Source organism: Lygodium microphyllum, chromosome 17, assembly GCF_053477565.2.
Source record: "Lygodium microphyllum isolate KBCC chromosome 17, Lygodium_microphyllum_v1.1.10, whole genome shotgun sequence".
In the NCBI taxonomy this organism is placed as follows: Eukaryota; Viridiplantae; Streptophyta; class Polypodiopsida; order Schizaeales; family Lygodiaceae; genus Lygodium; species Lygodium microphyllum.
This window is the reverse complement of record NC_141151.1, coordinates 110,515,303-110,587,391: the sequence shown is the minus strand read 5'-3', so window position 1 is coordinate 110,587,391 and position 72,089 is coordinate 110,515,303.

The window sequence follows — 72,089 nt, the reverse complement described above, 5'->3', positions numbered from 1 at the left end:
TTTCATAAACAGGGTGGACAGGTAATTGGCCTCTAAATGGTCTCAATAAACTAATGTGAAATGTATTGTGAATTTTCCAATGAGATGGTAATTCTAACTTGAATGCATTATCATTAATCTTATGAATGATTCTAAATGGTCCATAGAATCTAGGAGCTAATTTGACAACTGGATGTCTATCTACACTTTGCAGTCTACGTTTTTCTATTCTCAGCCAAACATAATCATCAATTTTGAAATTCATGGCTTGTCTTTTCTTGTTAGCTTGTTTGGTATATGATTGTTGGGCTTTAGCAATCATATCCTTAACCTCATAAAAAATACTATTATGCATAGTAGCAATATCATTAAGCACTCTGAATTCTATTAGACAAAGATGCAACAGGTGTAGATAATCTATATCCATAAATGACTTCAAAAGGTGCTTTCTTTGTAGATGTGTGCGGTGTATTGTTATATGCAAACTCTAATAAACGCAAATGAGTATCCCATGTCTGAGGTTTAGAGATAGTATATGCACGTAAAAGATCTAGAATGGTGCTGTTTGTGGCTTTTGTTTATCCATTTGTTTCTGGATGAAATGCAAATGAGAAATCAATCTTTGTGCCTGCATTTACAAACAGTGTTATCCAAAAATTGTTACAAAATCTAGAATCATGATCTGAAATAATCACTTTTGGCAATCCATGGTTAGTAAAAACAGTTTTCAAGAATAACTGTGTTGCTTGTGATGTTGTTAAAGTTTTCTTATATGGAATGAAATATGCTTGCTTACTAAATCTATCTACAATTGTCCAAATCATGTCATGGTTAGATTTAGTATTTGGTAAACCAGTAATGAAATCCATAGAAATATGTTCCCAAGGTTTAGATGGAATAAACAAAGGCATTAATAATCCATACTGTTTACCATGATGTCTTTTTATTCTTTGACAAATCAGACATTCAGAAATGAAATTAGATACATCTGCATCCATATGCGGCCAATAAAAATCTTCAGTTAACATGCGTAATGTAGATATGATATCTCTATGACCTTGATATGGGGGACAATGAACTTCATTCAAAACAAAAGATCGGAATGGAATAGTAACACACAGTCTCTTTTCATAAAACATAAATCCATCATTATATGACAATGAATCAACAGGAATGAAATTATTTTGAACTAATTTTTGCCAATCAGAATGAAAAGTAATATCCTGGTGATATGTATCTTTCATAGCAATCAAAGAATTAAAAGATATGACAGAAATATTATGAATTGCAGGTCTTCTACTCAATGCATCAGCAACTACATTTTCTTTTCCAGGTTGGTAATGAATGATAGGATGAAAACTTTGAATGAAGGAAGCCCATTTGATATGACGGTCAGAAATTTGGGGTTGGCTAAGTAAATGTGTAATGCTTTGCTGGTCGGTCTTTATCATGAATTCTGAACCCATTAAGTAGTGTTTCCACTATTTTAATGCTTGTACAACTGCTAATAGTTCTTTGTCATATGAAAAATATTTCAGCTCAGAGGGTTTCAGCTTAGAACTAGAATATGCTATTGGATGATTGTCTTGCATTAGTACGGCTCGTATTCCTCATCCGTTAGCATCAGTCACAACTAGAAAGAATGGTCTATTAAAGTCACGCAACTGTAGAACAGGGGCATTGGTTAATGCACGTTTCAGTAAGTCAAAAGATTTCTGCTGATTTTCAGTCCATTGATAAACAATCCCTTTCTTGAGAAGTTTGGTTAATGGTAAAGCAAGTAATGAAAAATTACGTACAAACTTCCTATAGAAACTAGCAAGACCAAGGAATGAGCGTAACTCATGCACGTTTTTAGGAACAGGCCAATGCAATATTGCATCAATTTTCTTAGGATCAACTTTAATTCCTTCTTTTGATACAATATGACCTAAATACTTAATTTCTTTCTTAATGAATTCACTCTTTTCAGGATTTGCAAACAATTGATTTTCTTTCAGTAATTGAAAAACTAATGATAAATGCTCATAATGCGCTTTTTCACTTTGACTAAACACCAAAATATCATCAAAGAAAACAATCACACAATACTGATATTCCAGAAAGATACGGTTCATCATTCTACTGAAAGTGGCAGGTGCATTAGTTAATCTGAATGGCATGACTAAGAATTCGTAATGGCCAAATTGTGTTCTGAATGCAGTCTTAAATATGTCAGATTTATCTAGCCTCACCTGATGATATCCAGACTTAAGGTCAATTTTACTAAATATAGAAGATCCTTGCAGTTTGTCCATAAGGTCATCAACTCTAGGTATAGGATACCTATTCTTTACAGTGATCTTATTTAAAGCTCGGTAGTCAATACACATACGATAAGTATTATTCTTTTTCTTAACTAAGAGTACAGGTGCACCGAATGGAGAACTACTAGGTCGAATTAATCCTCTATTTAGTAATTCTTCAACTTGACTCTAGATTTCTTTTTGTTCTATTTGATTGTGCCTATATGGTGCTTTGCAAGGTGGTTGTGTGCCAGGGATTAAATCAATCTTATGGTCTTCTGGACGTGAAGGAGGTAAACCTGGTGGTAGGTCTTTAGCAAAACAGTCCTTAAAATATGCAAGAAATTCCTTATGCCTAGGATGCATATGATATTCCTTTGTGTGCAATTCATTCACCCAAATGAGATATGATTTAGTACTCTTGCGTAATGCACGTTTTGCTTGAGTATGCGAAAGTAGTGGAAAAATACTAGATGCATGCATACCATATAATGTAATAGATTTTCCTTGAAAATTAATATTCATTGTGTGCGTGGAATAATCTATATTTGGATTATGCTGGTGTCTCCAAGGCATTCCTAGAATAATGTCGCTTGACTGTAATGGGACAACTAAGAAATTTCTTCTTTCAATGTATGAACCAATTTGAATCTCTAAATCTTGAACTTCTTATGTGCCATTGTACCTAGTGCCTAAAACTGCAGCTTTTATGCGATAATGCGTAGGTACAGTCTGTAATTTCAATTCCTTTACCAATTTTGCTGAAATAAAGTCATGAGTACTACCGTCATCATGCAAGATAGTTCTTTCCTTTCCATGCACAAACATTTCATAGTCAATAATGAATGTGGAGTAGGCATACCTGGTAAAGTGTCGAAAGTAGTAGTAGTGTCATCCTCATCTTTAGTGAAATCAGGCATATCCTCATGCTCGTCTTCGTCCATGGCTCCAAGATAGTTGAGATGTGCTAGTGGCTTCTTTGAATGACAATTTGCTGCGAGATGCCCCGGCTGGTGACACTTATAGCATACTATTGGCTTGGCTTTTGGTTACATTATTTGCAATGGCTGGAAGTCTGGGTACATTTGGTTTTTCTTGTGGAATAGGCTTAGGATTTGGATTGACATTGGATGGTAATGCAGGTGGTTTAGCCCAATTCTTGCAGAAAGATGGTGATGAGAAACGACCTGGATTAAACCTTCTAAAATTGGAATTGAATTGTTTAGATCCATAATTACCATTGGCTTGGAATTGCTGTGGTCGTCTATCTCTTCCGCATAACTTATCTTCAGTGTCGTGAGCTAGTGAGATGGCGTCTTCAAGGGTAGCAGGCTTGAACATGTTCACTTCAGCGTAGTAATGTCCAAGAAGTCCAGACATATACTTCCGCTTATGTGTCGTCTCTGGTACATCTTCAAGCATGCGTAGCTATAGGAGTGCATTCCAAAAACGCTTTGTATACTGTGGAATAGGCTCACGATCCCGTTGTTGAAGTAAATCCCATTGCTTGATAGCCTTCTCATGAAATTGCGGTGGAAGGAAATTCTGCTTGAACTTCTTCTTGAAATCTTCCCAAGTAGTAGGACATTCTATGCTCTTGCATACTACAGTCCACCAAAGTGATGCTCTGTCTACCAAATGATTAGTAACACACTTGATTTTATCTTTTTCTGGATAAGTTTCCTCATGGAAATAGTCATCAAACTGGCTAATGAATGATAAAACAGTCTTTCCTTCTCGTATGCCATTGAAAGTGCGAAATTTGAAACTTTGTTTACTTATCTTGGATTCCTTGCGAATGGTTTGTGCTTCAAGAGTGGCGTCAATGGTACGTCGAATCAAATCTTCAAGTTGAGGTTCTTCTTTGTCGGTGGACGCTCTTTGTAATTTTATCAATTGCGCTTGCAATGCTTGTCTAGCTCTTCGTTCTTCTTCCAATTACAGCATGATTAGATCCAGCTTTTGTTCCATGGTAGGCTCAGGTAGGTCATCTTCAGCCATAGGATCATCCATATGTGGGGTCGTCATCCTGTAAAACTCAATAAACCTTTCTCACTCAAAATCAAGTTAGCGGGATGAGCGTAGCTCAAATTCGAGGTTACAAGGCTATGTATTTTTGGGTATTTCTTCCTCAATTTTCAGAAAATCTACAATATTTCCTTCTTCGTTTGTTGAAAATACTTCAGCGAACCTGTAGATAAGTAGAATACTTTGCAACGAACAACTTTCCAATTCAGAATTTTTGCGCAAGAACAAGTCTTCTAGGAGTTTTGAGCACTAGTCAGTTCTGACTCCAATTGACTAGTTTGACTTGCAGAGTTGCACACTTAGCCGACTTGCAGAGTTGCAGACTTACAGAACTTAGGCCGACTTGATGAACTTACTAGACTTGATTGCAGTCGACTTGCAGAACCTGACTTCTAGTGCGCAGGACCCGGAGTTTGGTGACTTTCTTGCCCTGTGTGACTTGCAGAGCTTAGCTTTGACTTAAGAGATTAAGCTTAAAAAGCTTAATGACTGAGTCGTCAGATTTCGTGGGGGGAGGGGCCGTTTTGTGACGTCGCGAAAAACGCAGGGGCCTCCTGAGATACCACGACTAAAAAATTTTGAAGCTTGAAGCTTTTTAAAGCTTCCAAGCTTAATCTTAAGCCTTGTTGTAGTAATTAATTATGACATGAGAAATCTTATCTCTGGTTTTTCCACGACTTGATGAAGAAGATGATTGCGTGGTCCTCCGCCTACACAGCCTGGTCCTTTGCGATCTAAGAGTAGAAACAGGGGTTCTTGATCACCAAAACTCTGTCTGTATCGACGGTTCGCGATGAGATTGACACTGGATCGTTCCTGGAGCTCGGCCCTCGCATGAGATGGGTAGCGATTGGAAGCTCTTGATCTCAACTCCGCTCTGATACCACTGATGCGCAGATCGGTCACAGTATGCTCACGTAGTGAATCTCGGAAGGTCCCCAAGAACAATGAACTCTACCTTTTTGGACAAAAAACAATGTAAAAGCATGAACGACAAGAAGCAAGAGACCAATTGGGTTCAATCTCCCCCCATGCCTTGTGTGAGTGCTTCACAAAGCATGTATCTTATGTATATTTCAATCTTCATGCTCAATAATAGCCCAATTTACAAAAATATGACAAGCTTTTAGCTTTTGAGTTTGCTTTCTACAAAAATAGGAAATAAAGCTGATGGATGGTGCCCATAGAGTCTGGTACGCCCAATCTCAATGTCCAAATAGAAATAACATATCCTTGCGCATAGGCACATACAAAATAATAATCAATAATCAATGCCTCAATAGACATAACAAAATATAGGCGTGGCGCCTATGAAAATATAATCCAAAAGTCGAATACTCACTAGACTCCAATGCTTTCCTCCGCCACTGCTGCTATCTCTACACATCAACTGAAGCATTCACAATCGTTAGTAAAATAATACAATTAAACCGACAAAAGTGAATACTTAGCAGTCTTCAGCTACATAAATAAATCAACTGGTTAGAAATAAATCCTAACCTTAATTTATTACGAGTGCACACTCTAAACTCATAAACGTTTATTAATTTAATATGCATTTTGCGGAATCACCCGCTATGGAATCACCCATGTACACACAAAATTAATGAAACGCCCGAAAAGGACAGGCGTCCCCATCAACTTCTCGCACAAAGAATCCTCTTTGTGTATGAGCCCCGGTCATCTAAGTTTATAGAATCCACCGTAAAACCTCACGGAATCCACCATGGAATATGCCTCCTAGCATCATTTACAGGGGTTATGGCATGGAGCTCTTGGGGAAGAGCATGATGATGCAGTGATGGTTGAGAATGCTTCTGTCAATCCGCAGTTGGAGAAAATAGTTTAGCCTATGCAGTATGAAGATGATGATACCCCTATCCTCATTCCTCGCAGTCATTTTTCACGCAGTCATTGGGCTAGAGCAACCACTGAGATGGTGGTAAGGATTGGAGAGAAACAAATTCCTTTGATTGCTTTAGTTGATCATGGTTCTGAGATTAATCTTATTGCTCGAGGTATTTATGAGAGTGGCAAGTGGCCTATGGATGTAGAGCATGGCTGGCGCATGAGAGCAGCCAATAATACTTCTAGTAATATGTATGCTGCTTGTCCGAGCATCAGAATTTCTATTGGTAATATTGAAGAGGATTATCATTGCTTTATTCAGGATTCTTGCTCTTATCCGATTATTCTTGGACAACCTTTCATTACAGAAGCAAGAATAGAAACGAAAGTGATGGATGATGGCTCAGTCTATGCACAGATACGTAGTAAGGATGGTATGCAAGTTGTTCTGTTTATGACTATTGGAGTAAATCATCCGAGAAACAGGGATTCCTTGCGTGAGGCACCACTACCTGCGAAGGAGTTGGATTTTCATTAGGTACCGCTGTCTTGCGAGATGCCAGTGGTATGGAGCGGAGAGAATCTCGATCACTAATGATTCTTTTATGTAACCCATGTAGCTTGAAATATCTCCTTGATAAACAATCTTGCAATGTCAGAGGCTTTATAGTTTGTCTTTACTGGAATTAGGTGTGCAACCTTGGTAAGCATATCAACCACAACCATAATGGAATTGTATCCTCCTTGGACTTGGGGTAAGCCCACAACAAAATCCATACTGATGAACTCCCATTTAATTTGGGGAATGTCAAGCGGTTGCAGTTTCCCTGGCATCATGACATGTTCGGCCTTGATACGTTGGCAAGACAAACATTCAGTGACATACTTGAGAACGTCACCTTTGAGCCTCTCCCAATGGTAGCTCTTCCTAACTGCATCAAGAGTTTTTGCATAGCCAGGATGTCCTGTGAAGGGAGAATCATGAGCTTCCCATAATATCTTCTGCTTAAGTGACTGGCTTGCTGGTATACACAGCCTTGTTCTGTAGTAGACAAGTCCATTATCAATGGAAAATTCCTGATACTTAGCTTGCAATTTCTGATTCTGCTCCTTGGTAGATATTTCCTTTATCATTGCTTGGTAGGTCAAATCATGGCATGCTTCCTCTCTAGCTAGTTCAAGTATAGGGTTGTTTGGCATAGATACCTTTGTAGCCAGAGATCTAGCCGTTGATGGATTCTGCAAGATTAGGGAATTTAGGAATGCCTTGCAACTGAGTGCATCGGCAACTACATTCTCTTTCCCTGGTCGGTACTTGATTTCAAAATCATATTCCTCCAATACTTCAATCCACCGACATTGCCTCATGTTGAGCTCGTTCTGGGTAAAAATCCATTTGAGACTCTTATGATCGGTTACTAGAGTAAACTTGTTACCCAACAGGTAGTGTCTCCAAAGTTTTAGAGCATGGATGACAGCTAATAATTCCAGATCATGCGTGGCATAATTCTTTTCATGACTCTTTAATTTCCTTAAAGAGTATGCTACTGGATGACCTTCCTGCATAAGTACACACCTCAAGGCAAGAATGCTGGCATTAGTTACTACCTCGAACTCCTTATTGAGGTCAGGAAGTTTTAGAATAGGTACTAATACCAAACTTTGCTTCAATTTGTCGAAGCTATTTTGTTCGGGAGTTGACCATGTAATAGAAGTCTGCTTCTTTAGTAATTTTGTAAGAGGTGATGCAATCAAAGCATAGTTTTTGATAAAGACCCTATACCATCCTGTCAAGCCAAGAAAGCTACGTATTTCTTTGACGGATACTGGTATTAGCCATTCAAGCACATCTCTGACTTTGGCTAGGTCTATTGATATTCCTTCTGATGATACTATGAATCCCAGATATTCAATCTGACACTTGAAGAATGCACACTTCTTCATTTTTGCATACAGCTTATGGGACCTCATTGTCTCAAGGACAATCCGAAGTTGAGGTTCATGATCTTCTTCCTGTTTAGAATAGACTAAAGTGTCATCGAAGAAGACAAACACGAAATCATCAAGATATGGTCTAAAAATATCTTGCATTAATATATTGAAGGTGGCAGGTGCATTTGTAAGCCCGAATGACATAACCAAGAACTCAAAGTGCCCATATCTTGTATTGAAGGCCGTTTTTGGAATATCTCCTTCCTTGATCCTTATTTGATAGTAACCTGACCTGAGATCAATCTTGGAGAAGATCTTTGCACCTTGAAGACGATCAAGAAGCTCATCGATTCTAGGAATAGGATACTTGTTCTTGACTGTTGATTGATTCAACCCTCGGTAATCAATACATAGTCAAAGTGTCCCATCTTTCTTTTTCTGGAATAGTACTGGAGCTCCCTATGGTGAGTTGTTAGGCCAGATGTAACCCTGATCCAACAGTTGCTTGAGCTGTTCCTTCAACTCAATTGCTTCAGGTATGGACATTCTATAAGGTCTCTTTGCAACTGGTGCAGCTCCAAGCACTAGCCTAATTTCATGATCTACTTCTCTTGGAGGCGGAAGTTCAATCAATTCCTCAGGCAATATGTCAGCGTATTCCTTTAGCCAAGAAGGTCCTTCATGAGACTCTTGCTTTTGATCTAACTTGTTGAGTTTGATGAGGTAAACGGGTAATCCTTTTCTAACTCCTTTTATGATCCGAGATACTTTGGCTAATTGGATTCTTGGCACTCCTGCCTCACCTTGAGTTGTGACAAACTCCCTTTCAGAGTTTCGAAAGGAAACTTGACCCTTTCCACAGTGGATGTGGGCATCATTAGGCTTAAGCCAATCCATCCTGAGTAGACACTAATGGATACCTAAATTCATGACTCTGAATTTGACTGAGGTTTTCTTTCCTCCCAGAAAGAATTTCTCCTTAGTAGTTTGCCTGGTACAAGTTACCTCACGACCGTTTGCGAATTCCACAAGCAAGGTAGGTGCTTCTACTGTGGCTATTCCTAATCTTTTTGCACATGTTGGTGAGATAAAGGAATGTGTACTGCCACAATCAATCAAGGTTTTGAAACCTTTACCTTGATAGTCCGACAGTGTTTGAATCACCGAGAACTGGCGATTCGGCCCTTTCTTGTGTAAAGCGGCATGGACTGTCGCTCTTTCCAATTCTGCTTCCATAGTCAGATCTTCCTCTTCTTCTTCTTCTCATCTTTGCCTATTGGCAATGCAGGCAGTTCTTCCTCTTCCACGGGTGGCGGCGCCTTGACCGCGGCCTGCACCTTGGAAAGGCATTTGATGATGTCCCCCGCTGAGCTTGGGACATTACCTCTTGAAGTGACCGGGTTCGTTGCAGTGGAAACATCGGAGGTTTCGGCCATTACTTTGAGTAGGAACAAAGTTGTTGACGTTATTTGTCCTTGCTTTCTTCCTTTGTCCCTGATTGTGACCTTGAACTCTCTTCACTTGAGGTCTGAATGCTCCTCTGTTCGGGTCACTATAGGACCAAGTTTTGTTACCCCTTGGTCTAGCTTGCACCTCCTGAATTATAGGCGCCGCTCGAATTAGTGCATCCTGCAGATCTGATGGACGCACAGATTCGAGACGGGTATTTACGGGTGGATTTAAGCCTGCGCAAAATTTGGACACCTGCTGCATCATGTCCATCTGTGGCGCATACTTTAAAAGTGTAACGAATTTAAAGTAGTATGCGTCGAGAGTGAGTCCTAGCTGTTTTAGCTCGTAGAACTCATTCATTTTTTGTGTACGATATGCAAGTGGCAAATATCTACCCTGCACGGCTTTCTTTAACTTCTCCTAGGTAACGGACCCCTCTGTAGTCCCTTGGTCCGTGCACCATTGTTTCCACCATAGTCTAGCTTCGCCGGTGAGTTTTAATTTGGCGAGCATGGCCTGATTGGTAGGTGTAGTATGAGCTGCTTCAAAGTAATCCTCCATAGATTCAATCCAAATTTCAGCATCAGACTAGACGAATCTGCCTCTCCCGTCAAACTCGGGGGGCTTTATCTGCTTGAGGAGGAACTTCTTTTCCTGGGTCACAACAGTACTTGATGTAGGGGGCGAATTTGGAGCTTGTACCTGGGGTTGTGCCTGGATAAAATTTTTCTTAACGCTATTATATGATAATTGACGTTAGCTTATCTTTAGTTCAGCTATCTTGTAAATCATGAAGCTACTTAACTTTTTAACAACTCTGATGCACAGCCAGATATGGATAAAAGAAGTCCTTATTTATATTTACATGGGTGTAGCCTTATACAACATCTCGTGTGATGATAATCCAATCATTACATTCAGTTTGGGGAGAACAACGTTGTATTGCATTTGTCTACAAGAACTATGTAGTAGTAGGGTTTTGGGTCATGGATCTTTAGGAATCGATAATTCATTGGAAGTTCAGGATACCCTTTTCATTGGAATCCATACTTCTCATGGCGTCCCAACACTTTAATCTTGTCGGCTGGGATTACACGGGTTACTTCCTCATATACATATGAGTTCATTTCAACCCTCTAACCTTGAATATGTAAAGTCGAATTTACGTGAGCTTCCACAAAAATGAACAGCTTCACGACTTTCAAGTCTTCCAACCACTTGATCCTCTTTAGGTTGGTTTGTAGATAAGAGAATCGGTGGGCAGCTATGTAGTAGATTCCTGAAGACCCCGTCCATCTTTGTTCTATGTATAAAGGTGATGGATTATAAATCTGCTCCAGGATGTTCATCATCCCAATTCTTTGTCTATAAAGCGGAGAATGCATTGCACTCATAAACATGACCCGAAACACCAAAAACTTGTTCCACACTTCATAGTTCTACAAGACAGCATTGAAGATGAGGAAATGTTTGGACAGCAACAATTTCTTTATTTCATTTTATTGAGATATCATAAAAACAATTCCGTTATTGGTCGGCTCTGATACCAACTGTATCGTGTCCCATAGTATTATCTAGGACACGTCTTAGCAGTCCATCGGAAAGGATGTCTAGAAAGCTCCGCCCGGTACTCCCACGGAATGTTACGGGTTTTGCGATCTAGTTCTTCCTGCACCTGCCACGTACCGGAAGTATCCTGGCCGTTCCCACTTAGGATCGACTAGAGTTAGGGTTTTCCTAATGGGCCGTTAGCTAACAGCAACTAGCGTCACACCCGAGCGAACTACTTTACGCAGAAACGCCAGGTCCGAAGCAGATTCACGCTGCACTTGGTTCAAGGAGAATGGGAAACGAGAGGGATGCAACGCTCAACCTCTCTGCCATAAGGCATAGACCCATTCCGTTCCCCTAAAACAACGTAAATTGGGTAAGACGTAACTCTAGGTCATTGTTCTCATTATTCTTTTTGATGATGATGATCGTTCCGCTATTCCTCGAGATTTTTTTTTTTAGAAAAGTTCCTGGTTAACCGGGACCACCCAACCGTAAGACAAACCCATGGCCCATCCTCCGCACTTTCCTCGGTTTTTTTTTAGTTATGTAATTATCTAACACATTAATTTGACATATAACAATCAGCTTCTTTAATTAATCTTGTTAAGCACAGGTTCCTTCATGTAATCTTATCAGGTGACATATAAAAACAACATCAAGCAAGTTCTTTTAACATCTCATCATTTTATCTTTGAAATACAAGAAGTTCCGCCCGTAGGCTTTCCATAATATGACCGAAGGCTAACCAGTAATCTCCAGGGGATCACTATTCCAAGCTTCCGCTTGTCAACTAGTATGCGGGCCTCAACATCCAATCCCGAGTCACGTTAGCCTCTTATGTAGGACCCGAAAGGCGAGGGATTTATGGCCAGAGCCCCCCCTGGCACCCAAGCGTTCTCCTGCTCCAAGTAGAACTTAACGAAGAGACCTCTCGCGGCGGGTTCAGTCCGCGCTCCCGACGAGGTCAACAACCCCCTTGGTTAGGGTCAGGCAAGCAGTCGGGGGTAATTGAAGCTGCCTCTCCCTTCAAGCCTTTAACCTGAAGTATAGGTACTTGTTTAATTTGTAATTCATAATTCAAATAGAGCCCTAAAATCTCTAGCAAGCACAAACATTTCCATTAATCAAACCACTTGTATGGCAAACTGCTAAACAAGTGTTCTTTCCTTTTTGAGTGTATCACCAGTCGTTCTCAAGATGTCTTGTAAGTTGGCAAGATCCTTTATATTTGGGTGTAGGGTATACCCAACTTGGTTAACCCTAAGGTACCATAGATATGCTAGTTTCTAGTTTACAACTTTCCTTATTTAGAAGGATACCCAAAAATACGTCTTTTTGCAAGATAGCTTGCGTAAGGATCTGCCGTCCTTGATGAGGGTTTTTCCCTTTTCTCCTTGTGAATCAATCAAAAAATGATTTCATACATGTTGCGCAAGTCCTGCGATGGAATAATCTATTTAGATTCCTTAAGCTGACATATGTCAGGCCTAGGGTTTCCTAGTTTCTTATTTTTATGAAATTATTGTCCTTACGGTAAGGAAAGTAGTCAAGTGTTTAGGGTATGAATGTTTCTATGTTTAGATTGGTTCGGTTAGCTTTTGAAAAGATTGGTTCGGTTAGCTTTTAGAAGTAATCTTACTCGTCTTGTCATGGTTTTACTATCCTTGTGACAATTAACTTTCCCAATCAATACAGTTTAATTTTGGCATATAGCATAATGCCAAGATGATACAAAGAGGGACGATACTTCTTGGGACAAAGGCCTAGCTGAGGAATTAGTGTATACACACTTTATTAGTCCAAAGTCCTCAAATAGCAGGGAAAAAGTGTTAATAGAGTGTCATCCAGCAATTCCCCATTACATTTTCTTTTCAAATGAGTTTGTATATCTAATTTTTATACTTGTTAATTCCTAACATTTAACTTCCGTTTTCTTTAAAGATGAACTCATGCCAAATAACAACATTTGCCTTGCTAAGATGTGCAACTAGCAAAAATAACTCCCTAGTAATTTGAGCATCGAAAGAAACCTTTCATGAACTTAGCCATTTTACCATGATTCGTTGTGAAAGGAATAAGACTAATGGTGCAAGATATAATTTCTACACTTTAGGAATAAATTACTATAGTAAATGGTTAATCTTGCCTATAATTTTATAATTCTTGATGCAATTTGAAGAAAGCTAATTTGTATACATTGTCATTCATAAGCTAAATGCTTCGTTAAAATTAACTCGAACAAATATATCTTTTCTTAACAATTTTCCTTTGCATGATTGACTTAAAACCGAATTAACACCAAGAAGAAAAACCTGGCTTTGAGGGGAGATATCCACATGGATACCGGGAGATGACCCTCCCGCCGCTACACCTTGGACTTTCTTCGGCGGCATCGTAGTTCGATTGTGAGATAGCCTTTTCCTTTTTCTTCTTGGAATTCCACCGTCTTCTCCTTCCTTATCTTTTACTTTTTTTTTCCCACTCTTCCTCCTTCACTCCCTCTTTTTGCTCCCTCTACTTCCCTCCCTATCTTTTATCTCACGGCTATATTCTTCCTTACCGGATACCATACGAGGCCATGATGATGACTTGGATTTTTAGGACATGGGAGTGTGTGGACACCGGCTTGTTTGATAAGACTAAGAACACAAAGCTCAGCTACGAGAGCACTTGCACAAAAATATTTTTTTAAAAAAAGTGAGTGAAGGAATTTAGGCAAGAAAAATGGAAGTCTGCAAGGTAGCCTAAGGACAAAGTAGGCTCATGGGTGTGACTTGAATAGTTTAAAGAAAAATCCGGAGGGGAAAAGGGCAAGAGCTTAGGGGGGGAAAATTAAAACCTGGGGGTAATAAGGGCTTTGGAGAGATTAAAATTTGGAGGGGAAAAAGCAAGGCTTGGGGGGGGGGGGGGGAACAAGGGCCTTAGGGGGGGGATTTAAGGGGGAGGGGGAAGAACAAGGGACTTGGGGGGGGGGGGGGGATTTAAAACCTCAGGAGGGGGGGGGGAGAACAAGGGCTTAAGAAGCCCACCTTGGAACCTTCCAAGGAGCTTCTGGAAGGGCCACGTGGGGGGGGGGGAGAAAAGCTAATTCAGCCAAAACGGTGGGACTGGGCGGTCTGCAGCAATCGATGGCGATGTGACGGAGGGCAGATGTCGGCGTGGTAGTGGCGATTCCTCTCCCTTTCTTCAGCTCGGAGCTATGGCGGCATTCGGTTCTTCTCTCACGACCCCTAGCCTCTCTGTACAACGACCCTCTCCCCTCGTTTAAATAGTGGAGGGAGGGGGATCTTTGCTTCTTGCGCGTCGACATGCATGCCCCCCCTTGCCTCCAAGGCTCCACCAAGGAGCTTAGTAGCTCCTTCTATTCCCCTCCCCCTCCAGCTCATCAGTCGGCGGCTTGAGGGATAAGGGGGGGAATAAAAAATTTTCTATTAGTCCGATTTCATTTCACCACGCGGAATATTACAACATCTTAGGCATACCCTAGAGGGGTATGGATACCTTGTAGATGATAGGACATGAACCATCATCATGAATGTTGAGGGGAGGAGGGTGATGGCTCGTACGAGAGGGTTGTGCCAACAAGTTTTTTGGCACAACGTCTTGGATCATTGAAAGAACATAATGGAGAGGGGAGCAAGGACTACATAGTAGCATCCTTGCATGACGAGTTTCTGATACCAGCCACAACATATAGGTTTTCCACAGGCTGGATGATGTAGTGCATGCGTGTGTACATGTCACACAGACAATCGGATGCACACAAGAAGGCACTTAAGAGTGGGGCCTCAAAGCCTGAGTGGCTAGATGCGAACGACTGGCACTGACTCAGGGAGGAAACTACAGATTCTCAAGGACGTTGGAGATAGCAACGTGAGGTGGCAAGGGCATGACTGGAGGTAAGAGTGGTCTATCATCTTGGGAGTGGCGGGGGCCAGAGGACATATCTAGAGAACTTTGTAAATTTTTCTTTTGTTCTACTTACTTGTTTTTTTGCAATATCCCTTGTACTCACAATCATGTTTTTAGCAGTTGTATTTTGTTTTCTTTGCAGCACTCCATTACAATTTGCGATCTCACCGGCCTAGAGACTTGATATATAGAGAGACACAGTCTCATTGCATTGATCGACTGCTTGTATGGACATAGCAACCCTGTAAGTCACTCATCTTTCTTGTTTGTAAGAGTTACTAAGTTCAATTAAAATGCATTATTGTATGATGGATTGATGTGTAGTTGTTTCTTTTTTTGCAGAGTCCATTCGATGCTCCTTTGTGGTAGGACGAGGTTTCGGATGGCGAGCATCTATAGCTCGCCCTTGGATCCGTGGAGCTCACATACTCTTCTTTTTTTGTCACGTGATTTTTGTAGACATTTTCTATGTAGTAGTAGTATCTTGCCATGATTGTACCGGTCGCTTTCATTATGTAATCATGTATTTATTTCATGTATCAGTGTTATAATTCAAGTACACTTTGCCTTTATTTACACGAGCATTGTATACATTACTGAAACTATTTTGTATGGCCCAAATAAAGCACATAGTGCTATTTGTGCTACCCTACCACAATTTTTTATTCCTTGTTATTGTCGCTATTAGCGTCACAAATTTACTGCACATGTCGCTATCAGCATCACAATAGGTGTCACAAAGTGTCGTTATCAACGTCACTATTTGCATCAGTATCATCATCACGTTTACCCACGCAAAGAGCGACCAAAACAAGGGAGTGAAAAAATATGAACACAAAGCTATTTGGTAATCTCAATTAGATTAAATTGTCATTATTATATAATCCTAGACGTATCATTAATGTAAAGTAGTCAGAGACCCTATGTCATTAATGTAAAGAATATCATAATCAAAATTTTGAAATGTTGAAAGTAGATATTCATAATAAAATTTTTACTAATATTCTATTTATTTATTTTTAAAAACTAAATTTTTTTACACACTGTGCTCCCATTGGTCTAGAGTACTCTCTCTCTATACCTTAAAATACATTTTTGAGACATCAAAACTCTCCTAATGTGAGAGCATCAATACGAGAAAACAAGTATCTATTTACATTATAAAGTAATAGAAACATATCGAGCTCCACTCTTTATGAAGCTTTCATAAACTCTAATGCTCTATATTTAGAATAACATGGAAGCTACACCATATATATATTTATGTCCGAATTGGAATTGTAGCTCTTATAGCCTCAAAGCTACATAAATTGATGCACACTTAGTTAACTATCTTGACATGTAAGCACTACTCTCATCCATGTAGTAGCAAGAAGACTACATCAAGGATAAACACATATTTATGTTCACCACAAGGATGCTATGGTATCAAGATAGAGGTATGGAAATCCCATAGGTGGTCATCATAATAATAGCATAGCATTGTTGCTTGCATGCAGGCTAGTGAAAGTAGGCTTCCACTATAGTTATATATAATTAAGAAGTGAAGCTACTTGAGTTGACATGATAATAGTACAGATAAAAAAAGATAATACATACAAAAAAAAGTTTTTTTTTTGTAGATAAAGATGTCGATTATGATGAATACAGAAAGATAAAGATTTCAAGAAGAGGAAGAGGTTATTACATTCACAGCCAAAAATTCTAACAATATGAGAAAATCAAGTTAACAAAGTAAAAGGCTGATTTCAATGACAAGCAATAGAAATATACAAGTGTTCTCCTTTTGTGGACATGCACACTATATAAGTCTAAATAGCCCATTGCAACTATAGGAGGCTACTCAAAGCAACTATTTATAATGTTCATATAGAATTAAGAAATCAAGACACTACATTTGAAATGACAAGAATATGTAGAAATGGAGACAGTAGACACAAAGAAAACATCTTGTTTTTTGTAGATGATGATAATGATGAATAGAGAAATAGGAAAAGACAGAGCAATAGGATGGCAACAAATTGCAACAAATGATAACAACAACAAAATAAAACAACTATTTGATTTCTATAACAAGGCTTAGTAGAAGCATACCAGTGTATTTTTCTTCATGTGGATGTTCTTCTTTTTGTACAAAGTAAAACTACAAACCATAACACAAATTGAATAAAACTCAAAATTATAGGAACCACAATAGACAAAAGCAAATGATACACACCTGACAAACAATGATAATGAAGTTGACTTTGGATGCATGATGAACATATGCAAAGCATGATAACACTAACAGGGTAGCGTTGACTAAACAACTTAACCTTCCTAATTATGGAAAAAAATATGATAAAATTGACTAGGCAATGACAATGCGTACTACTTTGGGAGCAATTTGTTTGCATTCATTTCTACTTAGAAAGTTGTAAAATAATGACATAACAACTTTACACAAGGAAATGTGGCAGTAGTTGGACACTTTTCCCTAGTTAGTATGGATTTTTCCAAAACAACCAATGAAGTTCCTTAATTTATTATGTTACTCAAAATATCTCAACCCCCACCATAATGAAATGCTATAGCATCCATGAGATCTTACCAAAGGCCTTTTAGAACACGTCCATGCACGAAATTTTGTCCTTAGTACTACTAATGATGATGATATGAAAAATGGTAGAGTTGTTTCTTTTATATAATACATCTTACCGATGGTCCTTCTTGGGCTTGCCCAAGTGGTTACAATGTGTGGGCGAGCGATTGGCCGCACTGCACAAGGGTGCCATAGATGGACGAATATTGATAGATGTCGGACGATGGAGTTAGTACTTGACCAAATCTTTTCATCACCAGCTGTTGTATTGGCCTGCTTCTCGTCTAGGCATATGTTACAAGTAATTACCGCCGATCCGATATATCTCTGCCCGTATAGGGACGACGACGATGACGTCTCCTAATCACTTCCACCTCCCACCGGTTGCGAGGCTTCGCCAGTACTATTAGGTGCTGCAGGCTGCATGTTGGCTGCACCGAGCGTTGATTCGTCATAAGCAAGTACCGAATCCATGATCGAGATCTCTAAGAGTTGTAGTAAATGGACTTGATTATGCGTTGACGAGTGATCTCAAGTTGAAGATAAGCTCTCAGCTGATGATTGATGGTGGAGAGCGATCAATACTCTTATAAGCGGACACCCTGCTAATCGAAGGCTGCCTTCACTCTTTCTGTTCATCCTGCCTGTGCAGGCACACCAGCCTTGCAATAAAGGAGCGACGGAAGATGCCAGGTCTGCTCGCATGCCCGGCCTGCAACATTGATGCTCGTGCGGGCCCTAGTATTGCTGGCAGCTTGACGCTCTCACAGTGTGCAGACATCCTTCCACGGGAGTCGTACGAGCTGCTTTTGGACCTGCTCGCATTGGAGCACGTCCCAGAGGTCGCTCGATTCTACTGTCCCTTCCCTGACTGCTCGGCGCTCCTGGACGCCGCCGACACCGACGTGAGGTTGGACTTCCCTCACCAGCAGGCGCAGGCGACGGCGCTATCGACCAGACGAGAGGTGACGCCACGTCTGCACGTGCCACGCAACCCACGGATGGACAACGTCTCTGCGTGTCGACCCGACGTGTCAACCTGGAGATCGAGCCGATTATCGTCGTCGTCAACAACGGCGACATGCGGTGCCGAGTGTCCAGCGTGTCACCGCTTCTTCTGCACCAGGTGCCGGGTGCCATGGCACGCTGGGATGTCCTGTGTCACGTACCAGCAGAAGGTCAATGCTATCGTGCGGCGGCCAGGCCTGCCAGCAACAGCAGCTCATCCGCGTCGTGCAATCAATTATAATGCTGCCGCGCCGGCAAGTACGACATCGGCTACGACGCAGGAGCTGCAGCTGGCCGAGGAGCGCAGGCTGCAATGTCTGGCTCGGCGCAAAGGATGGAGGGGGTGCCCCAAGTGCCGGAACCTCATCGAGCTGGCCCATGGCTGCAACCACATGAAGTGTCGGTGCGGCTACGAGTTCTGCTACTCCTGCGGGGCTCCTTGGAGCCACACCCGTCGCGCCTGCTCCTGTAAGCTGTGGGACGAGCGCACGCATATAGGTGGTTGTCACCGGTTTACCTCGGATACAATATACTGTACAATTGTTGTATTCACATCTCATCCATACTAATTCCCCAAGTATCAATTTTGGTTTTGTTAAAATCATTATGGGGCACAGAAAACATTTATCATAGCACATACGACAGCCTTCAACTCAAAATTTTGGAGGGGTATTTAAATTAAATTGAATACATGTATCTTTTGTATAACTAGAACTACTCGCATCGTATTTAGATTCTTCAAACACTTTGCATTGGTGTTCTCTTGGTAGCATTGGTATTCTTTGATGCTTCGTATCGAGATTCGAAGGCATGTTTCAATTGGTAAGAGGGTCCATGTGGATGCTTGAGTCATATAGAAACCAATTGTGAGAGACTCCACATTTTTAAAAAAAGGTGAGGATTTCTTTGTATTCTCGTGTTACTTTGCATGGGTGCTACGTCAATACTTCACGCTACCTTTAGTCCAGTGCTTTGAGCATCTTTTATTTTGTCTTCATTTTTTTATTTATATTCTCTCTCTCTCTCTCTCTATGTTTCCTTCTTCCCTCTCTCTTAAAATTTTGGGGGTATTTCCTCAATTATATTTAGAGCCTATTAGATGCCTTCTCTATATAAGTGCTTTTCAATTGGTAATCTAGTTTAATTGGTGATTATATGTGATTGCAGCTAATGACATCACATCAAATATCAAATATCAAAGCTAGTCTTATAAGTAGCTAAAAAAGTGGCACAAGTGCCCCTTGACTGCTTTCGTTATAGTTGAAGTAACATAAGATTACATATTGAGATCTGACATGTTGAACCCAATGCAATTTGGGAACATTGGAAAGAACTTTGTGACCGAACAACTAATATGGCTAGGGATCCAATGATAGGAAACAAATGCTGGAAGTAGTTGATAGAGCTTGATAGTATTATGCGACTCGTGAGGCAAATTGAAAACATTGTGAGCTATTCTTTTGACTTTCATAGAGCAATTAAAAATTAGTTAAAAGGATTGTAAATGCTAATAGATTCTATAGTTTATTGTAGTCCTCACAATCTTTTCTCTTATACACTACTATTAAGGCATGATGCATACTTTAATGACAATGATGTACCATTATTAATACAGAATACTAAAGGCATGGATAAGTCCCACTAGTAAGCAAAAATATGTTATTTTAGAATCACAAGACATGGTGATGCTATCACAATGCTCAAGGTCCACTCGCAGAAAACCATTGGTTGTTGATCAACTTACATAATCTAGAGATTTAAATGTATGTAGATGTGCTTGTGTTTGTTTTATCTACCCTTAACTTGAAAGCTAAGACTATTGATGCCTTTAGGAGACTATTATGAGCCATAAAGATGGAGGAAACGAAAGGCTATTATTAGTCCTCGTGAGAGAGCTTTATGGTTTCTTTTTCTCATCATACATTAAAAGGTAATCATGAAGGGGTATGCTTATCATAGTGGGAGAAAGGGAGGTTTTTCGTATATGGCAGATTGTCATGAGCATAAAGGATAGGTTAATGACATGCCTTCCTTGAGGATGACTATTCTAGAACATTGGACAAAGGAGTATTGGAGTTGCTTGATAATAAGAATAATTGGATGTTCTTTGTACTTCCTGTTTCCTTAATCGTCGTGGGATGAGCATGATTCCTGCAGTCTCATGCTGATGAAAGAGAACATGTATCAATCACTTGATAAGGCTTTTTAATCTATTGTATGAAGGCTCTAGAGAGAAAAAAATGGCATAGGCGTGGGGTAAGATGGACCTCATAGGATCTAGAAGCCATAGCTGCAATGTCAGGAGAGCACATTGTAGTCACCACAAAGTATGTAATCCTCTAGAATGCTTTGAATCATCATCGGGATGCCACCCTAAGTAGTTACAACTGCTATCAGATTCTTGGCTGGGCAATGAACACCACTAATGCTAGTGTTATGGCACTTGCATATGCTATCAACTATCATAGCTTGGAAACCCACACCAACTCCAAGAAGGGACCTCCATTTTGCATACTCTAACAAGCTCGACATCATCCAATACTGAAGTTGATCCATAAGGCTAGAGACAATGTGCTCAGAGGAAATACGTTGTTGCTCATGAGTCCACCTAATCTTTCTCCCTTCCCAACTCTCCTACCGGTCACCATAGTGGTTTCGTAGGATCCCCTCCCCTACATTCCAAGTGGTGATGCTACGGCTATAATTTGGCCATGAAGACATTAGTGAAGGAATAGGGAGCTTGAGCTTGCCACTCAAGGTCATCAAAAGCCAATCAAGAGGGTGGAAACTTAATGTTATGCTTAGAAGAGACTAAGGTATACTAGATGATGAAGGATGTCCCAAATCTGCAAGTAGTTATCGAAGCCAAACTAGCTCGCGAGCTGCTAATGATGCAGCAACATATTCGGCTTCAGTTGTAGAAACCGCAACACATCATTGTTTCTTGCTGGACCAAGAAACCAAACATCCATTTACAAAGAAACAATTCCCACTTGTACATCGCATGGATAAGTGTGAACTTGCCCAATCAGCGTCTGTATATCCAATAAGGTCAAGAGAAGTTGAAGAAGATAAAGAAGAATCCTCTCGACGATGATAAATAAGACCAAATTCCTTAGTACCCTTGAGGTACTTAAGAATACGTTTTGCAGCACTCCAATGAATAGTGGAAGGGAAGAAAGATACTGTCCCAAAAAGTTAGCTGCAAATAAAATATCTGGTCTTGTGTTTAAACCAATAAATTGAAGACAACCAACAAGATTAGCAAAAGGTTGATGAATGACTGATTCTTCATTGCGTGTTGTAGATGTACCCTTAGTAGAGCTTGAAAGAATGGGAGTGTTAGCAGAGTGCGCATTTGTCAACCCAAACTTCTTAACAATATCATTAATAAACTTTGTTTGGCGAAGAAGAAGAATGCCTTGTTGTCGGTGTCGTTGAACTTGAATACCCAAACAAGAATGTATGTCACCAAGATCCACCATTTCAAATGGAGTCGATGAAAGCTTCTTCATAGCATCCAAGAAAGCAATATTATTTGACACAAGAATAGTATCATAAACATATAGAGCAAGAATAATAAAATATTTGTCCTCCCTTTTGATGTAAAGATTTGGGTCAACAAAACATCCAACAAAACCTTTAGATGTGAGGAAGTGATCAATCTTAATATACCAAGCACGAGAGGCTTGCTTCAATCCATATAATGCATGATGAAGCTGACATACAAGATGCTCCTTTCTTGCAATCATAAAACCTTCACGTTGCTCCATATAGATTTCTTCTTCAAGATCTCCATTGAGAAAAACCATTTTAACATCCATTTGGTGAATTTCTAGATCAAATAGTGTTGCAAAAGCCAAAATCATACGAACAGTTGTGGAGCGCACAACGGGAGAAAATGTTTCTTGATAATCTACTCCTGCAATCTATGAGTAACCTTTTGCAACAATTCATGCTTTGAACTTATCAAACGAGCCATCAGCTTTGGTCTTGGTTTTATAAACCCATTTACATTTGATAGGAACACGATTTGGGGGGAGTTCAGTAAGAATCCATGTACCTTTGGAGATTAAAGAATCGTACTCAGCTTGCATAGCTTCTTGCCATTGATCCCTTTGAGATGAATTGATAGCTTCCATATACGATATTGGATTCTCTTGGACAAACATAGCATCATCAAAGACATCATATTCAATAGAATAGAATCCATGCTCTATCTCAATAGGAAGATCAACATAGATCTCCAAATTTTCATCAATCTTCTTTGGAGGTGAAGGAGGTTTATGATCATCAGAATTAGTAGAATCACAAAGCAAGTAAGGAAATGCACTAAGCAAAGATTGTGTATCATCTGAAACATCTAACGACCATGTGTCACCCATAGTCTTCTCATCAAATATAGCATTACGACTAATGATAACCTTTTGAGAAGAAGGATCATAAAATTTGTAACCTTTGGAATGATCTGAATAACCAAGAAAAATAACCTTCAAACCTGGAGGATCCAACTTATGTCGAGTGTCCTTGGGCACATGAATATAAGCAATGCAGCCAAATGTGCGAAAGTGAGAGACTGAAGGTGTCTTCCCTGTCCAAATTGTTATAGGAATTTTACCAGCAGGTGCAGTAGTTGGAAGATGCTTTTGAATAAAAACAGCTGTTAGAAGTGCTTCAGTCCAAAACTTTTGAGACAAACCAGAGTGTATAAGCATGCAACGTATAGCATTAAGAATCGTGCGATTTTTGCGCTCAGCAACACCATTTTGCTGAGGAGAATAATGAACTGTAAACTCATGATGAATACCTTGATCCTTACAGAAGTCATCAAATATATTGGATACATATTCACCGTTGTTGTCACTGCGAAGCGTCTTTATAGAGAATCTAGTTTGAAGCTCCACACTTATCTTGTATTGTTTAAATATAGATAAAGCCTCAGACTTATGTCGAAGAAGATAGACATGTGTGTACCGTGAGAAATCATCAATGAAAGTTATAAAATATCGATATTGAGACTTTGAGGCAGGAAAATGACCGCAAATATCGGTATGAACCAAATCCAAGAGAGCATAGGAATGTGATGAAGTAGAAGTGTGGAAAGGCGAACGATGGTGTTTTCCAAGTGCACAGTACTCACATATTCCCATATGTGGATGAGATTTAAGATCCATACCTTGCACAAGACCATGACGATGAAGATCAAGAATTTTGGCAAAATCGGAGTGTGCAAATCGTTGATGCCATAATTTGCAATCTGCATCTTCAGGGGCAGTAACAACATTTGCAACTGTATCATTCAATGATAGCTCAAATAGATTACCATGTCGAGGAGCCACTGCTATAGTATGCCCGTCTTTCTCTATACGACATTGATTATGATCAAAGCCAACAAACAAACCAAGATCAACTAGACGAGCAACCGAAAGAAGATTTCTTTGAAAATCTGGAACATGAAGAACTCCTCTTAATATTCTAGTGGATGAAACAGTCCCCAGATATAAATCACCCATTCCTTTGACTTGACAAGTCGTATCATCCGCAAGGTAAACAAACTTCTTGACAGGAAGAGAATGATAATTGTGAAGCCACTGTGATTGATATGTCATGTTTCTAGTGGCACTTGAATCAACGATGAATAGAGAACCATCATGAACATGAAGTACCTTTTCTGGAGAGATATCATAATGGAGGAAATTGAGCTCCTGATGAGTATGATCATCATCAGTTGTAGTTTGTTGAAAAATATAAGCTCGAGAATGTTCTTCATCATATCTGCGTTTATAACAACGACGAGATGGATGATCTGTATGTGCACAATAATCACAAGGAGGAAAACTTTTGGACGAGCGAGGTTGCTTTGTAGTAACTCCATGCTCCTCATCATATTGATGTGCCCAGCAAAATGAGAAGCCACATGACCTTTCTTATCACAATAAGAACAATGTTTGTTAGGATAAGCACGACAAGAAGATTTACTACCTGGATTAGGACGTCCACCCTGCTAAAAACGTGAAGCAGGACGCTTGCGAGCAACAAAAGCAGCATCAAAATCCCTTTGTTCCTGAGTGACCAAAACAGCATCAGATTTTTCCAAATGATGCTCATGACATTGAGAATATTCAATAAGAGATATACTTGCTTTGTCAAAGTGGATATCATCCTTGTTAGACAAAATAGTGATGATATTGTCATATAAGGGATCTTTGATGGTATGAAGAAGTTGAGTAACAATCTGATTTTTAGCAATAGGAGCGCCGGCAGCACCAAGCTGCTTGATAATGTCTTTAAAAGCCTCGATATGAGAGTGCATAGAGGTACCAACCTTATATTGAAAATTCTTCAAACAAGTTTGGAGATATAAAATTTTGGTGACTGATTTCTTCTCAAACATTGAGATAAGATACTCCCAAATAGCATGAGAGATTTCCAGATGAAAGACATCCAACATAAGTGAGTCAGGAAGTGCAGACAATATATAACGACGAGCCGCTTTGTCATGACGAATCCAATTAGTATGATCAATTTTCCATTGTTCAAATAATGGACCATCAGTAATCATAGAATTGTTATTCATCACATCAATAGGTTGAACTGGGAAAGACACGTCACCCAAAACAATATCAAATAATTCGTCACCTTTAAGAATTAGCATCATCTTTGCTTTCCACCCAGGAAAGCCTTGTCCTTGGAAGAAGGGAACCAAACGTTGGCCAGACGGATATCCGTTAACAATTATGCAATTGGCCATGCCTGTATGTCGACAGAAAACAAATAAGATGAGATCGCAGAATCTGCAAACCATGATCAAGACGAGCGTAGTTGAGACACATGACAATCAAAATAGGGATATGCACGTAAGAACAATGAAAAGTATTGAGTGACTAAAAAGAAATCCCGAAATAGAGAGCCATAACGTGCAAGACGAGATGACGCATATAAGAAAAGTGTTATTTTGGTCGAGGAAAGAACGTGAACTAACCCTAAACATCGCTAAAAATAGCAAGATGTTTTCTTGTCGTAATCAACATCATTAACGAAGACGAGCGATTAATAAACTGTAATTGGGGATTAACGAACCGTAATTAGAAATACAATTTTAAATAAAGAATCGCAGATTCGAGCAAAATTGTTGTCTTGAATCCTGAATTGTCATAACTTTTGATTCAGAACTCCGATTGACAAGCGGTTTTGACAGGATTCGAGAGCACGACGAGAGCTACGCTTTGATCCATAACTAATACTTCTAATTTGAACAAGTTCATGTATCAAATCATCACTTGTGCAAAGAATTCAATCAAGTATAAACAATGAAACAACTTATCTTCCTTGTTGTTACTACGCATCCGTAGCTCTGATACCATGTTGAGAGAGAGAGAGAGTACGAGATAGATACACAAGACATGCTCCCAAAGAATGATTCATATTGATGTAGAGTTAGTATATATAGGTGAGACCCAAGTCAAGTGAGAGATGATATATATAGTTGTAACACTTGATATACTATCTTCCTCATGGTTTGTGACGTTTGGGAGTCTAACTATGGCCCACACAATAGACATGCATGATAACTTGAGGTAACCAGACCTGTTCCAACACCTCTATCCACTAATGAATACAAACTTGAACGAGCTATGATGGATATTACAAACGAGAACAGAAGCCTACTTACCTGAGAACTCTCCAAATCTTGGAAAGTCATGCATCATCCAGATGACAATGGCTTGAATATTGGCGGACCGTCCACCATCACGCTTACTCATATCTTGCACGGTGACCCCCTCCTTCCACAAAGTCTTAAGCTCATCGACTAATGGACGAACATGCACATCCATATTTTTGACTTTGTAGCGGCCAAGAATGAGCAAGCTAAGGATGAGATGTCCTTTCTTCGTAGAAAGCCACGAAGGGATATTGTAGTTGACAAGGACTATAGGCCACATACTGTAAGAAGTTGAGCGTAGATCGAATGGGTTCATGCCATCCATAGCATGATCGAGGCGAAGATTCCTTGGCTCTCAAGCAAAGCCTTGGAAGGTAGAGTCAATGTGGCTCCATATGAGTAAATCCATTGATCATTGAACTCCATCTATAGACCTATTCTACGCATGCCACATTGTCAAGCTCACCATGTTGAATGTACGAAACATGTGGTTTATGCGGGGGATAAGCGAAAAGTGTCTAAGAACTTTTTGAGAGATGGTTTGCCCTTGCAACTCCTATCGATACCTGTGAGCACTACACTTTGGACATGTCTCCATAGTCTCGTATACTCCTCGAAACAGTATGCAATTGTTGATACATGCATGGATGCTATTGTAGTCCATGCCAAGCTTTCGTAAACCATGTCGCACATCATCACAAGACTCAGGTATCGTATTTCCAAGTTGTAATATGTGATACTTCAGTAACCTAAAAAAATATCATAAACCACCTTCAAAAAGCACAAATGTTTTTTATGATAGTGGCAAAAAGTCCCATTGTATAATGGTATGGATGCTTTCTCTCTAAGCCGGTTAGATGTCTCAACATCCATGGGCATCAATGCATATTAAATTATCTTGCATATACAATGCATGATTGATATATAATTTTCTTACCATTTTCTCAAAATCTAAGATCACCTGATCAATGATCTCTGATAGAAACGTGACAAAGCATCGTACGTGTTCTATAGACAATCGACATTTTCGTCTAATTGCTAGCTTACATTGTCGATATGGGACATGCTGATTAAGATACACCTCGCGATCTTGAACACCATGACCTTCATCGTTTTCTATTTCATCTACGTTATGACAAAAAATTTGTTCTTGTTATCATTCTTTTTTTCTTTCTGAAATTGTCTAAGAATGGATTTCTTCTCTTGTAACTCAACAAAATTAACGTATGTAAAGTCTCCCCCACCCACAAATTAATGTATATCGGAGTGTTTCCTATCTCGTGGTATTGTATTGGACCTCATTGGATCGCGCCATGTCGCACATCATCACAAGACTGAGGTATCGTACTTGCAAGTTGTAATATGTGATACTTCAGTAACCTGAAAAAATATCATAAACCACCTTGAAAAAGCACAAATGTTCTTTATCATAGTGCCAAAAAGTCCCATCATATAATGGTATGGATGCTTTCTCTCCAAGCAGATTAGATGTCTCAACATCCATGGGCATTAATGCATATTCAATTATCTTGCGTATACAATGCATGATTGATATACACTTTTCTTACCATTTTCTCAAAATCTAAGATCACCTGATCAATGATCTCTGATAGAAACGTGACAAAGCATCATACGTGTTCTATAGACAATCGACATTTTCGTCGAATTGCTAGCTTACATTCTCGATATGGGACACGCTGATTAAGATACACCTCGCGATCTTGAACATCACGACCTTCATCGTTTTCCATTTCATCTACGTTATGACAAAAAAATTGTTCTTGTTATCATTATTTTTTTCTTTCTGAAATTGTCTAAGAATGGATTTCTTCTCTTCTAACTCAAAAAATTTAACGTATGTAAAGTCTCCACCCACCCACAAATTAACATATATCGAAGTGTTTCCTATCTCGTGGTATTGTATTGGACCTCACTAGATCGTGCCATGTCACACATCCTCACAAGACTCAGGTATCGTATTTGCAAGTTGTAATATGTGATACTTTAGTAACCTGAAAAAATATCATATACCACCTTCAAAAAGCACAAATTTTTTTTATGATAGTGCCAAAAAGTCCCATCGTATAATGGTATGGATGCTTTCTCTCTAAGCGGATTAGATGTCTCAACATCCATAGGCATCAATGCATATTCAATTATCTTGCGTATACAATGCATGATTGATATACACTTTTCTTACCATTTTCTCAAAATCTAAGATCACCTGATCAATGATCTCTGATAGAAACATGACAAAGCATCATACGTGTTCTATAGACAATCGACATTTTCGTCCAATTGCTAGCTTACATTGTCGATATGGGACACATTGATTAAGATACACCTCGCGATCTTGAACATCACGACCTTCATCGTTTTCCAGTTCATCTACGTTATGACAAAAAATTTGTTCTTGTTATCATTCTTTTTTTCTTTCTGAAATTGTCTAAGAATGGATTTCTTCTCTTGTAACTCAACAAAATTAACGTATGTAAAGTCTCCCCCACCCACAAATTAATGTATATCGGAGTGTTTCCTATCTCGTGGTATTGTATTGGACCTCACTGGATCGCGCCATGTCGCACATCATCACAAGACTGAGGTATCGTATTTGCAAGTTGTAATATGTGATACTTCAGTAACCTGAAAAAATATCATAAACCACCTTGAAAAAGCACAATTTTTTTTTATGATAGTGCCAAAAATTTCCATCGTATAATGGTATGGATGCTTTCTCTCTAAGCGGATTAGATGTCTCAACATCCATAGGCATCAATGCATATTCAATTATCTTGCGTATACAATGCATGATTGATATACACTTTCCTTACCATTTTCTCAAAATCTAAGATCACCTGATCAATGATCTTTGATAGAAACGTGACAAAGCATCATACGTGTTCTATAGACAATCGACATTTTTGTCTAATTGCTAGCTTACATTGTCGATATGGGACATGTTGATTAAGATACACCTCGCAATCTTGAACATCATGACCTTCATCATTTTCCATTTGGTCTACGTTATGACAAAAAATTTGTTCTTGTTATCATTCTTTTTTTCTTTTTGAAATTGTCTAAGAATGGATTTATTCTCTTGTAACTCAACAAAATTAACGTATGTAAAGTCTCCACCCACCCACAAATTAACGTATATTAGAGTGTTTCCTATCTCGTGGTATTGTATTGGACCTCACTGGATCGTGCCACCACCACCACTATTACTACTACTACTACTACAAACAAGAAAAGAAGATGTTAAAGAACAAGATCTTACCCTCTCATTGTTTTTTACCCATTCATTCCCTTCTCTCTTTCCATCTCTCTCTCTTTTTCTCTTTCTTTATTATGTTGTATGTTTATTCCCTCTCTCTCATTCCTTCTTTCTTTTTCTCTTCCTCTCCCTCTCTCATTTCCTTTAACAAAACATCTCTCTCTCTCTACTACCACTACCACTACCACTTCAATAAACAAGAAAATAAGAAAAAACAACAACAAAAACTACAACAACAACAACAACAACGATGACGACGACAACGATGACGATGACGACGACGACGACGACAACGACTATTGCTACTGCTACTAACAACAATAAACAAGAAAAAAAAATACTACTACTACTATAGCAACAATAACAAACAAGAAAACTACTACTATTACTGCTGCTGCCGCTACTACAATCACGACTACGACGACTACGACTACGACTACCACAACAACAAACCACTACCACTACAACAACAAACCACTACCACAACAACAAACCACTACTACTACTACTACTACTACTACTACTAACAACAACAATAAACAAGAAAAAAAAAAACTACTACTACTATAGTAACAATAACAAACAAGAAAACTACTACTATTACTGCTGCTGCCGCTACTACAATCACGACTACGACGACTACGACTACGACTACGACTACCACAACAACAAACCACTACCACTACAATAAACAAGAAAAGAAGAAAAAACAACAACTACTACTACTACAACAACAATAACAAATAAGAAAAGAAGAAAAAACTACTACTACTACAACAACAACAAACAAGAAAACTACTACTACTACCATGACTACGACGACTATGACCATGACCACGACTATGACTGCGTTCACGACTAGGACTTCCACAACAACAACAAACAAGAAATAAGACATTAAACAACAACTACCACTACCAATACCAGTATCACTACCACCACCACCACCACTACTACTACTACTACGACTACCACAACAACAACAAACAAGAAAAAAAGAAAAGAAGAAATAAAATAACAACAACAATAACAACAATGGCTAATATTGTTACCACTACTAGTACTATAAACAAGAAAATAAGAAATTAAAGAACTACTACTACTACCACCACTACTACTACTATCAGTACAAACAAGAAAAAAAGATATTAAAGAGCAACAACAACTAATACTACTACAAAGTAATCCATAAATTCTAGCCCACAAGCTAATCCATAATCCGCCCAAAGGCTATCCAGCAATCCACATGGATTACCAATCCAAGATTCCGCCCGTAGACTATTATGCGGGCCTCGAGATCCAATCCCGAGTCTCATTGGCCTCTTGTGCAGGGCCCGAAAGGCGAGAGATTTACGGCCAAAGCCCCCCTTGGCACCCAAGCGTCCTCTTGCTCCAAGAGGAGCTCGACTGAGAGACCTCACGCGAGGGTTTAGTCCATGTTCTCGGCGTGGCTATCAACCCCCTTGGTTAGGGTCAGGCAGACAGATGGGGGTAACTGAGGTTGCCTCTCCCTTCAGGCCTTGAACCTAAAGCATTAAATATCTTTCCATCCTTTAGTTCCTTGAGCAAACATGGCAAACAGTTCTCCTAAATTGTTACAAGCAGAATCATTTCCAATGGTCGTTTATTTGGCCAACTGCTAAGGAGTGAATCATTTTCTCCGAATGCATCCAGCATTCGATCCAAGATCAATTGTGACTTGGCAAGATCCCCAAGGGTTTGTTTATTCTCCCCTTTGTCCTTAGGTTAGGGCCATACCCTATTAACCCAACTTAACCAATACCTTAGGTTTTATTAATAGTAAATCTTGGCGATGATGTCGCTCCCAAATTATTGATTGATCCTTTGCTTCCAAGAGAATACAAAACTTCCCTTAACTTGGCAATTTTTCCCAAGAAAGGTGATATAACAGGATGACTAGTCATCCTCTTACAAGTTAAACTTGTGCAAGAACCTGCCAACCTCATTCCAAGGAATGGCAAAACTCTCTTGTGAACAAACCACAAGTCCATGTGATGTTGCAACTTGTTGCTCAAGTGTCATATCTATTCCATGGGATCATTTTACCCATTGAACGACGTTTTCTGGTCACGAAATTATCTCCAGACTAGAAGCATAGTTTAGGGTGTCTTCTTACCCAACCCATTCCAAATTGCACTAGGCCGACAACGTTCGGTCCTAGGGATTCCAACTCAATCTGAGTTTCATCATATGAACGAGTGATCCTTAGGGTAGAAACCCTAGATTGTTTCATGCATGAGTGTCCAATTGTCCCTACATTCCGGGAATGTGGGTAGGACCTTTGGGTATGAGGGTTTTGACTTGGCAACAAGTGCGAAACTAGGTTGAATCCTTAACGTGCTAAACACTAGTTAGTACTTGGGGTATTTATCATATCGTTTGAATCATCCTATGCGAATCCCTTACAGGTTAGGTGATTTAGATAATTCGATCTACTTTTCTTGCGACAAGGACGAACCATTCCTAGAGATGTTAACTTGATCTAAAGAAGAAAGCTAGTTGTAACATCTCACAGTTCACGTAAACACGCGATTCATTGTTCCTATGTATTGCTAAAATTTGTAATAACCCTAACTCTTCTTGTAAAAATCAAATCGCATGATAAATTGCAGAATCACTTCCATTGAACCTACTAGGACTTACAGTCACGCATCATGCCCACAATTCTTTTTCTAAGCTTTTAAGATTTCATGCTTCAATAAACCATGCAGCCTTTCCCTAAATACAACTCTTGATGAATGAATTTTTTCATACGAGGAAGGTGCAACATGCACTCCTTTCCTAACTACAACGTAGTGAAATTCATGCCAAAAAACTAGAGTTAACCTATTCCAATTTACAATCACATGCCGCATGCAAATTCCTAGAATCTTTTCTGTGCTCTTCTATTTCCTACGAGGTTAATGACTTTCCCTAATGAATCATTACGAAGAAGATTTGTCTAAAAATAGGACATGCGGTTAATCTTTCCATGCCTAGTCAAAGGTGCACTTTAATCATTTCAACCTTATAATGATAGGCAACAGTTGTTCTAGGTTTGTCACTTTGAAATGCACAAAAGGCAACTTACTGATAAGGGCCTAAAATGCATAGACAACTCATGTTTTTTTCTTCCTTCATTCCATTGAAAATACCAATGACCAATTTCATATCATGAGCTAATTCTAGTAAATGTTCAAATAGCCAATTTATTTCCAATTGCATTTAAGTAGGTGGATTTGACATGCATAGGTGCGTCCTAGTCCATGAAATTATCATGCATAAAGCAATACTTCTACGTGAAATCAAAATAGAAAAAGAAACCTGGACTTGTGGGCTCCGGGAAATATCCACATGAATACTAGGAGATGAACCTTGTGCAGGCGCACCTTGTGACTTTTTAGGGGCCATCATAAGCGTGATTTTGGCTTCCGGTTTGCCTTTGCGGTCTATCAATGGAATAGTGATCTACTTATTCAATCATGGTTCAGTGTCTTTATTCTCTATGATATTCTATGGATATCATTTTACCATATGGGTTTCAAACCATGTCATGTTGCCTTGAAATGGTTGTATTGTATTTCAACTTGGATGAAGGGATACATTGGTTTAGGTCATGGTTACTATGGAGCCATCCATCAAGTTGTGGTAGGTCATGCAGCTTGAATTAGCAATTTAGAACCATAGGCTTCATGGTAATGTATGGCCTGATCTAAAATAGCCTATAGAATTTAGGAATAAGGAAATTTTCTTAATGTACAAGTGGTAAATCATGTTTTCTGGAGTTTTCATATATTAGACTATTTAGGACAACAACTATTCTTAGCTATTTATGATGTTACCTGAATTCTTCTACCATTTTTCTAAAGATTAAATAGTGTTTTCTATCATTTTCTTGTTCCAAAAATATATAGAATATTGTTTGTATCTTTTTGTGTATTTAGATGAGACTTTAATATTGGTTGCTATTCTTGTTTATGCTATGATAGAATAGGCCCAAACCACCAAAATTCATTAGTCCTCCCAGCCATCCAAACCACCAAAATAAGCATAAGAGTAGATTTTCATAAGCTATGAGATATCTTAGAGAGATAAGAAAGGTAATGTGGCCTCTTTATAATTTATTACCAATGCTTTCATTCCAAAGGATACATCTATGATTGAGTTATTCTAGAATATATACATCTATGATAGCCATGCACATAGGTTGACACTTATGGATAAGGATATGATTATCTTAAGAAGGTTGAGATATAGATTCTTCAAGGTTTTAGAGCCAATTCCTCTTATAGATGAGCAGACATAAAATATTCTAAATGTGTCACCATATACAAAGAAAAATAACAATATAGGTCCTAAAGTGGAGGATACCACACATGAGAGAGACGCAAGACTCGATGAGAAGGAGAAAGCAGTTACATAGGAACAAGTAAAGAAATAGAGGGAGCATAAGAGGAAGAAAGTAGAAGAGAAAGAAACAGACCAAGTAGAAGCACTAGAGGATTAGCTTTTTGACATATTTTAGGAAATTAACCTATATTTAATGTGTATTGCTCCTTGCATGGTAACATAGACAAGAGAAATGGTATTATTGATGTGGACTAAGAATGTATTTAAATTCTCAAGAATAAAATGAGAGAAGTAAATGACTTTATTCTTTTTTTCCCATTAAGATATAATATACCCAAATGGGTTTATCTTAAGAATGATGTTTTTCTAGTAATAATTGTAATAATATATACTAAATATCTTATTACTTTTACTAGGTATGTGATGCATGAACTTCCTTTTGATATACAACAAACCATTGAGATTCTTGATCCTTTAATCTCCCATTACATGAAGCTAAGTAGGCTTGAAGCAAATAGATTTGATCATTAACTCAATCAAGTAAATTTTGATACTTTAGATCTTGTTTTTATTATATACAATGAAAAATAAGTAGTTTGGTATTTTATTTAGTTTGAAAAGAGTTTATTATACTAAACTATTTGTCTATGATTATTTCTAGATCTCATTCGAGCCTAATTGCCATTAACTATATTGATAAGTAGTGTTTATTTAATAATTATTTTAAAAAATATTTGGAAATGCTAATATATAAACTACTATAAATAAGTTACATAATTTTGCTTTGTGTTGCTAGTTGTAAATCTCTCATCAAGATGATATTGATTCTTATACTTGAAAGATAATTGTACATGCCAAGAGATTAATTAAATTTATTTATCTTAATGATGGCAAATATATAAATATAATATGAAAAATCTTTAACTTTAACATAGTGTATAATGTAAAATATAGTACATTTACAAATAGCACTAGACTAACATTTTTTTCTTTCAAATGTGTGAGAGTTTTACAAGGATTGTTGTACTACTAAACATGTTTGATATATACTAGCAAAGCTTTTCAAGTACATAATTATCAATTGCATATAAGAAGGAAAAAGAGACAAGGAGGGGATAGACAAGGAGAATATAGAGAGTATGGAAATAAAGAAGAAAGAAGAGATGTGCTTAATACCTAAGGCAACCAAAACATCGAAGAAAGGTAAAATAACTACTAAAAAGGATATTGTTTACACAAAGAAATAACTTTTGCATATTTTCTTGTGAGACTCTATGTATGTAGATCATGGAAAATAAAATACAAATTTTCTTTGAATATCTGAACTTGTATTTATACTGAAGGTAAAGAGATATTGACTTTAATATCCTTACTTTGTATATTTTACTCTCTTCTCTTTTATATTTGCAAACAAATTAGTATAGATTTTTACCATTCAAGAAGTGGAATCAAATATATATCTACTATGTATAACTTGATGTACAAGCTATTAAGTTGGAATGCAAATGAACATGCTAATTTGATATCTTTGTTCTGTAAATCTTTTCTCGGTTGATGTAGTGTACATGATGATCTAACCTTTCTTATCGTAATAATGTCCTCCTTGAGCCAAATATCAAGATCCAATACATGAACTTTCATAAAAATCCTCAAGATTTTGATCTAAAGATACTAAACTGCCACCAAGATAATGCTATCTACTATAATAAATGCTACAGAGAAGACTAAGAAGAAAATTTTGAGTAGCAAGCATATAATTGTAAGCAACAAAGTCTTGATCTATCTTATAAGTTATCTTACCTTCTATACATGGTATCACACTCCTCATTAATAAATTGTAAGGCATGATCATATGCTAGCATGTTAATTGATAGCATGGCCTTCCATCTTCTTATCTTAACATTAGAAAAGAAATCAATAAATACATAAATATGTATAAACTAAGTAATATTTCTTACCCTACTAGAGATATTAGGTTTTTATTACTCTTTATATCTCAGACAATATTTTATATTTATAGCTCTCACTAGTGGTTGGAGTTGGTAAAGACCACTTAGGGCTTGTAAAATCAGGTAAAGAAAACAAAATGTTTCTCTCCTTTGGCCATGCTGCATAAAGATAAGATAAGAACGTTCATTTTAAAAAATGCATTCTTTAGAACGTATGTTTTTTTCCTACTTTTGTACATTTCTTTTTCAATCAAACCATGCATAATATCAATAACATCAATAATAGACTCAATGGTCTATCATTCCTCAAAATTAGAAGGATAGACATCTAGAAATAAAAGAAAAGTCTACTATCATAACTTAATACCTAGTTTAAATTTTAAAATTTATTAAGAATAAAATATTGACAATTCGATCTATGCAATGAAAGATTTGAAGCTCCAAGTTTCAAGTGCAACTCTCTATGCATAAATATATATTGTACTATTCTTGTTTGGTCCAAATTTAAAATTTGTGATTCTACCCTTCAAAGAAAAGATGAAAGAGCTCTCATATTTGTGTCTTTTTGTATATTTTACTTGTTGCATAGCAATTTTTCTATATTTTCCAGCAAGGTAGAAATCCATCTTCCATATGTTTAGAATAAATTAAATATAAATTTATGTATCCATAGCAAAGAGAGAGAGGAGAGAGAGAAACAAGCTACCACTAAGAAGAAGGAAAGAACGATGTTGATATCGACTATTCTATGGCGTCGCTAATACCGACGTTTTTTATGACAATGGGGGAAATTTTCTTTATGAACATTTTCGTTGCTTTAAACGTTGGTAGAAGGCCTATACCTTGTAGTGCATGAGTGTAGTTATAAAAAGCTTGAGCAATGTCTATGAGTCTTAATCACAAGTCATAAAAGACCTTCAAAATACCTTCAACCTCACATAATACATATGGCAAACACCATTATATCCACTTCTAATTTTCTTCAGCCTTGTAGCTTTCATTGTATCTACTAGGATACCTTGGCCAATGACCATATAATATAGAGTATAGAGTTACTTTTGTAACATGATGTGTTGCCTCATAAATTTTTGTTTTCACTTTATTTTCTAGAGTCCTTATTAGAGTACGTCTATACCATGAGAACCAATTTAGAGTCAAAATATGCATGCAATCATATACAAGATCCAAGGACAAATGAAAGCTGTACAGATCATATAATCTCCACAAGTATGATTTACCAAAAAGTCTTGCTTGTTTTTAAAGTTCATCCCTATTTTCTTGAGTAAGGATTCTCTCTATCATAATCAAAGAAGTAAGCATTTCATCACTTGATTTTTTGATTTGCCTATGTTTCAATTGAGACTTGTTTTGATCATATAAGTAATGTCCTCATCCCTCACTTTCCAAGAGGTAGCTATTTCTTTGTGTCTATGATAAAAAGATTGACCACCCTACTTAAAATATCCAATCTTGCACTGAGCTAGATGGTCACCAATTATCATCATTAGCATGGCACATGCAATGAATCTTCTACTAAGAGAATTTCTATGTTTAGTAATGTGTGTGATTGAATAGTTGAAATCTACTTTAAATCCATCAACAAAAATACTTTCCAAACTCATCAAATCAATGGTTGCATGAAGACATGAAAAATCTTGCTAGAGCTCCCATCATCTTTTTACAGCTAAATGGGATAAATAAAATTGGTATAACTCCAATAAAACAGTTGTTTTCAACATTGAGAACCTTGAACTCAACAACTCCACAACTCTTTTGGGTTGTCTTTGAGGCTTGAAACCTATCCTAGTGTAATAATGAAGAAAAATTTCATGGATCACCCTATTCATTAAAACAAAAAAAATATGTATTTTAGTAATCTATATCAAAGACTATTCATGGGATTTTAAAATTTTTTACATTGCAATAAAGTGTATATTGTAGAGCCTTTTGTCCTTGTATGTGAGTCTGAGATGATTTACAAATAGACTTGTAGGTTTTCTTTGTCTCATCCCAACCATCTACAAGTGCTGATGACCTTTGGGAAGGAGACCATGCTTTATATAATTGCTTGCAATGTATACTATTATATATCACTAAAAGCTTAATGTATGATTCTTGATCCTAGAAATATTTTACGCTCTTGAAATTTGTGCCATCCCAAAACTCATTTATCCATGAAGTACCAATTGCATTATCATCCATTACCATTTTTTTAAATTTCTCTACATTTCCAACAATTCATGATAGAGGGTTCTACTTTTGGTTAGTAGTTGTAATTGTTTAGTAGATATAATCAAAAGAAAGTATATATTTCCTAGGTAGTGAATAGTTGGAATACTTTTCACAAGATTGTGACCAAGCACACTTTCACTTCTTCCTTCCCATGGCATTGAAGTTACATTGACATTTAAGAGTGTCTCGAGTATAGTTATCTTCCTTGCTTGGTTGGTATAGCAACGGTGTATGAGAATAACTCTCATGTCCTTGGCATATTCTACATCATGGAGAGTTAATCATACCAAGTTGTGTTAACATGACATTGATTTGCCCCCGACAAGTAGGAATACTTATACCACCTAAGTCTCCATTCCATGTGTTGGGTAGCTACACTAGAAGTTTGCCTCTCGAAGCAAACATATTGTTTGTACAAGTTTGAGAAGGCTTCCTCCCAATAATATCGCCAAACAAAATTTGAAGCATCTTGTCCTGAAACTCAATGGGAGCTTGGTGTTCATCCCAAAGTGCTTGCATTTGAATTAGTCTTTGAATGATTTTATCAAACAAATATGGTTCAATATCATCCATCTCAACCTCATCATCTTCATGTTTATCCAAGCTATCAATCTCATATGAGAATTCATTTTGGGCTTCATTATCCAACTCAATGTGACACCCTTCTAGAATGTCATCCAATAATAAATCATGAGAGTCATATAGAGCTAGATGGGTTGGAAGACTCTCGAATCTCTCCTCAAATTTTTGGAGTCATGCATAAGCTAAATGAGGAAACAAACTTCCACCACCACAATATGTTTTTCATCTACACAATTCACATCTACGTCTAGGCAATGATTGTGATGATACATGACTCGCAACAGGGTTGTCATCACTCATGGTAACATTATCTGTCAAAGAGTTTTGACTAGTTTCATAAGCCATAGCTCTGATGAATGTATATTTCCATTCATATCATGAAGAATCTGTGCATTATAAGTTTGTGTTGTAACATCTTGATAGTGAAGAGATGAATGTCTACACTTGTAATTACATTGACATCTCATGATACAATTCATTATAACTACCTAAAATATAGAAATTAATGAAAGCAAATCAGTCCATATATTCAAACTTTATGTCAAAGGAAGAAGCTTTGTAACATAAGGAAAGCATCTTCATGAACACTTACGTCAAAAAGACCAACACAATATTCAATCATTATTGTTGCTACATAAATATAAGTTATCCTAATACTAGAGACACAAAACCAAAATTGCAACTAGATGATTTGAGATGCTAAACTAAATACAAAAAGGAAGGTTATGTCCTTGGAACTTAGTACTTCCTCACAAAAATTATCCCTTCTGATGTGGTTAAACATCATCTTGTATGATGATAGTATAATTTATATTGCATGATTCTTTCAAAGCTTCAAATCATTATTGTATTCATGGATGTTACTACACATGCAATATGAGATTTTCTACAAACTCTCTTATTTACATAAAAGCATAGCCATGGTCAACATGTGAGCTTAAGTTTGAAACCCTAGCTTGAGTTTGATTAACTAGTGGTCAAGCTTATCTCAATGTTCTAGTGTAACTCCACAAATACAAGAAGAAGATTCATTCAAAACCTTACCTTTGATTGCAAGGCCTAACAAATATACTATGGTTTTAAAGCTTTAAAATGCTTTAATCATGCATCAATCTATAAGTGTTTGAGAATATTATAAAAGTTATTAAAAAAGTTGTAACTCATTTTCTTCTTAAAATGAGGCACACCTCTTTGTTTGTAACCTAACTTAGGAGGGTTCTTAATATTTCTTGTTTAATAATTCCTCAACTTGATTTTGAATTTCTTTCTGTTCAATCTGGTTATACCTATATGGTGCTTTACAGGGTGGTTTTGTTCTAGGAATTAAATCTATTTTGTGGTCTTCAGGACGTGAAGGAGGTAGTCCAGGTGGTAAATCTTCAGCAAAACAATCTGTAAATTGTGCAAGGAATTCTTTATGTCTAGGGTGCATATATTTTTCTTTAGCTTGAAGTTCATTCACCCAAATTAGATAAGATTTACTACTTTTACGTATTGCATGTTTAGCTTGAGTATGAGTAAGTAGTGAAAATTTATTAGATGCATGCATACCATACAATGTAATATGTTTTCCTTGAAAATTAATTTTAATTGAATGCATAGAATAATCTATGTCAGGATTATGCTGATGATGCCAAGGCATACCTAGGATAATATCACTGGACTGTAAAGGTACAATTAGAAAATTCCTTTTTTCAGTGTATTTACCAATTTGAATTTCTAAATCATGCACCTATTGTGTTCCATTATGCCTTGTGCCTAAGAATGCTGCTTTAATGCGATAATGCGTAGGAACAGTTTGTAATTTCAATTCTTTCACTTATTTTGCAGAAATAAAATCATGTGTACTACCATCATCATGCAAAATAATCTTTTCTTTTCCATGCACTAAACATTTCATTATCAACAAAGAATGTGGAGTTGGCATACATGGTAAAGTATCCGAAGGAGTAGTAATGTCATCCTCATCTTCTGTAAAGTCAGGCATTTCCTCATGTTCTTCATCTTCCATTCCTCCAATATAATTGATATGGACAGGTGGCTTCTTCAATTGGCAATTGGATACTAGGTGCCCAGGTTGATGGCATTTGTAACATACTATAGGTTTGGCTTTAGACACATTGTTGGCAATGGTAGGAAATCTAGGAATATTAGGATTTGGATGTGAGGATGGCTTAGGGTTTTGATTGATATTTGATGGCAAAGCAGGTGGTTTTGTCCAAGAATTACGGAAAGATGATGAAGGAAATCAACTTTGATTGAATCTTCTAAAATTTGAATTGAATTGCTTAGAACCATAGTTACCATTTGCTTCAAATTGTTGTGGATGCTTGTCTCTTCCTCGAATCTTGTCTTCAATATCATGAGCCAAATAAATTGTATCTTCAAGGATTACAGGCTTGAACATATTGACTTCAGCGTAGTAATGCCCAAGTAATCCAGACATAAACTTACACTTTGTGAGTCGCTTCAAGTACATCTTCAAGCATGCGTAGTTGCAGTAAGGCATTCCAAAAGTGTTCAGTGTACTGCGAAATAGGCTCACGATCTCTTTGCTGAAGAAGGTCCCATTGCTTTATGGTTGTTTCATGGAATTGTGGAGAAAGGAAATTCTACATAAACTTCTTTTTGAAACTCTCCCAGGTAGTGGGACAATCTATGCTCTTACGAACCATGGTCCACCAAAGAGATGCTTGATCGACTAAGTGATTAGTGACACATTTAATTTTATCTTTTTCAGCGTATGTCTCTTCATGAAATTAATCATCAAACTAACTAATGAATGCAAGAACAATCTTTCCATTTCGAGTTCCATTGAAATTATGGAATTTGAAATTTCTATTACTTATCTTTGTTTCTTTGCGGATGGATTGAGCTTCGAGAGTCGCATCTATGGTACGTCAGATAAGATCTTCGGGTTGTGGACCATCTTTGTCGGTAGTCGATCATTGTAAATTGGCCAATTGAACTTGCAAAGCTTGTGGGGCTCTTCGTTCTTCATCAAGCTACATCATAATTAGCCATTAAATCGTCCATATTTTGTTCCGTCATCCTGTAAAAATCCAAAAGACCTCACACTCTCAAAATCCAATTAGCGGGATGAGCATAGCTCAAAGTCAGGTATACAGGGCTTATAAATTTTTGTTTAGCTTTCACGGTCTTCGACTTTTGTAGTTGCGGGATTTGAAGTCTTCATAAAATCTGTGTATGACCTTCTGCGTGTGCTGAAATTGGTTCAGCAAGTCTACGTATGCGAACAGAGTCTTCCAGGGAACAACTTTGCAGTTCTGTGCTTCTGCACAGGAATATACCTTATGGGAGTTTTTGGAATAAGTCAGTTTTGACTTCTGGAAACTTGATTGACCTTCGTGACTTGCAAAGTGATAAAACTTGTAGGATTTAAGTGATTGAGCCTTTGTAAAGCTTATTGGACTTAAGCTTTTACTAGTCTGCAACTTAACGATGAATTTTAGGGGGGGCGATTTTTCCACCGAAAATCACGGGATGATGCCGCTGCTGCCGTCGACTAAACAATTTGAATCACTAAGATTTTTAAAAGCTTAGTTTTAAGCTTTAGCTTGAACTTTGAAGATTAAAGATAAAGCTTATCTCTGTTTTGTTTGAGAAAAAACAACTTGAATAAGGAGATATTGATGTGGTCCTCCGCTTCCTTAGGCCGGTCCTTCGTGATCAGAGGCTGTAGACAGAGGTTCTTGATCACCACGAATCCACCCGTATTGACCGTTCACGATGAAACTGATTGTAGAGCTCGATCATTCCAAGAGCTCCGCCTTCATGTAAAATGGGTAGCGATTGGAAGCTCTCGATCTCAGCTTCGCTCTAATACCATTGGTGCATAGATTGGATGATGTATGCTCGCATAGTGAGCACCGAAAGATTCCCAAGAACAAAAGAACTCTACTTTTTGCACAAAACTCAAGGTAGAAAGCATGCATGACATGAACAAGAGACCAATTGGGTGCAATCTCCCCCCATGCCTTGTGTGAGCGCTCCACAAAGCATGTATTTTATGTATTAATCATCTTCAAGCTCAAATAATAGCCCAAATTACAAAATAGCACACTTTTGGCTTTTGAGTTTGCTTTAGTTCCAAATAGAAATAAAGCTAATGGGTGGGCGCCCAAAGAGTCAGGCATACCCAATACAATGTCCAAATACAAATATCATAATCATGCGCCCATGTGCATACAAAATAATAAATAAATATCCAACGCCTTAATAAATAGGTCCGACAAAATATAGGCACCATGCCTAAGGTATGCGCCCATCAAGATATAAGTGATAACTCAAATACACGCTGTCGTAGAGTTGGTGCAAGAGTTGCAGAACACGAGGTTCAAGTTGTAGCAAGGGAAGAGCTAACAAGAAGATTTCAAATTTTTGATGCCAAAGTTCACTATATTGATTGTCAAGTAAATTACAAGAGGTCCATGTTCAGAAAAATTTATAGTATCTCATAACTTGCTTCGCATTCAGGTGTTCGAGGACAGCTCTGCCATTGGCTCATAGGCTTGATGAGTTCTACTGAACAGAAAGAAAGGGCCAGCTTTCTAGGTTTGGGACATATGACTTCACCATCTCAAACATCAGCCTGAAAACCTGATCTAATCATCTCTGATCTATTGTCTTTTGTAGTGAAAGTAGTAATGTGCTGCACAAAAATCAAGTTTCTCACGCAAGTATCCGGCTTGACACTATTGTGTCACCCAACAAAGGGATCTATACAAGACTTGGACTTATTGAATGTATCATATTCAGAAGTTCAGCAGCAACCACTCTACCAGTCTGTTCTTAAAAAGTGCCTCATTCAGACAAATTACAACTATTAATCGAGGCTTAACGTCCAGCGAGGAGTACTGATGGATCTGCAGAGAGCTTGATTGCCTTTTCTTGAATGACAAAACTCACACCTCATCTCCAAGGAGTATATTACTCCATAATTCTCACATGATTTTCAAGATCTGCTCTTTTAACAAAGTACTCCATACTACCTAATGGTAGAGACGGAAGCCGATCCGTCGAGAGGGAGTGAAAAATGGCGTTGTTGTCGTCGTCTTCTTCTTCTTGTTCATTTGTTGCAACAGCAGGCATCGAACTCCTTCTGCCTCAGTCACATCCAGTGGATCAACTAGCATTTTCTTCTCTCCATCGATTTAGAGGTCATAATAAGATCCATCTTGGGGAGCTAAAGAGCAGCAATCTTGAACTTCCTCGAAAGAAATTGAGTCCCATAAATTGGCTCACGCAAACCCTCAACTGTTTTTTTTTTCTTCGGCATCCTCGGAATGTCAATCTTTTCATTGGTGAGTGAAAGCCGCTTGAAGTTCATGACTCCACGCACCATGTCTGGGGCGTCAACTAGAGCCCTATTCTGGTTGATGACATCAACAATGACCACCAGCTTTCCATAGCTTGGATCCTAATTCCATAGCAATGCGCCCCAATCTCAACATTGTGTCGGAAAGGCTATATTGAGGATGCGAAGCTTTGATCTTTTCCTCCAGCTTACTGCCTGCTAGATCTCAATGTTGGAGCAATTTTATGTTCCTTTGGGCAGTTTTTCAAAACAAGAAGCCTACCCCAAAGCAATCTGGTTCACATCCTGTTGTCACTACACCAAAGCAATCAAAAAGCTTATCTGATAGCAGACCATTGCAACCTGGTTTTGGTTCTTCTCTAAAAGATGAGGAGTTTGTTATGTCACAAAGCAAAAAAGGCGAACAAGCGAAGAAAAACTCCCCCTTTGACCAGAATAGGCTAGCCTCCCAAAAAGGCCCAACAAATTTAGTTGCTCCTATTAGCAAGGACTAAAACCTCCGCTGGTAACTTCTCTGACAACCTTCTCTGAAGCATCCAGTATCTCTGAGTGACCACGTGGAGGAGCCCCTGTGGCTATTAGACCAACCCTGCAAATGACATCTTTGTAACAACAACATCATTTATCTTGCCTCTGACTTAAACTTACAATTTTGTGCCATTCTTATGATTCCTTGAACTTACATAACCCATGGCTATGTTCTTCAAGAATGCTTTATCCCGCATGTTACGTTGGCCTTGTTCACGTGAAACCTTTATCTTCATAGGTTAAATGTAAGCTTCCTTTGATTCCACGGTATCATGCACTTTTCTTGAAGTTCATCATTGAAATTAATAGCTTGATAATATTCTTTGACATCAATTTTTCATATTTTTCTGACACACACACAACATGCACACAAACAAAAACACACACAAACACAAACACACAAGTGGAGTATGTACATTGGATGCGGGTACTAAAAAGGACAGAAAGATAATGCAGCAATCAAACACAATGAAACACACGCGAAAAGATAACACAAATGCACAATAAAAATGGAGGTGTTTATGGCTCGGATGCGTAGCAGCACAACATCCACCCCCTCTAAACATGCGCATCCTCCGGATGAGCCAACTATCCAGGATCATCCAAGTCCACAAACAGGTCCAGTCCTTCATCACTTTCTAGTAGACCTCTTTCTCCATCAGCTTCATCATCCATATTCTCTGCTTCTTTTGCTAGAATTTCTTCTGATTGCTCTTCTTCTGCCAATGCTTCAAATGCATACTCTTCATCTTCTCTTCTCTTGAAAATCTTGATTCGTTTTTGAGCAATGGGCACCCTCAATACCCTCCCATCCAATTCAGATAACTCATAGGTAGCATTGTCAAAAACCTGTTTCACCTCATATGGTCCAAACCATCTTTGAACCATTTTTCTCATGCTACTATGCTGATTCTCTAGGCTACTGTCATAGACTAGAATCTAATCTCCCTCTTTTATGGCTCTAGGCCGCAAGTGATGCCTCAAATCAAACATGTCCTTGTTTTTGAGTGGGGCTACCTTCAAACGATCAACTGCTAGCTGCACATCTTCTGTCCTTCTCTCTAGTTGACGAATCTGAAGAGCTAGAAGATCCTTCCTTGATAAATTCTCATGCCATGGAAGAGCACTCCACGTGAGAGCACAGATTTTAGTAGGCATGACAGGTTTTTGCCCATACATCAACTCGGTAGCCATATATCCAATAGTCACGCTATGTGTAGAGCGGTCTGCCCACAATGCAAAAGGTAGTAATCTCGGCCAATCTCCAATCCGACCTCTACAAGCTTTTGCCAATGCCTTAACTATCAGCAGATGTCCTCTTTCACTCTTGTCATTCCCCTCTGGATTATAGGCAGTAGTAAGAGCCAACTTAATCCCAAGCCGTGAGAAAAATTATCTAGCTTCATCTACATCTAGCTCTCCACGATCAGCTGTAATTTTGCCTATACATCCATATCTGCAAAATATTTCTTCCAACAAGAATTTACATACTGTAGTGGTGGTCTTCGTCCGCAAAGATCTGCCTTCAACATAGTTTATAAGATCCTCCCTGGCCAAGACAAGATATCTCATCTGCCAAAGTCCCACTGGCAAAGTAACCAAGTCAACCACCCATTTATAATGCATACATAGCGGATAGGTTGGATGCAACTCATCACGATGCCGCACTAAAGAGTAAAGCTGACAGTCCCTGCAAGTCTCCACAAAGTGGAAAACATCCTTATACATCCCTTTCCACCAATATATTTTCTTTGATTTTCTCATAGGTAGCCCACACATCTCTATGTCCAGCCCAAGAACTCTCATGAAACTCTCGCATAATCTGTATCTGCATCACTGCCTCACAAACTACTCTCAAGAGTAGACCACTTCTCTTCTTTGGGTGCTTTCAAAGAAAACCATCTTTCAAGAAATACGTATAAGCCTTTCTTCTAATTTTCTTGAATATATCATCTGTCCAATCAGCTCTTCGAGTCAATGAACTCAGATGCTGACCAATTTGTAGCCACTCGCCAACATAGAGTTCTTCAGTAAAGGCTTCAACAGTACATACATGACAATCATGAACAAGGACAGAAGCTGCAAACTCTGTCTCATCATCTTCTGTAAGCATTGAATCCTCATCCTCATATATCGATCTAGATAGCATGTCAGCAATTGGATTATCTTTTCCTGCTATGTGTCGAAATTCTGGATTCAATGATTTGATGTAGGCAATCCACCGAAGCATCACTATATCTGGAGTAGAACAGCTCGTAATCATGCCAAGCAAAGGCAAACAATCTGTTTTCACAACAACTGAAGCACAAATAAAATACCCTTTATCACACTTCAGTGTAGTGACTACTCCCCACAACTCTCTTTTAATCTGCGGATATCTCCTCTGCTGCTCATTAAGAACTTTAGCTCCAAAGCGGATTGCATATCTGTTTCCATCAGCATCATCCTGTCCCACTGCTCATCCTATGCCCATAGGGCTGGTATCAACTGTCAACATGATTGGCCATCCACACTGATAATCCACCTTGCGAAGAGTAGGAGCTGACTGCAACAGCTTCTTGAGTTTACGCATGGCTTTCGAATGCGTCTCATCCCAATGAAATTTCTGCCCCTTTTGAAGCAGCTCATAGAGAACATCTGCTATGTGAGCAAAATGAGGAATCCAAATCATGTAAAATACACAAGCTCCCACAAATCTCCGCACCTCTGAAGTAGTCGAGCAATACTCTGCAATCTTGCTTATGGCATCCACCTTTGCAGGTGAAGGCTTCCTGCCATAATAACCAACCATATACCCAACTATGATGACTTCATTAACACCAAAGAGAGATTTTAGCCCTGAAAGAGTCAAATTTACCTCCTCTAATCGTGTCAATATTTGCTCACAAGCAACCAAGTGTTCAGCCACAAACTGTCTACATCCTCGCAAATCAAGACTCTTATTCTTTTCTTCTTCTGCACAACCCTTAATAGGCACATCATCTAAGAAAGGCATGGTATACTGCGGAATATAGTCTCGCAGAACTCTATGCATAGCATTCATCATATGAGCAACTGAGTTGGTGGCACCTTGAGGCAAGGTACACATCCTCATAAGACCAATAGGTGTCCGCATAGTGGTAATATCCCTGCTTTCTAAGGCAAGCTGAAACTGGTCATAACAAGAATACAAGTCACCTAGGGAATAGATGGCTCATCCTGCAAAAGCCTCCGCAAACTCATCCACAACTGGACCTGTTCGCACATTCCTGATTGTCACTTTATTCACGGGTTGCATATCCTAAATAAATCTCAAGGTTTCATTCTTCTTTGGTACAGTAAACCACCTGTTAGAATAGGGCGTAGAAGAGGGTTCCAAAATCCCCATCTTCATCTTCTCATTCAGTAACTCTATCAGCTTTGGCAAGTGTGCTCTAGGCACAGGTATAGGACGTATATTCCATGGCACATGAGGAACAGTGAAGATGACCATAGGCGCAACCAATTCGGGACTAATGCAACCAATTTCATGAGGAAAGAAAGCAAATGCCTTACCATGTCGTCCAAGCATCTCTCTAAAACATTCTTTTTCCACAGGAAGCAAGAAATCATCATTTCCAATCTTCAATTCTGCAAGATTTTCAGCTGTAAATTTATGTCCAATATTTGCAGGATCTCTCAACATAGGCTGCTTCATTGTAACGTGTCCACTAGAATCATCTAGGACATGTCTTAGCAGTCCATCGGAAAGGATGTCTAGAAAACTCCGTCGGCACTCCCATGGAATGTTACGGGTTTTGCAATCTAGGTCTTCCCGTGTCTGCCACGTAGCGGAAGTATCCTGGCCGTTTCCCACTTAGGATCGACCGGAATTTGGGTTTTCCTGTTTGGTCATTAGCTAACAGCAACTAGCGTCAGACCCAAGCGAACTACTTTACGCAGAAACGCCAGGTCCGACGCGGATTCACGCTGCACTTGGTTCAAGGAGAATGGAAAACGAGAGGGATGCAAGGCTCAACCTCTCTGCCATAAGGCATAGTCCCATTCCGTTCCCCTAAAACAACGTAAATTGGGTAAGATGTAACTCTAGGTCATCGTTCTCTTTATTCGTTTTGATAATGATGATCATTCCGCTGTTCTTTGAGATTTTTGAGAAAAGTTCCCGGCTAACCGGGACCACCCATCCGTAGGACGGACCCATGGTCCATCCTTCGCACTTTCCTCGGTTTGTTCTAGTTATGTAATTATCTAACACATTAATTTGACATATAACAATCAGCTTCTTTAATTATCCCTGTTAAGCACTAGTTCCTTCACGTAATCTTATCACGTGACATAGAAAAATAATATCAAACAACTTCTTTATTATCATTTCATCATTTTATCTTTGAAATACAAGGAGTTCCGCCCGTAGGCTTGTCCATAATCTGCCCGAAGGCTATCCAGTAATCCACAGGGATCACTATTCCAAGCTTCCGCCCATAAACTAGTATGCGGGCCTCGAGATCCAATCCCGAGTCACGTTAGCCTCTTGTGCAGGACCCGGAAGGCGAGGGATTTACGGCCAGAGCCCCCCCTGGCACCCAAGCGTCCTCCTGCTCCAAGTAGAGCTCAACGGAAAGACCTTTCGCGGAGGGTTCGGTCCATGTTCCCGGCGCGGTCAACCAACCCCCTTGGTTAGGGTCAGGCAAGCAGTCGGGGGTAACTGAAGCTACCACTCCCTTCAGGCCTTCAACCTGAAGCATTAGATACCATTTCATCCTTTAGTTCTTTGAGCAAACAATGCAAACAGTGCTTTCTAAACTGTTACAAGCACAATCAATTCCAGTGGTCGTTAATTTGGCCAACTATCAAGGAGTGAATCCTTCTTTCCGAATGCATCCAACATTCGATCGGGATTAATTTCGACTTGGCAAGATTCCCAAGGGTTTATTTGTTCACCCTTTTGTCCTTGGGTTAGGGCCATACCCTGTTAACCCAACTTAACCAATACCTTAGGTTTTATTAATAGTAAATCCTGGCGACCATGTCGCTTTAATTTATTGATTGATCATTCGCTTCCAAGCAAATACCTAACTTCCCTTTACTTGGGAATTTTTCCCCAAGACAGGTGATGTAACAGGATGACTACTCATTCTCTTGCAAGTTAAACTTGTGCAAGAACTTACCAACCCTATTTCAAGAAATGGCAAAACTCTCTTGTGAACAAACAACAAGTCTATGCAACGTTGCAACTTATTGCACAAGTGTCGCATCTATTCCATGGGATGATTTCACCTATTGAACGGTGTTTTCTGGTATCGAAATTATCTCCAGACGAGAAGCAGGGTTTAGGGTGTCTTTTTACCCAACCCATTCCTAATTACACTAGATCGACAACGTTTGGTCCTAGGGGTTCCAACTCAATCCAAGTTCTAGCATTAGGTCGAATGATCCTTAGGGTAGAAACCCTAGATCATTATTTGCATGAGCATCCAATTGACTCAATATTCCGGGAATGTGGGTAGGACCTTTGGGTTTGTGGGCTTCGACTTGGCGTCCAAGTACGATACTTGGCTGCATTTCTAACGTGCCAAGCCCTAGCTAGTACTTGAGGTTTTTATTGAATCGGCTAGTTATGCCTATACGAAACCCTAACAGTCATGATACCACAAATGACTTGGGTAAATTGACCTACTTGTCTTATGACAAGGACAATTCTTTCCTAGAGATGATAAACTTGATCTAAAGTAGAAAAATAGTTGCGACTACCACACTACATGTAAACATGCGATTCACTCTATCTTTCCTTGGTAAAGTAAAAATACATGATAATCTGGATACTAACTTTCCTAGGACCTACTAGGACTTACATCAAATAATCATGCCTACTACCTTGTTATCTAAACTTTAGAATCTCATGCTTTGTTAAACCATGCAATCTTTCTTAAATACGGTTCCTGATGAATGGAATTTTTTTTTTCATGACGACTATGCAACTTTCTCCTAGCTACAATGAAGTTAATGAAGTTCTTACAAAACTAAAGCTAGTGTTCATTTTTCATACCATTTGCAAGTCCATAATATTAATTTCGTGCTCTTCTATTTCTTTTCGGATAACATCTTATGGGTGTTAACTTTTCCTCATGAATCATTACAAGGAAGATGTTACCTAAAAATGCAACATACTCTTAATCTTTCCATGTCTAGTCAATGGTGCACTTTAACAACTCCAACCTTATAATGATAGGCAATAGGTATTCTAGGCTCGTCACTTTGAAAAAAAACACGACAAGGCAACATACTATTAAGGTCGTAAGATGGATGGATAATTTGTGTTTATATTGAAAATACCAATTTTCCCAATTGCATTTAACTAGGCTAGGTGAATTTGAACATGCACGGGTGCTTCCTAATCCATGGAGTTGTCATGCTTAATGCATTACTTTTGTATGAAATCACAATAGTAAAAAACCTGGGTCTGTGGGCTCGGGGAGATGTCCACGTGAATGCTAGGAGAAGAACCTCCCGCAGGCGCGGCTTGCGACTTCTTGGGGGCCATCGTAGGCGTGATTACGGACTTCCAGTTGCCTTTGCCCCTTCTCCCTCGTACACAATAGATACCTTCACCGAACTTCGGATGAGAATTGGAGTTTTTTCGAGGAAGCCACGGGAATAGAGCTTAAAGAGTTCGGTCTTAAACCCGAGAAGGCCGCAGGAACAAGGCCAAAGCCTTATCCCTTAGAAGCTGTGGAAATGGGCTTTAAGGGAAGGTTTTTAAACCCCGAGGTGGAACCCGTGTGCACAAGGCCTTAAGCCTTGTACTTTAGAAGCTTCCAAAAGCTTCTGGGAAGCTGTTGCTCCCCACGAAACCACGTGGATTAAAGGTAAGGGTTGAGGAGAGGGAAAGCTAGCGTCGAGACAGGGGGGAATTTGTGACGTAACGGCGGCAGTTTGACGGCTGGTCGTGGTGCGGCGGTTCCTGTCAGCAGTGGCGACAGATCTGGCGTCCTCACGGCAGCTTCCCAGCATGACAGTGTCGACAATATGGCAGCCTATGCTCTCCCCAGCACGGCGATGGTAGCAGCCATTCGTCCTCTCTCCCTTCCTCAGCAACGGCGATGGCAGCAGCATAATTCTTCCTCCCTCCCCTTCACACCTTAGAGGGTGTATTTATAGGCCAAGGGGGGGGGGAGAGGTGAGCTCCACCACCTGGCCACTACATGGCTTCCCCCCTCCTCATGCAGCCCACGACTCCACCAAGCCCATCCTCCCACACTCCCTCTCCTCCAGCCGTGCATCGGCTGGGGGAAAGGGATAAATAAAAAAATTTTGCTTCAATAATATCCATTTTGCCCCTCCCTAGAGGGTGTTTACGTGTGAGTTGCGGATTTGAACCCTCGGGCTTGCTTTGCCAATGCGGAGGTCTCGATTTCTCGCGTGCAGGTTACGGATTACACTGCCGGTAATTCCAATATGAAAGATAACCTTTGCACGAGGTTTACGCAGTGTGGGGGAAATCAATATTCACGAGTGGGAATATTACATTCTCTCCCCCTTAGAAGAATCGAGATGTCCTCATCTCGAGATAAACTGGGGATATTGATGGTTGAGAGAACTTTCATCTATCCAGGTAGCATCCTCTTTGGGATAATCTTTCCGTTGGACGAGGCATTCTTTCAAGGTTCTAGATCTTAACTGTCTCTCCCTAACATCTAAAATCTTATCCGGTCTTAGTTCAAGGACTCCTTGACTAGGCATTACAATTTGTTGGTCATCAAGTACATGATTAGGGTTGGGTATATATTTTTTTAAGAGACTAATATGGAATACATTGTGAACTTTTAGGTTATCAGGAAGTTGTAATTTATAAGCATTAGGTCCCAGGCATTTGAGGATTTTATATGGCCCACAATACCTTGGACTTAGCTTCTTGCATTCTCCTAGAGATAGAGAACTCCTTTTAGGGTGTACATGAATGAAGACCATGTCTCCTTCTTCGAAGACCCTCTCTTGATGTTTCAAATTTGCATATGCCTTTTGTCTATCCTTGGCTGCTTGTATGTCTTGTCTTATTGACCTTATTTGGTCATCCATGTCCTCCAACATTTGTCTTGAAGCTTCAACTCTTAGGGTTGGATCAGAAAAGTTTAGGGGACTTTGACAATCATGGCCATACAATGCCTGGAAAGGGGTCATTTGAATGCTCTACTGGTAAGAAGCATTGTAGGCAAATTCTACTAACGGCAAGTATTGAATCCACCTCTTCAGCTCTCGACAGCAGTAAGCCCTAAGCATATCCTCAATAATTTGATTCACTCGCTCTGTTTGTCCATCCGTTTGGGGATTGTAGGCGGTGCTAAAACAGAGTTGAGTCCCAATAGCTTCAAAGATAGCTCTCCAGAAGTGTGATGTGAAGAGAGAATCTCGATCACTAATGATTCTTTTAGGTAACCCATGTAGCTTGAATATTTCCTTGATAAACAATCTTGCAATGTCAAAGGCTTTATAGTTTGTCTTTACTGGAATCAAGTGTGCAACCTTGGTAAGCATGTCAACCACAACCATAATGGAATTGTATCCTCCTTGGACTTGGGGTAAGCCCACAACAAAATCCATACTGATGAATTCCCATTTCATTTGGGGAATGTCAAGTGGTTGCAATTTTCCTGGCATCATGACATGTTCAGCCTTGATACGTTGGCAAGACAAACATTCAGTGACATATTTAAGAACGTCACCTTTGAGCCTCTCCCAATGGTAGCTCTTCCTAACTGCATTAAGAGTTTTTGCATAGCCAGGATGTCCTGCAAAAGGGGAATCATGGGCTTCCTATAATATCTTCTGCTTAAGTGACTGGCTTGTTGGTATACATAGCCTTGTTCTATAATAGACAAGTCCATTATCAATGGAAAATTCCTGATACTTAGCTTGTGACTTCAGACTCTGCTCCTTGGTAGATATTTCCTTTATCATGGTTTGGTAGGCCAAATCATGGCATGCTTCCTCTCTAGCTAGTTCGAGTATAGGGTTGCATGGCATAGATACCTTTGTAGCCAGAGATCTGGCTGTTGATGGATTCTGCAAGATTAGGGAATTTAGAAATGCCTTGCGACTAAGTGCATCAGCAACTACATTCTCTTTCCCTGGTCGATACTTGATTTCAAAATCATACTCCTCCAATACTTCAATCCATCGACGTTGCCTCATGTTGAGCTCGTTCTGGGTAAAAATCCATTTGAGACTCTTATGATCGGTTACTAGAGTAAACTTGTTACCCAACAGGTAGTGTCTCCAAAGCTTTAGAGCATGGATGACAGCTAATAACTCCAGATCATGCGTGGCATAATTCTTTTCATGACTCTTCAATTTCCTTGAAGAATATGCTACTGGATGACCTTCCTGCATAAGTACACACCCCAAGGCAAGAATGTTGGCATCAGTTACTACCTCGAACTCCTTATTGAGGTCAGGAAGTTTTAGAATAGGTGCTGATACCAAACATTGCTTCAATTGGTCGAAGCTATTTTGTTCGGGAGTTGACCATGTAATAGAAGTCTGCTTCTTTAGTAAGTCGGTAAGAGGTGCTGCAATCAAAGCATAGTTTTTGATAAAGACCCTATACCATCCTGTCAAGCCAAGAAAGCTACGTATTTCTTTGACGGATACTGGTATTGGCCATTCAAGCACATCTCTGACTTTGGCTGGCTCTACTGATATTCCTTTTGATGATACTATGAATGCTAGATATTCAATCTGACGCTTGAAGAATGCACACTTCTTCATTTTAGCATACAGCTTATGAGACCTCATTGTCTCAAGAACAATCCGTAGTTGAGGTTCATGATCTTCTTCCTGTTTAGAATAGACTAAAGTGTCATCGAAGAAAACAAGCACGAAATCATCAAGATATGGTCTAAAAATATCCTGCATTAATCTATTGAAGGTGGTAGGTGCATTTGTTAGACCGAATGACATAACCAAGAACTCAAAGTGCCCATATCTTGTATTGAAGGCCGTTTTTGGAATATCTTCATCCTTGATCCTTATTTGATAGTAACCTGACCTGAGATCAATTTTGGAGAAGATCTTTGCACCTTGAAGGCGATCAAGAAGCTCATCTATTCTAGGAATAGGATACTTGTTCTTGACTGTTGATTGATTCAACCCACGGTAATCAATATATAGTCGAAGTGTCCCATCTTTCTTTTTCTGGAATAGTACTGGAGCTCCCCATGGTGAGTTGCTAGGCCGAATGTAACCCTGATCTAACAGTTGCTTGAGTTGTTCCTTCAACTCAATAGCTTCCGGTATGGACATTCTATAAGGTCTCTTTGCAATTGGTGCAGCTCCAGGCACTAGCCTTATTTCATGATCGACTTCTCTTGGAGGCGGAAGTTCAGTCAATTCCTCAGGGAATACGTCAGCGTATTCCTTTAGCCAAGAGGGTCCCTCATGAGACTCTTGCTTTTGATCTAACTTGTTGAGTTTGATTAGGTAAACAGGTAATCCCTTTCTAACTCCTTTTATGATCCGCGATACTTTGGCTAACTGGATTCTTGGCACTCCTGCCTCACCTTGAGTTGTAACAAACTCCCTTTCAGAGTTTCGAAAGGAAACTTGACCCTTTCGACAATGGATGTGGGCGTCATTAGGCTTAAGCCAATCCATCCCGAGTACACACTCATGGATACCTAAATTCATGACTCTGAATTTGACTGAGGTTTTCTTTCCTCCTAGAAAGAATTCTTCCTTAGCAGTTTGCCTGGTACAAGTTACCTCACGACCATTTGCCAATTCCACAAGTAGGGTAGGTGCTTCTACTGTGGCTATTCCTAATCTTTTTGCACATGCTGGTGAGATAAAGGAATGTGTACTGCCACAATCAATCAAGGTTTTGAAACCTTTACCTTGATAGTCCGACGGTGTTTGAATCACCGAGAACTGGCGATTCGGCCCCTTCTTGTGTAAAGCGGCATGGACTGTCGCTCTTTCGAATTCTGCTTCCATAGTCGGATCTTCCTCTTCTACTGCTTCACATCTTTGCCTATTGGTAATGCAGGCAGTTCTTCCTCTTCCACGGGTGGCGGCTCCTTGACCGCGGCCTGCACCTTGACGATGTCCCTCGCTGAGCTTGGGACATTGCCTTTTGAAGTGACCGAGTTCGTTGCAGTGGAAACATCGGAGGTTTCGGCCATTATTGTGAGTAGGAACAAAGTTGTTGACGTTATCTGTCCTTGCTTTCTTCCTTTGTCCCTGATTGTGGCCTTGGACTCTCTTCACTTGGGGTCTGAATGCTCCTCTGTTCGGGTTGCTATAAGACCAATTTTTGTTACCCCTTGGTCTAGCTTGCACTTCCTGAATTATAGGTGCCGCTCGAATGAGTGCATCCTGAAGATCTGACGGTCGCATAGATTCGAGACGGGTATTTACAGGTAGATTTAAGCCCGCGCAAAATTTGGACACCTGCTGCGTCGTGTCCATCTGTGGCGCATACTTTAAGAGTGAGACAAATTTAGAGTAGTATGCGTCAAGGGTGAGTCCTAGCTGTTTTAGCTCATAGAACTCATTCATTTTCTGTGTACGATATGCAGGTGGCAAATATCTCCCCTGCACGGATTTCTTTAACTTCTCCCAGGTAACGGACCCCTCTGAAGTCCCTTGATCCCTGCACCATTGTTTCCACCATAGTCTAGCTTCACCTGTGAGTTTTAATTTGGCGAGCATGGCCTGATTGGTAGGTGCAGTACCAGCTGCTTCAAAGTAATCCTCCATAGATTCAATCCAAATTTCAGCATCAGACTGGATGAATCTGCCTCTCCCGTCAAACTCGGGTGGCTTTATCTGTTTGAGGAGGAACTTCTTCTCCTGGATCACAGCAGTACTTGATGTAGGGGGCGAATTTGGAACCTGTACCTGGGGTTGTGCCTGGATAAAAGTTTTCTTAACGTTATTGTATGATAATTGACATTAGCTTATCTTTAGTTCAGCTATCTCGTAAATCATGAAGCTACTTAACTTTTTTAACAACTCTGACGCACAGTCGGATATTGATAAAAGAAGTTCTTATTTATATTTACATGGGCGTAGCCTTATACAACATCTCGTGTGATGATAATCCAATCATTACATTCAGTTTGGGGAGAACAATGTTGTATTGCATTTGTCTACAGGAACTGTGTAATAGTAGGGTTTTGGGTCATGAATCTTTAGGAATCGATAATTCATTGGAAGTCCAGGATATCCTTTCCGCTGGAATCCATACTTCTCATGGCGGCCCAACACCTTAATCCTGTTGGCTGGGATTAGACGGGTTACTTCCTCATATACATATGAGTTCAATTCAACCCTCCGACCTTGAATATGCAAAGTCGAATTTACGTGAGCTTCCACAAAAATGAACAGCTTCACGACTTTCAAGTCTTCCAACCACTTGATCCTCTTCAGGTTGGTCTGTAGATAAGCGAACCAGTGGGCAGCTATGTAGTAGATTCCTGAAGACCCAGTCCATCTTCGTTCTATATATAAAGGTGATGGATTATAAATCTGCTCCAGGATGTTCATCATTTCAACTCTTTGTCTATAATGCGGAGAATGCATTGCAGTCATAAACATGATCCGGAACACCAAAAAATTGTTCCACGCTTCATAGTTCTACAAGACAGTATTGAAGATGAGGAAATGTTTGGACAGCAACAATTTCTTTACTTCATTTTATTGAGATCTCATAAAAACAATTCCGTTGTTGGTCGGCTCTGATACCAACTGTAACGTGTCCACTAGAATCATCCAGGACACGTCTTAGCAGTCCATCGGAAAGGATGTCTAGAAAACTCCGCCGGCACTCCCATGGAATGTTACGGGTTTTGCAATCTAGGTCTTCCCGTGTCTGCCACGTAGCGGAAGTATCCTGGCCGTTTCCCACTTAGGATCAACCGGAATTTGGGTTTTCCTGTTTGGTCATTAGCAAACAGCAACTAGCGTCAGACCCAAGCGAACTACTTTACGCAGAAACGCCAGGTCCGACACGGATTCACGCTGCACTTGGTTCAAGGAGAATGGGAAACGAGAGGGATGCAAGGCTCAACCTCTCTGCCATAAGGCATAGTCCCATTCCGTTCCCCTAAAACAACGTAAATTGGGTAAGATGTAACTCTAGGTCATCGTTCTCGTTATTCGTTTTGATAATGATGATCATTCCGCTGTTCTTCGAGATTTTTGAGAAAAGTTCCCGGCTAACCGGGACCACCCATCCGTAGGACGGACCCATGGTCCATCCTCCGCATTTTCCTCGGTTTGTTTTAGTTATGTAATTATCTAACACATTAATTTGACATATAACAATCAGCTTCTTTAATTATCCCTGTTAAGCACTGGTTCCTTCACGTAATCTTATCACGTGACATAGAAAAACAATATCAAACAACTTCTTTATTATCATTTCATCATTTTATCTTTGAAATACAAGGAGTTCCGCCCGTAGGCTTGTCCATAATCCGCCCGAAGGCTATCCAGTAATCCACAGGGATCACTATTCCAAGCTTCCGCCCGTAAACTAGTATGCGGGCCTCGAGATCCAATCCCGAGTCACGTTAGCCTCTTGTGCAAGACCCGGAAGGCGAGGGATTTACGGCCAGAGCCCCCCCTGGCACCCAAGCGTCCTCCTGCTCCAAGTAGAGCTCAACGGAAAGACCTCTCGCGGCGGGTTCGGTCCATGTTCCCGGCGCGGTCAACCAACCCCCTTAGTTAGGGTCAGGCAAGCAGTCGGGGGTAACTGAAGCTGCCACTCCCTTCAGGCCTTCAACCTAAAGCATTAGATATCATTTCATCCTTTAGTTCTTTGAGCAAACAATGCAAACAGTGCTTTCTAAACTGTTACAAGCACAATCAATTCCAGTGGTCGTTAATTTGGCCAACTGTCAAGGAGTGAATCCTTCTTTCCGAATGCATCCAGCGTTCGATCGGGATTAATTTCGACTTGGCAAGATTCCCAAGGGTTTATTTGTTCACCCTTTTGTCCTTGGGTTAGGGCCATACCCTGTTAACCCAACTTAACCAATACCTTAGGTTTTATTAATAGTAAATCCTGGCGACCATGTTGCTTTAATTTATTGATTGATCATTTGCTTCCAAGCAAATACCTAACTTCCCTTTACTTGGGAAATTTTCCCCAAGACAGGTGATGTAACAGGATGACTACTCATTCTCTTGCAAGTTAAACTTGGGTAAGAACTTACCAACCCTATTTCAAGAAATGGCAAAACTCTCTTGTGAACAAACAACAAGTCTATGCAACATTGCAACTTATTGCACAAGTGTCGCATCTATTCCATGAGATCATTTCACCTATTGAATGGTGTTTTCTGGTATCGGAATTATCTCTAGACGAGAAGCAGGGTTTAGGGTGTCTTTTTACCCAACCCATTCCTAATTACACTAGATCGACAACGTTTGGTCCTAGGGGTTCCAACTCAATCCAAGTTCTAGCATTAGGTCGAATGATCCTTAGGGTAGAAACCCTAGATCATTATTTGCATGAGCATCCAATTGACTCAATATTCCGGGAATGTGGGTAGGACCTTTGGGTTTGAGGGCTTTGACTTGGCGTCCAAGTACGATACTTGGCTGCATTTCTAACATGCCAAGCCCTAGCTAGTACTTGAGGTTTTTATTGAATCGGCTAGTTATGCCTATACGAAACCCTAATAGTCATGATACCACAAATGACTTGGGTAAATTGACCTACTTGTCTTATGACAAGGACAATTCTTTCCTAGAGATGATAAACTTGATCTAAAGTAGAAAAATAGTTGCGACTACCACACTACATGTAAACATGCGATTCACTCTATCTTTCCTTGGTAAAGTAAAAATACATGATAATCTGGATACTAACTTTCCTAGGACCTACTAGGACTTACATCAAATAATCATGCCTACTACCTTGTTACCTAAACTTTAGAATCTCATGCTTTGTTAAACCATGCAACCTTTCTTAAATACGGTTCCTGATGAATGGAATTTTTTTTTTCATGACGACTATGCAACTTTCTCCTAGCTACAATGAAGTTAATGAAGTTCATACAAAACTAAAGCTAGTGTTCATTTTTCATACCATTTGCAAGTCCATAATATTAATTTCGTGCTCTTCTATTTCTTTTCGGATAACATCTTATGGGTGTTAACTTTTCCTCATGAATCATTCATTACAAGGAAGATGTTACCTAAAAATGCAACATACTCTTAATCTTTCCATGTCTAGTCAATGGTGCACTTTAACAACTCCAACCTTATAATGATAGGCAATAGGTATTCTAGGCTCATCACTTTGAAAAAAAACACGACAAGGCAACATACTATTAAGGTCGTAAGATGGATGGATAATTTGCGTTTATATTGAAAATACCAATTTTCCCAATTGCATTTAACTAGGCTAGGTGAATTTGAACATGCACGGGTGCTTCCTAATCCATGGAGTTGTCATGCTTAATGCATTACTTTTGTATGAAATCACAATAGTAAAAAACCTGGGTCTGTGGGCTCGGGGAGATATCCACGTGAATGCTAGGAGAAGAACCTCCCGCAGGCACGGCTTGCGACTTCTTGGGGGCCATCGTAGGCGTGATTACGGACTTCCGGTTGCCTTTGCCCCTTCTCCCTCGTACACAATAGATACCTTCACCGAACTTCGGATGAGAATTGGAGTTTTTTCAAGGAAGCCACGGGAATAGAGCTTAAAGAGTTCGGTCTTAAACCCGAGAAGGCCGCAGGAACAAGGCCAAAGCCTTATCCCTTAGAAGCTGTGGAAATGGGCTTTAAGGGAAGGTTTTTAAACCCCGAGGTGGAACCCGTGTGCACAAGGCCTTAAGCCTTGTACTTTAGAAGCTTCCAAAAGCTTCTGGGAAGCTGTTGCTCCCCACGAAACCACGTGGGTTAAAGGTAAGGGTTGAGGAGAGGGAAAGTTAGCGTCGAGACAGGGGGGAATTTGTGACGTAACGGTGGCAGTTTGACGGCTGGTCATGGTGGCGGCGGTTCCTGTCAGCAGCGGCGACAGATCTGGCATCCTCACGGCGGCTTCCCAGCATGACAGTGTCGACAATATGGCAGCCTATGCTCTCCCCAGCATGGCGATGGTAGCAGCCATTCGTCCTCTCTCCCTTCCTCAGCAACGGCGATGGCAGCAGCATAATTCTTCCTCCCTCCCCTTCACACCTTAGAGGGTGTATTTATAGGCCAAGGGGGGGGAGAGGTGAGCTCCACCACGTGGCCACTGCATGGCTTCCCCCCTCCTCATGCAGCCCACGACTCCACCAAGCCCATCCTCCCACACTCCCTCTCCTCCAGCCGTGCATCGGCTGGGGGAAAGGGATAAATAAAAAAAAATGCTTTAATAATATCCATTTTGCCCCTCCCAAGAGGGTGTTTACGTGTGAGTTGCGGATTTGAACCCTCGGGCTTGCTTTGCCAATGCGGAGGTCTCGATTTCTCGCATGCAGGTTACGGATTACACTGCCGGTAATTCCAATATGAAAGATAACCTTTGCACGAGGTTTACGCAGTGTGGGGGAAATCAATATTCACGAGTGGGAATATTACATTCATAGCTTTCTCTATCTGCTCATCACTATCAGGAGGAAACTGCCCTGCAACCGGTTTAACCTTCTTATCAACTATTTTATACTTCGTGTCAACCTTGGCATCAGTCAGGCACTCTTTTCTTTACTGCAATTTCTGCAATTTCTGTTTTGAGGATGATGTTGGTCATGCTCATTGGGATGCAGCAATGGATGAGAAGATGGTTGCATTAAAAGCCAATAAGACTTGGGATTTGATACCCTTACCTAAGGGTAAGAAAGCTATTGGCTGTAAGTAGGTTTACAAAGTCAAACATAATGCAGATGGTTGAGTTAGCAGGTATAAGGCTAGGCTAGAAAATAGAGTTAGAGGCTGAGAAAACTCAGCAAATCGAATCTATTGCTGATCTTGATCAGCTTTCAGAGTTGTAGAGGGCTAAAACCTTTCAGCCAGAAGAGTTAAATGCTGGAAAAATTCAGCATATAGAGTATGAGGCTGCATCATGGTAGTCCACAGAGCAAAGGGCTGAAACCATTCAGCCAACAGAGTTTAATGCTGAAAAATTTCAGCATATAGAGTTTCAGGCTGCACCCATGCAGTCCATTGAGAAAAGGGTTGAAATCTTTCAGCCAACAGAGTTGAGAGTTGCTGATATATATGTAAGGGTTCAAGGATCATACATATGCAAACCTTGGATATGTATCAAGAAATTTATGATTTTATGCTGTTTTCAGCATATTTCCCATCTCAGACAATGTATCTGCATAAGACATTCCTTCATACAGCCCATCCACATGCTCTTCTACTTGCAAAATACCTGCAGTCTTCAACTCTTTCTCCTTACGACCAATGTACTACGTGGCAGCTCTAGACAAATCTAAAATTTTCTAATAACTCACTGAACTATCTAAAGAAAAACCAACAAAATTAGTGGAGAAAGACTGGCTGCCAGGAGGCGAGATCTCCTCTTTTCTTTGCTTCGTACCACTGGCGTCTCACAAGACAGCGGCACCTAATGAAAATCCAACTCCTTCGCAGGTAGTGGTGCCTCACGCAAGGAATCCCTGTTTCTTGGACGATTTACTCTAGCAGTCATAAACTGAACAGTTTGCATACCATCCTTACTGCGTATCCGTGCATAGGCTGAGCCATCATCCATCACTTTTGTCTCCATTCTTGCTTTTGTAATGAAAGGCTGTCCAAGAATAATCGGATAAGAGCAAGAATCCTGAACAAAGCAATGATAATCCTCTTCAACATTACCAATAGAAATTCTGATGCTCGGACAAGCAGCATACATATCACCAGAAGTATTATCGGTTGTTCTCATGCACCAGCCATGCTCTACATCCATAGGCCACTTGCCACTCTCATAAACATCTCCAGCCATAAGATTAATCTCAGAACCATGATCAACTAAAGCAACCAAAGGAATTTGTTTCTCTCCAATCCTTACCACCATCTCAGTGGTTGCTCTAGCCCAATGACTACGTGAAAAATGACTGCAAGGAATGAGGATAGGGGTATCATCATCTTCATACTGCATAGGCTAAACTATTTTCTCCAACTGCGGATTGACAGAAGCATTCTCAACCATCATTGCATCATCACGCTCTTCCCCAAGAGCTCCATGCCATAACACCTGTAAAGCACGTCCTTCCATTGCATGTCGTTTCCTCCGCAAAAGATCCTGCATCTGATCCTGTATTTCTCTTCTAGAAATCCCAAGAGCTTCTCCAACAGTAAAAGTGACTTCACTATTTAAAATTCTTTCATGAAAAATCTTACTCATATCCGTCTGCATATCAAGGTCTGACAAGAGCTTGAATCCTGGATCCTTTCTTGGTTGTCTCTTTTCTTTCATCTGCTTGTCTGCCATAGGTTGTTGAGGACGTGATTGAGCTGGAGAACTCGTCATAGGTGGAGCTGTAACAGGTGGTGAAACAAATTCATCCCCTCTAGTCTTTTTGGAGGTGCTCATACCCACCTCATCTCTTCTTCTCTTTTCCTCAACCATGGCATCTAAACCCTTTGTTTTCGCCATAGAAGCAAAAATTGAATACCTATCAATAGGAGAATCCCATCCCGTTTCTCATCGGATGCTGGAGCCCACACAAGTCATAGTGGATGCCTGAACTTTCCCTCTTCTCGCTATCTCCAAGGCAGAGGACCATAAGACAGAGTCTCCATCTGATTTCTGCTCAAGCTAGACTCCATAAGCTGAAGCATCTCCTCTAGCACTCACATAAACTGATCGCGCAGCCATATCATCAACGAGCTTCTTCATGCCTCCCTTACCAAAGTTCGTGTCAAGAGGAACACCAGTTTCTGTTAGCCATATCTTCCCATCTTGTCCCCAAAACACTACATTCTTCTTATACACTTCCTGAAAAGCATCACAATCTCTGCAATGTTGGTGCTCTGTACTATCGCACCAAATACATCGTCTCCCTTTTCTTTGGCCAGCTGGAAAAACAGTCACTGGAGCAAGTGCTACAGCAGGTATTGACATAAGTTGCTCTTTTAACTTTCCAACTTCAGCTTTGACTGCCTCTATCGTCAAATCTGTCAAGCCTTTAATAACATCATCTACTGATAAGGGCACTGGAGCAGCAAGAATTGGTGGATTTACAACAGGAGGAGTAGGCTAAGGCATAGAACTTGCAACAGGGGTAGAAGTAGAGGTCTCCAAGGATTTTTCAGAAGCAGATCCTGTATTACGATGCAATCGTACCCTTCTGCGCTGCTTCTTAACAAGCGCATTCAATGACATGTCTCCACTCTATCTTTAAACCTGAATCGGTAGCTTGATCTTCCAAAAGATCATCCAACTTTTCCTGTAAATCAACATCAGCAACTTGTAAAAATAATTCCACTTTCTGCATCTCCAAAGCTTGTTGCTCAGTTCCATCCAACTTATCATAGCAGCTCTCAAACTCTCGCTGAAGGGCGCTAACTGAAAGTTCGTTATTAGGCATAGAAACCCATGCTAAGAAATTTCTGCGGTTCATAAGACCTGTATCCTCTAGGAAACATCATCTTTTCTTCATACAAATGCAGGTAAGTTGAAACTTGTTGACCGTTGAACTACTTTATCTTTTGTTGGACAGCTTTCAAGGCATCCATGGCATCACTATCTCGTTTTGCGTGTGCTTGTTGCTGCATATAGGATGTAAATGACTGAAACAGATGCTTCATGACATTCTCATCCATCATCTCTTCTTGTGAGTCTCCCATCTTGCAGAAAATGGACGCAGCGCTTTCACGTCGGGTTCACCAGAAATGTCGTAGAGTTCGTGCAAGAGCTGCAGAACACGGGGTTCAAGTTGTAGCAAGGGAAGAGCTAACAAGAATAACTCAAATTTTTGATGCCAAAGTTCACTATATTGCTTGTCAAGTAAATTACAAGAGGTCCATGTTTAGAAAAATCTGTAGTATCTCATAACCAGCTTCGCATTCAGGTGTTCGAGGACAGCTCTGCCATTGGCTCATAGGCTTGATGAGTTCTGCTGAACAAAAAGAAAGGGCCAACTTTCTAGGTTTGGGACATATGACTTTACCATCTCAAGCATCAGCCTGAAACCCTGATCTAATCATCCCTGATCTATTGTATTTCGTAGTGAAAGCAGCAATGTGCTGCACAAAACTCAGGTTTCTCACGCAAGTATCCAACTTGACAGTATTGTGTCACCCAACAAAGGGATCTATACAAGACTTGGACTTATTGAATGTATCATATTCAGAAGTTCAGCGGCAACCGCTCTACCAGTCTGTTCTTAAAAAGCGCCTCATTCGAACAAATTACAACTATTAATCGAGGCTTAACGTCCACCGAGGAGTACCGATGGATCTGCAAAGAGCTTGATTGCCTTTTCTTGAATGACAAAACTCACACCTCATCTCCAAGGACTATATTACTCCATAATTCTCACATCGTTTTCAAGATCTGCTCCTCTAACAAAGTACTCCATACTACCTAATGGTAGAGACGGAAGCTGATCCGTCGAGAGGGAGCGAAAAATGGCGTTGTTGTCATCGTCTTCTTCTTCTTGTTCGTTTGTTACAGCAGCAAGCATCAAACTCCTTCTGCCTCAGTCACATCCGATGGATCAGTTGACATTATCTTCTCTCCATTGACTCAAAGGTCATAATAAGATCCAGCTTGGGGAACTAAAAGAGCAGCAATCTTGAACTTCCTCGGAAGAAATTGTCCCATATATTAGCTCAGGAAAACCCTCAAAATTTGTGCCATGAGAATTATCATTACGAGCCTCAATCACATCTGTCAACTTTTTTTTTTCTTCGGCATCCTCGGAATGTCAATCTTTTCATCGGTGAGAGTGAAAGCCGCTTGAAGTTCATGACTCCACGCACCATGTTTGGGGCGTCAACTAGAGCCCTGTTTTGGTCGATGACATCAACAATGGCCACCAGCTTTCCATAGCTTGGACCCTAATTCCATAGCAATGCACCCCGATCTCAACATAGCGTTTGAAAGGCTATATTGAGGATGCGAAGCTTTTGATCTTTCCCTCCAACTTACTGCCTCCTCGATCTCAATGTTGGAACAATTTTATGTTTCCTTGGGCAGTTTTTCGAAACAGGAAGCCTACCCCAAAGCAATCTGGTTCACATCCTATTGTCACTACACCAAAGCAATAGAAAAGCTTATCTGATAACAAACTATTGCAACCTGGTTTTGGTTCTTCTCTAAAAGATGAGGAGTTTGTTATGTCACAAAGCAAAAAAGGCGAACGAGCGAGAAAAAACTCCCCCTTTGACCAGAATAGGCTAGCCTCCCAAAAAGGCCCAACAAATTTAGTTGCTCCTATTAGCAAGGACTAAAACCTCCGCTGGTAACTTCTCCGACAACCTTCTCTGAAGCATTCAGTATCTCTAAGTGACCACGTGGAGGAGCCCCTGTGGCTATTAGACTAACCTTGCAAATGACATCTTTGTAACAACAGGATCATTTATCTTGCCTCTGACTGAAACTTTCAATTTTGTGCCATTCTTATGATTCCCTGAACTTACATAACCCATGGCTATGTTCTTCTTCAAGAATGCTTTATCCCGCATGTTATGTTGGCCTTGTTCATGTGCAACCCTTATCTTCATAGCTTAAATGTAAGCTTCCTTTGATTCCACAGTATCCTGCACTTTTCTTGGAGTTCATCATTGAAATTAACAGCTTGATAATATTCTTTGACATCAGTTTTTCATATTTTTCTGACACACACACAACATGCACACAAACAAAAACACACACAAACACAAACACACAAGTGGTGTATGTACATTGGATGCGGGTACTGATAAGGACGGAAAGATAATGCAGCAATCAAACACAATGAAACACACGCGAAAAGATAACATAGATGCACAACAAAAATGGAGGTGTTTACGGCTCAGATGCGTAGCAGCACGACAACGCTATCCTCCAATGCTTTCCTCCACCACTGCTACTATCTCTACACATCAACTGAAGCATTCACAATCATTAGTAAAATAATACAATTAAACCGACAAAAGTGAATACCTAGCAGTCTTCAGCTACATAAATAAATCAATTGGTTAGAAATCAATCCTAACCTTAATTTATCAGGAGTGTGCACTCCAAACTCATAAATGTTTATTAGTTTAATATGTATTTTGCGGAATCACCCGCTATGGAATCACCCATGTACACACTAAATTAACAAAACGGTCGAAAAGAATAGGCGTCCCCATCAACTTCTCGCACAAAGAATCCACTTTATGTATGAGCCCCACTCAACAAAGTTTACGGAATCCACCGTAAAACCTCACGGAATCCACCGTGAAATATGCCTCCTGGCATCAAAACCGGTCCATGAAATATTTCCATCCAGTGATTTCTTGGCTTTCTTAAGAGGTTGTTCCCACCGTCTTCTTTATTTCAAACCTCCAAATGTACAAAAAATCAACAAAATGTTAGACAAATATTTTTTTGTGATTTTCTCGGATCACTTGCCACTTACTCCTGATCCATAAGGAGATCCAAATTCATGGCACCATACTCAAACCAAGGATCCACCATCTAGATCTTCTATGGTAAGCTCAAACTTATCGTCTCTTGGTGGATTGAGCTCCCTCAACTTCTTGTGATCTCACATTGGGCTAGCCAACTTTCATGTGTAGAATTTAAAAGCAACGTGCTCTTGAGCTTATTTATAGCTTCCTTTGGGTTATCAACTAGATTGTGCATAGCTTTATCTCTTGCTTTCAAGCGTGAAACTTCTACAATATCACTCAAGTCCTTACATATCCACTTTGTGGGCCGATCCGCACCCCCAATCTTGTCTACTATGATTGAAACCCTCCTTATAGTGATAAATTTGACATTTTCTACAAGCCAACATTCTTCGTGTATTGGGTTTAGTGTGCAACATCCACTGTTTTCATATTCATCTTCAATCATAAATTTAAGCAAACCACAAATAAGCCCATCTTGTATTATCTCTTGTTGTATTGCACCATATGTGGAATCAGCAACTCGAACATATCCCAAAAGCACTTTCTTACTAGATTTATGTTAAAAAACTTTCATGCAAGTCTTTGAAGCCATGAGTTGTCGGTCTTGTATCTAGGTACATGATAGAGAAAGAGTTGATGTTAATTAATATCTTCTTAGGGGTAGGAAACATGCACTCACATCAAGGTGAAAGTTCACAAATGACTATATTATACAAAAGCAGGTGTATAACAAGTAATTGTACCATGTAACATAAATATGATTTGCGGTTCCACTACTTGGTACAAGCACTACTTCTTACTCGATGTAACAAATATACTTTATTTTTTAATGTTACATTTAAAATAGACATCCAAGGATAAATGCATAGGTTATCCAGAAAAAAGATACAATTACTCGAGGGGGGGGAGGGGGGTTATGGGGGTAATAAAGCCAGGGGGAAAGGGACTTAAGAAGCTCCTTTTTAGAAGCTTCTAGGAGCTTCCACGTGTGTAACGTGTCCCCTAGAATCATCCCGGACACGTCTTAGCAGTCCATCGGAAAGGATGTCTAGAAAGCTCCGCCCGGCACTCCCATGGAATGTTACGGGACTTGCGATCTAGGTCTTCCCGCGTCTGCCACGTAGCGGAAGTATCCTGGCCGTTCCCACTTAGGATCGACCTGAATTTGGGTCTACCTGTTTGGTCATTAACTAGCAGCAACTAGCGTCAGACCCGAGCAAACTACTTTACACAGAAACGCCAGGTCCGAAGCGGATTCACGCTGCACTTGGTTCAAGGAGAATGGGAAACGAGAGGGATGCAAGGCTCGACCTCTCTGCCATAAGGCATAGTCCCATTCCGTTCCCCTAAAACAGCGTGAATCGGGTAATAGGTAATTCTAAGTCATCGTTCTCGTTATTTGTTTTGGTGATGATGATCATCCCTCTGTTCGTCGAAGATTTTGAGAAAAGTTCCCGGCTAACCGGGACCACCCATCCATAGGACGGACCCATGGTCCATCCTCCGCACTTTCCTCGGTTTATTTTAGTTATGTAATTACCTAACACATTAATTTGACATATAACAAACAGCTTCTTTGATTATCCCTGTTAAGCACTGGTTCCTTCACGTAATCTTATCACGTGACATAGAAAAACAATGTCAAACAACTTCTTTATTATCATTTTATCCTTTTATCTTTGAAATACAAGGAGTTCCGCCCGTAGGCTTGTTCATACTCCGCCCGAAGGCTATCCAGTAATCCACCAGGGATCACTATTCCAAGCTTCTGCCCGTAGACTAGTATGCGGGCCTCGAGATCCAATCCCGAGTCACGTTAGCCTCTTGTGCAGGACCTGGAAGGCGAGGGATTTACGGCCAGAGCCCCCCCTAGCACCCAAGCGTCCTCCTGCTCCAAGTAGAGCTCAACGAAAAGACCTCTCGCGGCGGGTTCGGTCCCAGTTCCCGGCGCGGTCAACAACCCCCTTGGTTAGGGTCAGGCAGGCAGTCGCGGGTAACTGAGCTGCCACTCCCTTCACGCCTTCAACCTGAAGCATTTATATATCTTTCATCCTTTAGTTCCTTGAACAAACAATGCAAACAGTGCTTTCTAAACTGTTACAAGCACAATCAATTCCAATGGTCGTTTAGTTGGCAAACTGTTATGGAGTGACTCCTTCTCACCGAATGCGTCCCGCATTCGATCCGGAATCAATTGCAACTTGGCAAGATTCCTATCGTCCTTGGGTTAGGGTCATACCCTGTTAACCCAACTTAACCAATACCTTAGGTTTTTAATTAGTAGTAATCCCGGCGACCATGTCGCTTTAATTTATTGACTAATCATTTGCGCCGAGCAATTACTTAACTTCCCTTAACTTGGCAATTTTTCCCTAATGAGGGCGATGTAACAGGATGACTACCCATCCCCTTGCAAGTTAAACTTGCGCAAGAACCTGCCAACCTCATTCCAAGGATTGGCAAAACTTCCTTGTGATCAAACCACAAGGCTATGCGACGTTGCAACTTATTGCACAAGTGTCGCCTCCATTCCAAGAGATCATTTCACCTATTGAATGGCATTTTCTGGTCACGGAATTAACTTCAGACGAGAAGCAGGGTTTAGGGTGTCTTTTTACCCAACCCATCCCTAATTTCACTAAATCGACAACGTTTAGTCCTAGGGTTCCAACTCAATTCGAGTTTCATCATTTTGAACGCTTGGTCCTTAAGGTGAATCCTAGATTATTGTTTACATGAGCATCCAATTAACTCAACATTTTGGGAATGTGGTTAGGACTATTGGGCTTGAAGGTTTCGACTTAGCGACAATTGGAAAACTAGGCCGAATCCTTAACGTGCTAATCCCTAGTTAGTGTTTGGGGTATCTATCGTATTGACTGAACCATGCCCATACAAATCCTTTGCGGCTAGGTGATTTGGGTAATTCACTATGCTTGTCTCGCGACAAGGATGAATCCTTCCTAGAGATAATAAACTAGATCTAAAGAAGAAACATGGCTCCGACTACCACAATACATGTAAACATGCGACTCACTCTATCTTTTATTGGTAAGTAAAAATACATGATAAGTTGGATACCAACTTTCTTAGGACCTACTAGGCCTTACTTCAAACAATCATGTCTGCTACCTTGTTATCTTCACTTTAGAATCTCATGCTTGTTTAAATCTTGCAACCTTTCCTAACGGCAACACTTGATGAATGAATTTTTATGCACGATGAAAGTGCAACATGCAACCCTTACATAACTACAACGTAGTTAAATGAGATTATTGTAGAGTTAGTGTTGGTATATTCTTTCTTGCAAGCACATGCCACATGCCAATCTCTAGATTCAATTTTTGATACGCCATCATTACTTTTCGGATAACCTCCTACGGGTGTTAACAACTTTTTCCCATGAACCATTACAATAAAGATTTTTCCTAAATTGCGACATAAGCTTATTCTTTCCATGTCTAGTCAACAATACGCTTAATAACTTCAGCCTTATAATGATAGGCGGTAGGTGTTCTAGGCTCGTCACTTTGAAATGCATGATAAGACAACATAATACTAAGGTCGTAAGATGGATAGACAACTCACGTTCATCATATTGAAAATGTTAATAACTCCATTTCATGTCATGAGATAATTCTAGTAATCAATCGAATAGACAAATTTTCCTCAATTTCCTTTTAATTTGGCTTGGTAAATTTGAACATGCATAGGTGCTTTCTATCCCGTGAGAGTTATCATACCTAATGCATTACTTTTGCGTAGAATCAAAATCATAAAAACCTGGGTCTGTGGGCTCGGGGAGATATCCACTTGAATGCTTGGAGATGAACCTCCTGCAGGCACGCCTTGCAACTTTTTGGGAGCCATTGTAGTCGTGGTTACGGACTTTGCAGATTCCCTCTATCCTTTACTCTTGCTTTTTGAGACAGCTAGGAGGTCGATACCTTCTCCTCGCGAAGGAATAGGAGTTTCCCGAACCCATTTTCTAAAACTGAGAGGCCCGCATAGGATCAAGGCCTATGGCCTTAAACCTTAGAAGCTTCTTGAAGAAGCTTCTAAGAAGCTTCTGGGCAACAGCAGCCACGCCGGGGGGGGGGGGGGGGGTCGTAGTCACGGCGAGGGTGGGCGGCGTTCCTGGTCGCGACAGCAGACGGTGGCCACGGCAGCCCTTGGCAGCGTTTCGTCAGCACGGCGGCTTCCCCTCAGCACGGCGACCTCCTCTCAGCACGGCGACCTCCTCTCAGCACGGCGACCTCCTTCCTAGCCTCTTCCTAGGGGGTGTTTATATAGGCATGGGGGGGGGGAGAAGGCCTCCACCACGTGGCACCCTTGCATGGGTTCCCCCCCTCCCATGCAGGCCACGACTTTCATATCCCATCCCCCCCACACTCCCTTTTCTCCAATCGTGCATCGGCTGGGGAAAAAGGGATAGAAATTAAAAAAAAATTGCCTTAAATTTTCAAATTGCCCTTCCCAAGAGGGTGTTTTTGTGAGACTAGCGGTTTCAAACTTTCGGGTTTGATTTACCAACGCGGAGGACCCCATTTCTCGCGTGCGGGTCACACATTACACCGCCAATAATTTCAATGCAAGAGATAACCTTTGCACAAGGTTTAGGTCGTGTGCGGGATGTCAATATTCACGGGTGGGAATATTACATTCTCTCCCCCTTAGAAGAATCGAGATGTCCTCATCTCGAGATAAACTGGGGATATTGAAGATTGAGAGAGTTTTCATCCATCCAGGTAGCATCCTCTTCGGGATAATCTTTCCACTGGATGAGGCATTCTTTCAAGGTTCTAGATCTCAACCGTCTCTCCCTAACATCTAAAATCTTTTCCGGTCTTAGTTCAAGGACTCCTTGACTAGGCATTACAATTTGTTGGTCATCGAGTACATGATTAGGGTTGGGCACATATTTTTTTAAGAGACTAATATGGAATACATTGTGAACTTTTAGGTTATCTGGAAGTTGCAATTTATAAGCATTGGGTCCCAGGCATTTGAGGATTTTATACGGCCCACAATACCTTGGACTTAGCTTCTTGCATTCACCTAGAGATA